Source organism: Chiloscyllium punctatum, unplaced genomic scaffold, assembly GCF_047496795.1.
Source record: "Chiloscyllium punctatum isolate Juve2018m unplaced genomic scaffold, sChiPun1.3 scaffold_187, whole genome shotgun sequence".
In the NCBI taxonomy this organism is placed as follows: Eukaryota; Metazoa; Chordata; class Chondrichthyes; order Orectolobiformes; family Hemiscylliidae; genus Chiloscyllium; species Chiloscyllium punctatum.
Window position 1 is genome coordinate 162371 of NW_027309921.1, and position 72089 is coordinate 234459.

The 72089-nt window shown below is 43.9% G+C and overlaps 1 long non-coding RNA gene across 3 annotated transcripts; it reads right to left on the minus strand.

Annotated features, from left to right (window-relative positions):
* Positions 1–13068: 13068 nt before the first annotated feature.
* LOC140471887 (uncharacterized) lies at positions 13069–43704 on the minus strand. Of its 3 annotated transcripts, none has more exons than XR_011957241.1 (4): positions 43620–43704; positions 38104–38186; positions 31612–31692; positions 13069–13811 (listed from the first exon to the last, which is right to left on the minus strand). It is a non-coding gene; the product is annotated as an uncharacterized lncRNA (long non-coding RNA). The 3 variants fall into 3 exon arrangements; XR_011957240.1 differs by lacking the exon at positions 13069–13811 and adding an exon at positions 28602–28743; XR_011957242.1 differs by lacking the exons at positions 13069–13811; positions 31612–31692 and adding an exon at positions 33348–35281.
* Positions 43705–72089: the final 28385 nt, after the last annotated feature.

Genomic DNA, 72089 nt, shown 5'->3' on the forward strand with positions numbered 1-72089 from the left:
ATCCCCACGCCAATGGCATCATGGGTCAACCCACAGCAGGTAGACTGCAGCGGTTCAAGAAGACAGCTCTGCACCAATTTCTCAAGGGTAACTCGGGACGGGCAATAAATGCTGGGCTCAGCCAGTGACACCCAAATCACATCAAATAAATATTAAAATAATGTCTGCAAGATAAAAACAGCTTCAACACTGTCCTAGCTGCAGTCTCTGCCTCTTCTTATTGACAAAGATAAAAGGTTACCTTGCTCAACTTTCTCCTCAGTACAGTATTCCCCCCAGCCCTCTCTTATACCAACCAGCAGCATTTCCATCACCAGCAGCAACTCCGCTTAAAATATTTTGTCAGTAACTTTTCATTAACTAGTTACTTCAATTACAATGCAATCTCTACAAACAGACCAAGTACTTTTTCGGCAACAACAAATTTTCTAACAACTTTTCTTGATCTCTCTCTGCCATTCTTTTTGGTTATATGAGGTAGGGAGGGATTGGATCACCACAGTGATGTAAGATATATGTAACACAGTGAGACAGGAAAGCTAGTATGGCTCACGTTGACTCTTAGACCCCACACAGTGGAACAACACATTCACTGCATAATAAACACAATACAACATTTCAACCCGGCGTAACAGTAATAAAATGTGGATCGGTTGGACAGGCTGGATTTGTTTCAACCGGAGTTTGGGAGAGTGAGGGGTGACATGACTGAAGTGTCTAAGATCCTGCTTGGTTTGTTAAGGAGGATGTGGAAAGGATGATTCCTCTTGTGGGTCATACGTGAACTCGAGAGAACTACTTTAAAATTAGATTCACCCTTTCAGGACAGAGATGAGGAGATTTATTTCCTCTCAGAGGGCTGTGCAACTTTGGAACTCTCTGCCCCAGAAGGTGAGCTCAATGAATAAATTTAAGACACAGGTTGATAGGTTCTTGTTAAGGGACGTTGGGGGAAGATGGAACACAAATCACTAACAGATCAGGCCTGGCCTTATTGAATGATGGAGTGGACTTGAGAGGCAAAATGGTCACCTTCTGCTTCTTTTTCACATGACACCGGACTAAGAGCTTTGTTGAAAATTCCTTCACTGGATGTAGGTGCCACTGGTTATGGGCAGCATTTATTAGCCAGAGGGCAGGAAGAGTCAACCACATTGCTGTGGGTCAGGGGTCACATGTAGACTAGATCAGGTAACGATGGCAGCTTCCTTCCCTAAAGGACATCAGTGACCGAGATGGGTTTTTCCTGACAATCGAGAAAAATTTCATTAATAGACTCATAATTCTAGATGATTATTGAATTCAAACTGCTGAAACTGACTGACCATGTGGCTGTCAGTGACTCCAACACAAGTGAATGGAAACATTGCTCAGAGTCTGGTTCTGGAACATTCAACACAACCAGGAAATGGAAAGTGAATAATTAGCTGAAAACAAGGCCACTGCTCTGTTAGAGTCAAAATCATTCAATGTTCAGTTACTGAACATTACTGACTCACAGAATATTCTAACCTGCAGAATCACAGTAAAAGGGGAAAGTAAACAACATTCTTGGCAAAGACGTAATGAACCAACTGCTTGTATAAAAACAGCTCAGAACAAAGGGGGTGAATCCTCCACAAACTGACAAATCAGATTTGTAGATAGAGATTGGAATTCTTTAGAAAAAAACCCTTCCCTGCTGATGGTGTGTGCTAGAAATCATTCTCAGAGTGATCTGCCACTTTTGTCCTTTGAAGAGAACCTGTTTCCCCTCACAAAAGGAGGTGTGTTGCTCACTTACAGACTGACTTGCAGACAAAGGAAATCTGATCAGGGACTCGCAGGTTAATTAAGCTATTAGTGACAGTCCACTGCACACAACAAGAGCTCAGACCACAACAGATTCTAGTGAAACCAACAATGCAATGAAAAAGGTGAATTGGTCTTTATAATCATGCAGCCTCTCTCAATCAAATAATCCCAGTCAACTTCTCAACATTTTAAAACTATTAATATCAATGAATATATATTTATTTCCATTCCTAATTTCCTCCCAAAAATGTATTTGATTATTCTCTTCAAAATATAATTTAAATGGTGTATTCCAAATCACAATTCATTTTCAATTATTCTTAGTGCAAAACAACTTGCAAACTAAAAGAGTTTTCATGTCAATAATGACACTGGAAATTTTGTTATGTAGTTTAACCATATTTCCAAATATTGTTTTGGTTCATTATTGCAGTGAAGCTAAAATTAAAGTCTATTTTCTCTGATATCCTTCCATTACTCTATTCCCTAATAACAATGCCCATGGTGTAATAGGTGACAAACATTAAATAAAATTGAATTTTCATTGTAAGAACTTGTACAAATAATCACATATTATTCAGTTCATTCATTGTCATTGACTATCAGTTCATTGTATGATCACGTTAAATTCACTTAAATAATCAAAGTAGAATTTTCACCTCTATAGATATGTAAAGTGAATGTCAAATTATTAATATTTCAAGTAAAACCAAATTCACATTTTGTTCTGTTTGAATCCAGACATGACGGAATATGTTACATTATTATGGGAAACAGGAACAAGTGAAGGTGGTGGCTGTCAGACGTGAGGCCTTAAAGCCAAAGGGCCAGGTGGTAGTTACAGTGGGGGAGGTACCTAGTGCCCCGCTCTCCTCAGAAGGCAGTGAGGATGGTGACACTGACTGGAACGGGTTCGATGACAAAGCACCCACGTATGGACAGAGGGACGGCAATGGGTGGGATGACCCACCGCCCTATAAGACCCAGAAGGCCGTGTCTATGGCACCACTGGGCATCAAAGCTCAATGTAGACAGTAGGGAGCAACAAAGGGAACTGACAGAAACCAAACCTGAACCGTTCACCCGCTGAATGACAGATGTTGGTGAATGAACACCCAGCCTGATAGAGAAATGGTAATAATGGGCCTTATTGGGACAATATGGATGAATTAGTAGAGGTACACAGTCTCACCGAAGGTGATGTATGGACCCTCCCTCGGCCCAAGATGCCCTGAAGTGTACAGCAGAAACTGTACCTGCAATGAGAGGATGGGGTGTGAGCCGGTTCCCCCAATGCACAGCCGATCAGTGGCTCCAGGCATTTACAGATATTACAGGGACACACTGGGGAGGGGACAGACTGAATGGGCTAAAATAACCTTGGTGACTCAGGGACCCAAGGGTAATATCGAGGATCATACAGAGAGGAAGTCTGATGTATGTAAGGACCACGGGGAATTACCAAACCCCAACCAGTGATGATGAAATCGGTTTGATGTATTTAAAAGATGACATGGGACCCTATTTAACTGTAATTATAAACATGGGACTCTCAGTGGGAGATAATTCTAACCACATTCTGAATTGGGCCGTGAGAGCTGAGGCAAACACAGAAACACAGGGGAATAGCTGCAGTACAGGGAGGGTAATCAGACCCACAATGTTACAAGGGAAGCAGGAAAGGGCACACAGACAAGGAATGTAGGCACAGAGAGGGAGATAGGTGTTCATATTGTGAGTGGCCTGTGTTCATGTAGGTATATGCATAGCCCATGAATATTCATTGATGCACTGTTAAGGGGCCAACATTTGCATGATTCTAACACCGGAGCATCTTTGTCAGTTACCGATAAGGATTTACCCCTCACCCCCTCAATTACTAAAATGAGAGCAGTCAGAGAGGGAACCTAGGAAGCTGGATGAAGCAAACCTATCCCGATGTAGACCGGGAGTATGACAAAACGTATTCAGATATGGAGGTGTGAAACTCAAGAAGGGACCATTCTGGGAGTTGCTCCTGTTTATTCTAAAATGGCAACTATTGACATCAACACCCGAATTTAAACATGGGGATGCTCCAGCCAGGACTGGGACAGAAAGAAAAGGAGAGGCAACCTCTCCGGAGTAGCTACATTGCAGGGAGACTGGGACAGTCAGAGAATCTGGTGGGTTATAGCTCGGACCCACTCAGCGGTGTGCGTAACTCAAACAGGAAAGTGGGTTGTTATCTATCGACCCTGTAGAGATTGAGGGCCCTCTCACTCCCCACACAAACGGGATCTCATCAAAGCTGGGGCTGAAGAGGCAGTAATTGTGAGTGATAGATTGACATAAACTGGAAATAATCTGGGTCCATACCTGCGGACATTGAATGGCATCTGAAAGTGGTGTTTACTGACCGAGAAGAACAGTCCACCAGGATACTATTACCTCAGGGATCCCGCAATATTCCAGTATATCCCACCGATGTGTGTTTGATGGATTTAGTCACACTGATCTTACCAACACTTCATCACCTCAAGCAGTGAGAAAGAACATACCCAGATATTAGACAGAGTATTGGATCAGGTTAGACAGGTCAGGCTGAAAATTAATGCACAGAGAGTGAAACTGGGAAGGTAGGGAGAGACAGAACTGGGACATCATATTGGGGAGATCAAATCAGGAAGGGAGAGGGGACAAAAACTATGTCCCAGGGGGAACAAAAACTATGATTATAAAATTATCCACCCACACACCGTAAAGGGATCAGGCAAACTTTAGGATTGTTTAATTATTGTGGGAATTTTGTGTGGAATTATCCAGAAATAGAGAACCATCATGAGCCCTGGCAGAAGCGTGGACATTAACCAGGGGTGAGGGGGGCAAAATGCACACAGTCAGCATGCCTTTGGTATAGTTCATGACTGGGCTTGGTGAAGGTATATCACCCTGTCTGGGGGCCACATTGCGCATGAAGAACAGGTGAGAGAGTTAGTGGAAGCAGCTAACTTTCCCAGTGAAGCAGCAATAATGAAGATTAGAGCTCACAGGAAAGTAGAAACTCCACACCAACGGGGTAGTTGGTGAGCATGGGTGAGCATACTTACTGAAACAGTGCAGACATTTGAGGAGGATGCAGTGGCAGTAGCTTCAGAAGCGAGAAAGGAAAGTTTAAAGACATTTCCAGAAACAGTCCCATAGCAGGAGAAACAGGAATGGGAAAAGGGTGGGGCAGTAATAGGACATAGGATGATCCAGCAGTGCCACTGTATAAGACAAACATTGTTAAAAACATATCATGGGCTGGCCCATATTGAGCAGGATAAAATGCAATATCGGATGATCAACTACAGGAGTGTTCTGGAACAAGAAGGTTTTGTTGAAGGGGTGTAGTCTGTATAAAGTGCGAGCAAGGAAAAACAATCAGGATAAAATGGAGACAGCAGCAGGGGCCCACGTGAAAAATTACAGATGGATTTTACATACACCCCCATCCCAATCCCAGGGAAGGAAATCCTGCTGGGTCTTAATAAACAGGTTTACTCAGTGGGTGGAAACATTCCCCTGCAGATTCTGACCAAGGGACACATGTTCCAGGAAACGAAGTTAAGCAGCTCTGTGGCTTGTTTGGTACTGAGCAGAAATCCCATCTCACATCCCACCCCCAGAGCTCAGGGACAGTAGAAGGAATGAAGCAGACACTGAAAGCTAGTCTGACTAAGGCCCTGACAGAGACAGGCCGGGATGGGTTAGTGTACTCCCCACAATCCTAATGAAACTGACATCAACCCCAGCAAAGGGAACTGAGCAATCCCCCTTTGAATTTGGACTATGCAGCTGCCAGAGGGTATGGTAGTGGGAGGGCAGGAGATGTACAATGGCAAGGATAGGGTGAAACAATTTGTGAAAGAACTGACAAAGCAACTGCATGAGCTGAGAGGGGAAGTTGCAGATGGACAGAGAATCAGAGACTGGGAAAGGGAGCTCATAAACATCCGAGCTGACATCCTGAAACCAGGAGATCGGGTCGGGGGGGGGGAAATATTAGTGGAACGTATGAAAGAAACACATCAAAATGCTGGACTTGGCTGGGGGAGCCACAGAATTCCAGAGAGGGAACTCTTCCATCATGCATTCGTAAGGAGCTCTGAATAAACATTGGTCGTGCTGCTCAGCACAGAACTCAAGGCTCCTCTTTGATATTTCTCCCAGTAACAGTTGTGCAGGGGTATGTTGGTGGCTGGAGGTCTGTGACCAGTGCCTCTGTTCCACAAGGGTCAGAGCTGGGACATCTGTTGTTTGTAACACATATAAATGATTAGCCTGAAAATGTAAATGATTTAATTAGCAAGTTTGTTGATGGCACAAAGTGAAGAAGTTGTGAGTCGTGAAGAATGTTGTCAAAGGAAACATCAAAGACGAGATCAGTTGGAAGGTTATGCGGAGAAATTTCAGATAGATTTTAATTCAGACAAGTGTGACGTGATGCGTTTTGGGCGGCTCATTGTAAGAAGAATGTATACACTAAAAGGAAGTGCCCTGAGCAGCATTGATATACAGAGGGATCTTCAGGTGCAAGGTTCACAGCTCCCTGAATGTGGTGAAGGAGGTGGATGGCAGGCTTGCCTTCTTCTGTCAGGGGACTGAATATAAAACTGTCATTAGGCCCACCTTTGGGGGATTGTGGGCTGTGTTGGGCACCGCATTATAAGGAGGATGTGGAGGCTTTGGAGAGGATGGGAATGGGTTTACCAGGATGTTGCCTGGATTGGGAGAGGTTGGAAAATCTTGGATTGTTGTCTTTGGAAAGTCAGTGGCTGTGGAGTGATCCGAGAGGCACAGACAGAGTGAATAATCTGAATCTTTTTTCAAGTGGAAATTACCAATTCCACAGGCCATAGATTTAAGGGGAGAGGGGGCAAGTTTAAAGGAAATGAAAACCGAAAGAACAGCAGATGTTGTAAACCAGAAAGAAAAACAGAAGTTTCTGAAAAAGCTCAGCAGTTCTAGCAGCATCTGTGAAGAAAAGTTAGTTAACATTTCTGAGGAAGGAGGACTGGACCCGAAACATTAACTGATTTTTCTTCACAGATGCTGCATGACCTGCTGAGCATTTTCAACAACATCTGTGCAAGTTAAAAGGGAGTTGTGTCAGACAAGTTTCTTATGCAGAAGGTGGTCAGTGACTAGAATGTACTTGCCTGAAAGATGGTAAAATCAGAAACAATCACAATGTTTAAGAGGCATTTGGACAGACAGATAAGCAGCCATGGGTTGGCAGGGATATGGATCATATACAGGCAGATGGAATCAGTTTGGAATGGCATCATGGTCCGCACAGACATGGTGGGTTGATTATTCCGGTGCTGCACTGTTCTGTTTTCCAGGGGGGAGAATGTGTGGAGTGAGAGATAATATTTTGAGTATAATATGTCTCTTCTTTAGAACACACAGTAAGTTGATGCATTTTGAGAGAAGCAATGTCGAAAGGGAATATATATTTGAATGGCACAGACATAGAGAGCAGGACAGCAGGAATGGGGGACAATGTGTACCAATCCTTAAAGGAGAGAGAACATAAAGTGTTTTGAGTAAACGTATAGGATGCTGGACTTCATTAATAGAGGGAATGATAACAACTCATGGAAAAGATGCTGACCGTTGACGAAGTTCTAGTTAGGTCACAGTCAATCATTGCATCCAATTGTGGTCACCAGATTCCTGGTCAGGATGAGGAAGTTAAAATACCACAGAGGGGCCTGTTCCATACTTTGCTTCTCTTTCAGGATGCATTGGCGACTCAAGGGTTAAACATTCTCCTGCCAAAGGTCTTCCTGACGTATTGTAAGAGTACAAGGCCTGTACTCTTCCAATACAGACTGAACACCTCAGTAGGGGTGAGGCAGACCGTATCTTCGAATTAGAACCTCTTGGAGCCACACATGTGGATTCCACCATAACCCCAGATAGAGCAATTTGCCCTTTCCAAACAAGACTGAGAGCCCTGGGCACAACCCTGTTAAACTGCCTCCTGCTCCCTTGTCTTACCTCCCCTCCATATGAGCATAGGTAAGTGAATCCCCCATTTACTGAAGGAAGAACCCTTCTGCCTTAATCTCTTCCCGTCAACACATAATCATGGGCAATACGATAATCAGTTTCTGTAATCCATCACACATTATCACAGGACATTGGCATTCATCAAGCTTTGTAAATTCATAATTACCAGCTTTAAACTATGTAATGGCAATCGCCCATGTGACTGATATGCCTTTGTCTAATTCTTATTAAATATACTGTCTCTGTGCGTAAGGCAGAGATTTGTGAAGATGAGTCTGTACAAATAGACATTCGGCTACTTTAGAGATGCTTTGAAATTCTTGCCAGCTGTCCGATAATAAAGCTACTGCTGTTGTACAGAAAACTTGTGTCGGCTGGATTTGTGGAACAAAACAGACATTAACAAGGAAGGATATGAGTGATCTTCAGGGTGTGGAGTACAGACTTACTGGAGTGGTTCACTGATGAAGAAAATGCAGTCACTGGATTGATTTGAAGAAATTGCTATTTTCTTTGAAATAAACAGGTTAAATATATTTTCGATAGAGCTGTATAAGATTATAACAGACCTAGATATAGCAGACAAAAATATCTGTATTTGATAGGTGATGGCACAAGAATTAAGACCAGTTGTAAGGTTTTGAGACAGTGGGAGATGAGTAAGTATCTCTGCTGACTGTATTGGCTGGAAATATGCAGAATATGTTGCCTACGATGGTGGTGCAAGTAGAGAAGATCAATGATTGATAAAAACAATTAGATCAGACCTGAGGGAAATAAACTTGCAGAGTTTGGGGTACGTATGGGGAATGAGAATATGGGATTCTGCTACAGATAGCCAGCCTGGATTTGATGGGCCTCTGTCTGTGCTATAATGCATTTTATTTGGACTTGCTTAACTTGCTCTGGCCACCGATTACGTTGTCATTTAGGTAAATCTGTTCAATGTTCCTACTCAGACCAATACAGTCTGTCCCTCCACAGCAGGAGATAATGTTTACTGCTTCATACTGGGTTCTTTTGGGGGCTGGCTAACGGTGTGTGTAACAGTCTGCCAGCATTTATCTGAAATGGCAAAACACCAGTGCAGCCAGACTAGGGACAGACCCTGGAAATGTGGGGAATGCCAGAAGGGAATTCTTTACCCATCCCACCTGGAAACTGGCCAAACCAGTCAGACTAGGGAGTTGTTCACCTGCTCTGTGTGTGTGTGGGGTGGGAAGGGATTCACTCAGGCATCCATCCTGCTGAGACCCCAGTCAATTTACTGATAGCCACAATTGAAGGATTTTTTTTTCTCTTTTTCACACCAAGTAATGAACAATGGTTTTGGCAGCTCATAAAGTTGTGCACATAGAGATCTTAGTTTTGGAAATGTTCACAACATCGTTGAACACGCAGATTCACACTGGGTAGAGACTTTTATTTTCCTTTGTTCATTCACAGGATGAGGGTGTCGCTGGTCCGGCAGCATTTACTGCCCATCCCTAATTGCCCAGAAGGCAGGTAAGAGTCAGCCTCATTGCTGTGAGTCTGAGGTCACAATGTAGGCCAGACCAGGTAAGGATGGCAACTTCCTTCCTGAAAGGGCATTAGTGATCCAGATGGGTTTTTCTGACAATCGATTAATGGTCATCATTAGACTCTAAATTCACAAGTTGCTTTTTTATTGAATTCAAATCCCCCTCATCTGCTGCAGCAGGCTTTGAACCCAGCTCTCCAGAACACTATCTGGGGTTTAGATTAACTGTCTCACGACAACACCATGAGGCCAATCCTTCCCCACATCGCTGTACATCTGCACAGAGTGAACAGTGATTTTCTGGTTCATCAGAACAGGGTAATCACACATATGTTTGCTCAATGATTACAGGAGTTGGATGTTGATGGGCTATTGACATCCATCTCCGAACCATGTATTCTGGGGTGTGTTTCTGGGGATGATTGGAAGCACCATCAGTCTTGTTATCTTTTGGGGATAAAAACAGTTTCAATTAGCTTTCTGTTAAATGCATGGCAATCAATTCTATCTCACAACTCTCAGGCAGATTAGTTTCTTTTGAAGGGCTCTCTATCTCCCCAACCTCCTCCACCCTCACCTCCAACAATACATTAATCTCACAGAGTCTCTTTGTGACTATGAATGAGACAATCTGATCAACTGCTTCTTTCCCAACTCCTATGTCAAGTTGGATCTTGAACTCCCCTTGCTGCAGTTGTGATTCTGCATCATTGTACAGTGTTGCTCGTATTTCATGTCTTGGCCTATCAGTGTTCATGATACTGCATGTAGTACATAGGGTCAAGAGTGCAAGAGTTTAGCTCTTTCCTTCCAACAACAGCAGTAGAATTGTACTCCAGCAAAACTTACAGAATCACAGCCCCCCATTTTCCCCAACTTACCTCATGCCATCAAACAGAGTATCAATCCTCATTCAACTGAGAGAATTCAGGAGGGCATGTCAGTGACAGCAGCATGAATGAGGTGTTAACCTGATGAAGTTCCCAAAGAGGGCTACTTGTGCCTAACAGCATAAGCAGCAAGTGATAGACAGAGTGAAGCAATCCGGGAAACAACAGAACAGATCTAAGATCTGCAGTCCAGCCACATCCAGTTGTGAATGAAGTCAGAGCACAGCTGGAGTTCTGAGGACAGTTCTCTTCAAGATATTAACCAACAAGAATGTCAGACTGGGTTAATTATCATAAAACTCAAATCTGTTTGATATTCATATATTTACAATCAGTTTTCAATTCACCAAATGTAGCTGAAGGTAAAGATAATCTTCAAGTGATTGTAACAGTGGAGACATCTGAATAGTTGGATCAGTAACTTAAAGCCTGTTGTGTTTAGATAGTAATAATTTTAAAGTGATTTTAAAAAGGTGACTTGAGCAGCTGATAATGTTGTTTTAATCTGAAGTTAATTTAGGATTAGTTAACAAATAAACACATGGTAGGGAATCCCAGCCCCATGGAATGCACATCCAGTTCCATGTGGGAAAACCAGGACACTTCTTGTCTGAGCGACAACCACAAGAACACGGACGTGACACGGGAAATGTCAGGAACACTCGTTTGACCACAGTTAAAGTACTGCACACACTTCTGATCCCCTTATTCCAGGGTTGATGTGATCACACCAGAGAGGGTACAGAGGAGATTGATCAGAATGTTTCTACAATTGGAAAATTTCTGCTCTGAGGAAAGGTTGGATAGGCTGGGGATGATTTCCGAGGAGGATGAGGTGAGATTTAATTGAAGTGATAAAATGCTGAGGAATCCAGATCGAGTGGATAGGAAGGAGCTATTCATTAACTGAGAGGTCAGAAACTGGAGGATTTAGATTGAAACTAATTCCCAGAAAGAAGGGGAGGGGAGAATTCATTTCACTCAGAGATGGTGGGGAGCAGGAACTCATTGATGGGGTGGCAGAGGCAGTAACCAGCATCACATTAGAATAAAAGGACATGTATGTAACTGAGATGCTGGAACATGCAGGGCTGTGGACTAAAGTCTGCAGAATGGGGTCATTGTGATTTATTTAACATTTCTCCAGAATATTAAACTCAAGTCCAATTTGAGAATTTATGATCATCTGACCTGAATTCCAAATGTCCGAATAAATTTATCAGAATGTTACAGCACAGATCGAGGCCACTTGGCCTATCCTGCATGTGTTGTCTGTAATAGAATGACCCAGGCTTTACAGCGTTCTGTACTCACCAATGAGAGCAACAATTTCAGACTGTGTACTCTGCCCTCTATGTGGTTATAATCTGTTTTTTCAATGTATTTCTTTCACAGCTGCTCACCTTGTTTCCTGGTTTCTTTCCCAGCCCTAACTCCATTCCCCATGGCCTTGAGGGACTACCATTTCTGCAACTTAATCTCTCCTGCCTTCCCCCGTGTGACAGACTGTCTTTTTGTCCTTGTCTCACTCCCACCTTGCTCACAACCTGTTACATTTCTGATGGTTCCCAGACCTCTGTGACTTCACTGCGCCCCCTGGGTCAGTGGCACGAGTTTTGAATTCTCTTCCTCATGAGATAATCGGAAATCTTTCTGGCTGCAATATCCTCCAGATTTTCTTTTGAAAATAAAAGAGGATTTGCGTCAGAGTCAAGTATTTGCGATCCTTCATTCACAATCCTGAGCACTTAGACATAATATGTGACCCTCCCACAGATGTGCAGGTTTGATGGATTGGCCGTGCTAACATGGCCTGTAGTGTGTAGGTTAGATGGGTTGGGTTAGCCATGCTAAATGTGGGGTTATGGAGGTAGGGTGGGACAGCAGGTCATTGCAGACTTGATGGACCGAATAGTCTCTTTGTGCGCCTAAGGGATTCTGTAATTCTAACTAGTTGTGATTGTTGTCACATTTTCCTAAGTCCAGGTTCATTCAACTCAGGTACACATGCTATCTTTTGTGTTTCTGTGTGTGCCCGAAGTGTTAGGTAAGGGGTAAATGTAGGGGTATGGGTGGGTTGCACTTCGGCGGGTCGGTGTGGACTTGTCCACAGTCTCCATGATTGTGCAGACTCAGTGGAGCAGCCATGCGAAATGCAGTGTTACAAGGATGGAGTGCTCCAGGTGGGATGCTATTTGGATGGTTGGTGGGGTTTGATGGGCCAATGCTGTCCTGCCACACTGTTGGGATTCTATTCTATGATTGAGGATAAAGGCTATTCTATGATTGAGGATAAAGCAGGGTGTCCTTGGAGAGCAGCAATTGGTATGTATCAATGCTCTCGATGCCTTTAGATAGAGGTGGGCATCGCAGGGGATACAGTGCTTTATCTCCACTGCTGCCCCCTCACCCCGAACTCTGATTTGGTCCCTTCCCACTCTGTCATTTGTAATGGTTTGCTTTGCCTGTAATGGGCTTTGTTTGTAAATATTTAATTGGTTACATGGGTGGTTTACTGCTGGTGATCATATATTAACAAAAACCCAAAATGGCGAAATGATGAACGTGGGAAGGTTGCTCAGCTGTGTGAGATAACCTCTGGGGGGGGGCGGAGAAAGAACGCTTCACAGCTCAAAGGAGAACTGAAAAGAAGTTAAATCAAACCAAAGGTTCAGACAGGGAGGGAATATTTCCCTGCAGCTGGAATAACTGGAAAGTGATGGCGTCCGGGAATAGACAGGATTTTGTTTCACACGGCGTTTGAAAATTTTAAAAACTGCTATGTTCAGATAGTTTCATTTCTTTTCTTTTAGTTTTATTTATTGTGGATTAAATAGCTACAATATTTTAATATCATATTCACAAACCTTCTGTTAAAGACAAATGTGAAATAAAATCCATCAAACCAACCCTCACAGAAAACTGATGTCGAGGTGCAATCTCCTGGAGAATCCCTGCCTACTTATTCCTACGCGGGCTCCATGGCTATATACAGACCTGGAGATAGCAGGAGGCCATTCGGCCTTTCAATTATGCTCCACCATTCAAGGGGAAACAGGTGACCATCCAGCTCAGTCTCCTTTTCTTGCTGCGTTCCAATCCCCTTTTATGACTTTATCTCTAAGAACTATATCTATGTTCTCCTTTGGCTTCACTGCTTTTGTTCCAGTGACGTTGCTGTGTTACTGTGTGGGTGTAGGCAAGGGTAATGTGATGGTGCTGCCTCCTGGAAGACGCACTCAGCCTCCCTCATCATCCTGCAGTAACAACAACTGGATTTCAGCAACTAGAGATAGAACCCATTTCCAGGATGTGGGCATCACTGTCTCAGCCAGCATTTATTCCCCATCTCTCGTTACCCTTGAGAAGATGGTAGTGAGCTGCTGTCTTGAACCATTCACAGTCCATTTGGCGCAGATAGACCGACAATCCTGTGAGGGAGAGTGTTGCAGGATTTTGGTCAAGTGATTCTCTATCTTTGGTTCTTCAAATGCTGGTTAACTTTATCATGATCGGCACATGAGTTTGAGATTTCAGTCAGCAAATCTTCACCATCTAGCACCCTGTATAAAGGAATATGTACAGGTTAGAAATTCAGAACAGACAATTCTAGCTTCTCTGGAATATCCTTTCCCCCTTTCTCCCCCCAAAGCTGTAATGCTCCAGCCCACTTATTACTCTCTCCCACCATTCTGCCTCTGCTGTCCCTAATGTACACCCTCCCCATTCTCATGGAGTGACTGGTAAACAGACCCATGCCACCACTTCCCGTCCCTGGATAGACTCTGCACCCTTTCTGGGTTCACTCCATTTCCCTTCAGTTACTGCAAGTCAATAATGTAACAGGAGAATAAATCAAAAGGAAACAGAAAGGGTGGTAGCAGATCCTGTACAGAAGAGGAACCTTCAGTCTCGGAGAATGGGTAAGACCCTTCTTTGTTTCCCATTGGTCGATTCCCAGCATTATGACAAGTTGGGGATGGAACTTGGGCCCATGTGGGTGTGGTGACACTTTGACCCCCCCCAACCCATCAATACTACAAGCTGATACGTTCCTTCTCCAGGAAATCACAACGTCAAATGCTTTCCGCTAATTACCCCAAAGCACATGCTCCAAAATCCGCCCATATTCTGTACATGTGCAGTGCTAGGCTTCCCCACACACGCGTGGTCCCTGCCTCAGGGATTGTGGGAGTTGTAGCCCCCATGAAGCCACTGGAGACATGTTTATTGATAGTGAATGAAAAGTGAGGGATGGAGGGTCTTGTGTATAGGATCCCCATTCAGACACGGGCTGGTACTGGATTTTACTGAGACATCTGCTTCCACAACCTGATTTCTGACATAAGGAACATTGATTTAGCCAATTGCGGAGTGGGGAGGTTAATAAGGGGTAGCAGATTTTAAGCAGATGTAGCTCAGTGGTTAGCACTGCTGCCTCACAGCGTCAGGGACCCGGCTTTTATTTCAGCCAGAGTCGACTGTGTGGAGTTTACACGTTCTCAGCATGTCTGGGTGGGTTTCCTCGGGTGCTCGAGCTTCCTCCTACAGTCCAAAGATGTGTAGGTTAGGTGGATTGCCTATGCTAAACTGTCCACAGTGTCCATGTATGTGTCGGTAGGCCATTAGCCATGGGAAATGCAGGGTTACAGGGATAGAGTGGGTCTGAATGGGATGCTCATCATAGGGTTGGTGTGGACTCCATGGATGAATACCCTGTTTCTGCACTACAGGGACTCTATTATATTCTCATGAAGAAGAATGTACTTGTCTCAATGTGTTGCAAATCTGTGGAATTCCCTATTCAAAATGCGGTGGATGCCAGGACAATGAGTAGATTTAATGAAGCGAAGCAGATGTTTATTTTGCAATGAGATGAAGGGTGAGAGAGAGCAGGTGGGAAAATCCAGCTGAGACCGAGGTGAGCTCAATCATCATGGTATTAAATGGTGGAGCTGGTTCAAAGGGCTGCATTGCCTCTCCTGTGCCCAGGGCTTATCTTCTTACGGTAATAACTGGAATGCTGAATTAAAACTCACCATCTTCACCAAAGGAGATTTGGGAAAATGCAGGATAGTCAGGTGGATTAGCGTTCCAAATTTAGGTAGTGAGGAAGCATATAGGAGATAATGATTTTGCAATTTTAAACTGAGGGGGACAGTGATTTATAGTTTTCGACTGTGCAGTACATTCACACCGTCCAGAATACTCTGTTGTGAATATCTATCCTATACTTTACTACAAAGCCAAGGTCTTTGAGAATGAAATGCAAAACTCCCAGATAACATTGTCGCACCTCGTAATCTGATAAAAGACTTCTGATAAATCTGGTTGAATTTAGAATACAGCTGGAATGCCGGAAGATTAGATCCAATCCCAAGATCCAGTGCTTAAACAAAGGAGACTACAATAGGATGAGGCAGGAGTTGGCTAATGTAGACTGGAAGCAAAGGCTTTATGTATGGGAAAGTTGTCGGACAGTGGGGGAATATCAAAGCAATTTTTCAAAGTGCTCAGCAAAAGTATATATCAGTGAAAAGGAAGGACTGTAGGAAAAGGCGTAATCTGCCGTGGGTTTCTGAGGAAATAAGGGAGTCTATCAAATTGAAATAGAAGGCATACAAATTGGCAAAGACCAAGGAGAAACTAGGAGATTAGAAAAACTTTAAAGATCAACAGAAAGCGAAATGGGATTGGGGGAGAAAAAAGTGATGAGTAGCTATCCCCAGGGCCAGAATAGCAGTTTACCCTGCTAGAGGGGAACCTATTGTGTGTGGAACATATGGCCTCTGTAATTGCTGAAGCACTTAACTGTTACCATAGAGATAATCCTGATCAAATTAAAAATCACACCACACTCCAAAGGCTTGTACTTCCAAATAAACCTGTTGGACTATAACCTGGTGATGTGTGGTTTTTAACTTTGTCCACCCCACCACCGGCTCCTCCACATCAGAATCCTGATAGATACCCCACTGAAGCTGAAGCGTCTGTCAGATACTTGAGGGAGCCACAGGGGTGTGGGGGGAGGGGTGTGTGTTTTAACCACAAAGTGCTGAACTGAACTGGACTTTCTAATTGCCGTTGCCATGGAGATAATACTGAGAGACAGTCTCTATTCAAAGTCCCAAACCACCAAGGTATAAGAATGGGAGCCGTACATCGGACAGGCGGGGAGTTACCTGATGCTGCCTGGAGGCGTTTTGCATGTACACTATCCATGTAACTGCCGTGTCTCATCAATAAAGACTCAAAGAAGACCTCTCAGAGTTCTGTGCCTAGTTATTCCTATCCAGTAGGGTTCAGGAAGATGAGGACACAGCAGTCAGTCTTCACAGTGGAGGATATGAAGAACATGCCAGTAATTGATAAGGAGACTGAGGAAGGTGAGGACCTAGATAATAACCATGATCGTGAAAGAGTTAGAGCTGGACAAGCTAATGGAGTTAAAGGTAGACAAGTCTCATTGCCCTGATGGAATACATCCCAGGATACCAACAGAGTTAGTGGGAGAAATAGCAGATGCACTTAGAGTCATAGCATCCTGCAGCAGAGAAAGGCCCTTTGGCCCAAACTGGCCCATGCTGACCAGAATGTCCATCCACACTAACCCCATTTCCCTGCACTTGACCCATCTGCTTATGAACCTTTCCTATCCATGTATTTGTCCAAATGTCTTTTACCTGTTGTGAGTGTACCCACCTCAACCACTTCCACTGGCAGCTCATTCTATATTCATACAACCCTCTGTGTAAAACAGTTGCCCCTCAGCTTCCCTTTTATTCTTTCTACTCTAACCTTAAACTGATCCAATCAAGCCGTCCAATCCTTGAGTTCCTGGGAAAAAGACTGAGTGCATTCGCCTTATCCATGCCTCTCATGGTCTTATACACTTCTAGAAAAGAACCCCCTCAGTTTCCTCTGCTCTAAACATAAAATCCTCACTTCTCCAACCTCTCCCTATAACTCAGACCGCTGAGCTCTGGCAACATCCTTGTAAATTGTTCTGCACTTTTTACAGTTTAATAACTGAAACCTACATTACATTCATCATATTTCCAGTGTTTCCCCACAGCGCTGGAACCAACGTGACAATGCCAATGGATTACAATCCATGCTCGAGAATGAACTCCTTGACAACAATCCTGCTTTCATAGTGCTTCCCATGGTGTAGGTATCCTTGTGTCTTTAATGAACCATGCAGCCAGAAAGACTTGTCCTTCTACAAAGCAAAGTTGTGGCTTAATTGTTCCTGGGAAATGTGGCATGATTTTCCAGACTTTCAAAAGCAAATGAAATCTCTCTCCACACTCACCATGCTGACATGGACTTGGCAGTGTCTCAGTACTTTTCCAGTCACACTGAGATTTGAAATATTTGCCCACGGACAGAATGCACACCTTTCCTTCCAGATGAAAAGGCCAATGATATTCAGATCGGCACAGATCAAGTAACCATCAGATCTGAACATGAAGTTCAATTTGTATTTCTCATCCGCAAATCAACCCTTTCAGTACCATACAACAGAGCACACAAGTTACCACTGTTAATACAGGATGGAAATTCATAAGACAATCGTAGTATTAAACTGTAGTTTCCTTGTTCCCCCAAAGCTTTAAACCTCAGTCTCACAATTTCTCTCTTCTGTGAACTGAAATCCAAACCAATCCCCCCACTCCTTTCCTCCACACCCAGTTCTCACACACACTTTCTTCGAACTCAGTTTCCTAGCTCCTGATGAGAACCATCCTGCATACACTGCTTCCTGCTCACTCTGGCCAAGACCCATCTTACTAAAATGAGTCAAATTAGAATTTTAATTGCAGGCCCATCCTTGTCTCTTTCCATAACAACCCTGAATCTTCACAAAACAGTTCTGATAACTTTCTGCAAAACGCTGCCCCACTGATAGTCTGATCACATGTCAGGGTAGCAAGAGAAGGGCCATTCCCCTGGGTCCTGCTCCCAGAGGGATGAAGCTGCTAATGATAGATTAATCCCTCACACCCACAGCCTCCTTCCCAGGCACTGACCCATATTGCGCATACTCCCACAATTGGTCAGCACTGCGCCCGTGCACTGGTCTCCCCTCCTACAGCACGTGCTCCCGATCATACAGGAGTCTGGGTGATTGACAGCAGCTGCTGCCCAATATATCAGAATCCCTACAGTATGGAAACAGGCCCTTCGGCCAAACAAGTCCATACCGACCCTCCAAACAGTAACTTACACAGACCCATTCCCCCTAATAATGTAACTAATACTATGGGCAATTTCAAATGGCCAATTCACCTGCCCTGCACATCTTTGGATTGTGGGAGGAAATCCGCTCAGACACGGGGAGATTGCGCAAACTCCACACAGACAGTCGCCCGTGGCCGGAATCGAACCCGGGTACCTGGTGCTGTGAGGCAGCAGTGCTAACCACTGAGCAGTCTCTATAGAGTGGAGGGGGCGGGGCGGGAGGACTGGGTGAATGGGATTGTGAACAGTGAATGAAAGTGGAGGACACTGGGCGATGGACAGGTCAGTGAGGGACAGGATCAGTGCAGCAGCAGGAGGGGATCCTGGACAAACTGAGCAATGGGAGAGTCTGACAGGAGAGAAACTACAGGAAGGTTCTGTTTGGAGACTCAGGCAGGGACAGCTGGGAGACTGTATGGCCTGAGGGCTTGGGCAGGTTTACTAATCAGCCTCTTCAAAGATGCTGTTTCTCAACTCTGAGACTGATCCTCCTAGTCCAGAGGTAAGGACACCACCATTTCCTGGTGGGCAAGGGATAAAGAGACTGCCTTTCAAAAGGAACTCCCCTGTGTTGGTGACATGAACAAGACTCAATACAGACTCACTGAGAAAATGCTGGCGTCCTTGAACTTCATCCAGAATATTAACACCTATAACTGGGCAACGCAGACCCCAATGTACAGAGTTAAATCCTGGATACCAATAACAGCTTTGTGCATGGGAAATCATATCTCATGAATTTGACTCAGTTTTTTTGAAGAAGTACCAAAGAGGATTGCTGAGGTCAGAGCATGGACATGATCTACATGGACTTCAGTAACGTGTTTGACAAGGTTCCTCATGGGAGACTGGTCAGCAAGGTTAGATCGCATGGAGTACAGAACTGGCCCGAAGGTAGAAGGCAGAGGGAGCTTTTCAGGCTGGAGGCCTGTGACCAGTGGAGTCTCACAAGGATTGGTGCTGGATCCACTACTTTTCATCATTTATATCCATGATTTGGATGTGAACATAAGAGGTATTGTAAGTAGGTTTGCAGATGACACCAAAATGGGAGGTGTCGTAGACAGTGAAAAAGATTACCTCAGAGTACAAGAGGATCTGGATCAGATGGGTGAATGGGCTGAGGAGATCAGTTTAGAAAAATGTAAGCTGCTGCATTTTGGAAAAGCAAACTTTAGCAGGACTTATACAGTTAATAGTAAGTTCCAGGGGAGTCCTGCTAAACAAAGAGTCCTTGGAGTGCAGGTTCATAGTTCCTTGACAGTAGAGTAGCAAGTAGATAGGATAGTGAAGGCGGCAGTTGGTCTGCTTGTCTTTATTGGTCAGAGCATTGAGTATAGGGGTTGGGAGGTCATATTGCGGCTGTACCGGACATTGCAAAAGGTGCCGAATCAATATACCATAGAATTCTGTTCTCCTTCCTATCAGATGGATGTTCTTAAACTTTAAAGAGATCAGAAATGAAGTATAGCATGTTGCCAGGGTTGGATAGGCTGTTTTCCCAGGAGCGGCAGAGGCTGAATGGTGACCTGAAAGAGATTTTTAAAATCAGGCTGGGCGTGGATAGGGTAAATAGACAAGATATTTGCCCTGCAGTGGGGGAGTACAGAACTAGGGGACTGGGAGGGAGGATAGGCAGGTAGACAGGGGGTGGGTGGGTGGAGAGGGGTGGGACTGAAATGGGTGGGGAAAGAGAGGGGGGACAGAGAGGGGTGGCATAGAGACAGATGAGGACAGAAAGTGGGATTAGAAGGGAGGGGAACAGACAGGGGGAACAAAGGGACAAAGGGGGGGGGCGAATGACAGAAAGGTGAAACAGACCCGGGGGTGGGGGGAGATGGCAGGAGGAACAGGCCGACAGAGGGGGAAAAACAGGCCGACGGGTTGAGGGGAATGTGGACAGGCCGACCGGGGGGGGGGTGGAGAGACAACCAACAAAGGAGGGAAGTGGGGGGGCAGAGGGAACAGGCCGACGAGTTGAGGGGGGAGAGACAGGCCGATGGGGGGGGTGGGACAGCAGACAGAGCAGGGGAAGATGCGGAGAAGATGGAGAGTTATTTTATAGATCTAAAACTCAACCATGTTCCTGTTTTCTCCTCCTCACCTTAATTCCCTCTGAAAGTCTCAGAACAACTGCGTAGTTCTTGGAAAGTAGAGTTTCAGGGAGATCAGGTGCTCAACGTGGCATTTGGGACACTACCATTGAATGGAATGTGCTGATCAATAAATGTACTCTGGTTCGATTCCACTGTCTGTGTGGTGTTTGCACATTCTCCCTGTGTGTCTGCGTGGGCTTTCTCTGGGTGCTCTTAATTTCCTCCCACAAATCCAAAGACATGCAGGTTAGCCGGATTAGCTATGGGTAATGGCAGGTTACAGAGTTAGGGTGGAATGCTGTTCCGATGGTTGGTATGGTTTCATGGGCCGAAAGGCCTGTTTCCACACTGTAGGGATTCTGTCACTGAGTATAGGGATTAGGAGGTCACGTTGTGACTGAGTAGGGCATTGCTGAGGCCAGTTTTAGAATACTGTATTCAATTGTGGTCTCCCTGATTTCAGAAAGATGTTACCAGAATAGGACTCAACGTCTTAATGACAAGTTCCTGGGAAGTGTTGACAGACAAACAGACCATGCAGTGTGGGTTGATAGTTCCTTGAAAGTGTGGTTGAAGGTAGACAGGTCGGTCAAAGTGGTGTTTGGTATGCTAGCTGTTATTGGGCAGTGCATTAAGTATAGGAGTTGGGAGATCATGTTTCGGTTGTACAGTTTATTGGCTCAGCCAAATTTGGAATCCCCAGACTGCTTTCAATTCCAGTCTCCCTGCTATAGGAAAGACGTTGGGAAACTTGCAAGAGTTCTGAAAAGTTTTTCCAGGGTGTTGCCAGTATTGGAACATTTGAACCATAGGGAGAGGCTGAATAGGCTGAGGCTATTTCCCTGCAGCACTGGACACTTTAGGTGGCTTTATTGAACTTTATAAAATTATGAGGAGCAATGATAGCAATGGTTTCTTTTTTTTCCCCCAGAGTAGGGGAGACCAAACAAATGCGAATCTTTTTTCCAAGGTGGAAATGACAAATTCTAGAGGAGAGATGGCAAGTTTAAAGGATGTGAAAACCGAAACCAACTGAAGATGGTGGAAACCAGGCAGAGAAACAGAAGTTTCTGGAAAAGCTCAGCAGGTCTAGCAGCATCTGTGAAAAGAAATTAGACTTAAGGTATCTGAGGAAGGGTGACCAGACCCAAAACTTTAACTGATTTTTCTTCACAGATGCTGCATGACCAGCTGAGCATTTCCAACAACATCTGTGCAAGTTTAAAGGGAGTTGTTTGGAGTATATACCTGAGAGGAACTTTATAAAGTGCGAGTCAGACCACATCTGGAGTAATGACAGAAGGTTTGGTCCCTTTATTTAAGGAAATACATCATTCCATCAGAGGCATTTCACAGAAGATTGACTGGGATGATCCCTGGTTTACAGGGATTATCTTTTAAGAAAAGGCTGAAGAAGTTGGGACTCTACTCACTGGATTTGGGAAGAATGAGAGGGGATCTCATTGTAACATGTAGGATTCTTAAGGAGTTTGACAGGGTAAATACGGAGAGGATGTTGCCCATCATGAGGGAGTCTGGAACCAGATTCTGGGTCAGTCACGGAATCACGGATTCTGTTTTGGATTCGTCAAGTTTGAGGCAACACCGACACAGGTCAGGGGTTTCAGTTGCAATGGAGCTGGGGTGAGGTGGAGACAAGAAAGATTTTAAGAGATTGTAATTCCTGGTGTTTGTGATTGTGTAAATGTCTGATCAGAAGGTCACCTTGGGGTCAGATATGAGAGCAATATTGTGAAGAGTGTGGTTCTGCCTCAGACAGTTCCCAGGGAGAGAGAGGGGCTCAGCAGTAAGGGAAAGTAATTTGTAATAGCAACTGAAGGCAATGGGTTTAACCATTGCAATGTTCTGTTGCAGGAAATTGCAGCCAATCCCGTAGTGGGAGTGTGATGAGCAGTTTGATAACTGAGTAATGGAGAGGGATGATGGGGAGGGAGAGCTGGGCATTGTCAGTGTACATGTGAAACCTAACACGGTGCTCTTGGACAATGTCACCTCCTGGCAGTATGTAGGTGGGAAACAGGAGGGACCGAGGATAGATCCTTAAGGGACACCAAATACAAGGAATTCAGAAAGGAAAGGGAGAGTCGGGATGGAGTAGGTTTTTGCATAAACGGTGGGGTCAAATATTAGTTTGTAGCAGAATGGGAGAGAAGGACATAACCAGAAAATACAGACAGGTAGAACAAGGAACAATATCTGTGAATTGGGGAGGGGGGGTGATGAGGAGGAGGAGCAGCCCAACTCCAAAAGCACTATTCCTCCATCAGTGACATCACCCAACTCCACCCTAGTCTCAGCCCATTTACTGAAATACTCGTCCATCCCTGTGTTATCTCCAGACTTCATTATCCAAACACACTCCTGGCCAGCCTCCCACATTCAACTTACATGTAATCTCAAGAGTATCTAAAACCCTACTGCCCAAGTGCTCACTTGTACCAAAACTTGTTGATTCATCAAAAGGCTCCTATTAACAAGCAACAATTTAAAATTCTCACCCTTGATGTAATTCCTGGTTGTCAACATCCCTGTCTCCCTGCACCACACAACCTGTGAGATCCCGACAACTCATTTTCTTTCAGACTCTCAACGATGATTATTCATTGCTTCACCTGTCTAGCTGTCTCAACTGTTGCCAAGGCAACACGGTCTGGAACTCCCACCCTAACGCCCTCAGACTTGCTTTCCTCCTTTAAGGTATTCCTGAAAACCTGCTTATTAGGCATTTCTTTTGATCACCTGAACTAATATGGCCTTATGTCAGAAGTTCTCAATAGTATTTCTGTGGAATTATAACCATGATAAAAAAAAACTGTTGTTGATTTGCACATACATTGTCAACTCTTCACTGTCGCTGAGTGAATAATCTATAACAGCTCTTACTCAACGACATTGTGGGTGCACCTTCACCACACGAACTGCAGCTCTACAAGGAAGTCAAACATCACCTTCTCCACAGGCAATGGGGCTTTGGCATTAATCACTGGTATCTGTGGAGGGAGAACTACACAGTTGATATTTCAGGGAGTGCAAAATGCATTATAGGGAGGGAAAATGGTGCAGAATTTGGATTTTGAAATTTGTGTTTTACAATGTGCACTAAGTTCTGTAAAGCCTCTCATCCCATACCATGAAAATTTCCTTCTCTTCCTGGTCAATATGTCTTTCCTTTCCCCTGCCCTTCACCTTCACACATTTCCAATGCCTTGGGCACAACAGTGTGCTGTCAGTGAAGTTTATCACGTGGTTGAGTATTGCCCCGCCCCTCATTCACTCCGATTGGTTGAAGGACCAACTAGCACCTCTAGCCCCCTTTCCCCAACTCTTATTGGTGCTGCGCTGACATCAATAATCCGAGGCTCATTGTGGGCTGGAGCATGCTCAGTGCTTCCTGCTTTTGCTGCTGTTCCTCAGGTATGAGAGAGAGAGGGCTCATCCCTGTTTCTCCTGATGTCAGACAACAACAACAACTACCTGCATTATATGGAGCCTTTCACAATGACAAATTTCCTAAAATGCTTCATAAATGATAGAAATGTTGATTAAAGAGAACGATTTTTAGATACATCTTTAAGGTGGAGAGAGGGAGTTAGGGAGGATATTCGAAAGGTTTGTGTCCTCGGCAACTCCAATCGTGGAGTGATATAGGGGGGGAACAGCTTATACTGGAGACAGTTAGTGGCTAACCATAGGTTAACCACCTCACGTCATAGCCCCCCCTACCCCACACACCAGGACTTGTTCTCACAGCCTGCCATTACACCCTACCTATGGTTAGCCACTAACAGTCTCCATTAACAGCTAATCACCTTCCCCCAGCCAGACGGTTATCCCCTCCTTTATCCAACCGTTCTTCTCACTCTATCCCCACCTATCCTTTACTCCTTTTATCTTCCCCCCCACACGAACTTCTGCACATAAACTGACTTTTTTTCTCAGTAACATCTGTCCTGAGGAAGGGACACTGGGTCTGAAACGTTAACTCTGATTTCTCTTCACAGATGCTACCAGACCTGCTGAGCTTTTCCAGAACCTCCTGGTTGTTGTTTCTGATTTACATCTTCCTCAGTTCTTTTGGTTTTAATTTACCGGGAGTTTGTAATTCAGGTCCCACAGCCTCTGTCCCAGTCTCTGCTGTCTCTCCCAACCCCAAACAGTGACACTGCACCTGCACAGCTCATGGACAGGTGTTGTCTTGCTGGCCACACCCCTCATTCACTCCCATTGGCTGCAGGACCACACAGCCTCTCCTCCCATTGGTCTGGAGCTGCCATCAATCAGCCGGGCCCCATTGTGATGAGAGTGGAGGGCTAATCCCTCTTTCTGCCCTGGGATGAGCTTCATCATTCACAGTGAATGGGGCAGTATCACAGAGCACAGGGCCTGGGGGCTATTCAGCCCATTGGGGCTGTACTCTCTCCCTCTGGAGATGCTGCAAATCCGTCCCAAGTCCCCTCCCATGTGCCCATAGCCCCCCAAATCTTTCCTTAAAAAGTAAAATTCCAAGTCTGTTTCAGAATACCTGCTGAATCTGTGTCGTTCAGACTGTTCCAGATGCTCAGAACTTACTGAGTAAAATAGTGTTCACATTTTCACCTTGTATTATTTGCCAATTACTTGAAAGTAGTTACTAAAAATTGTGACAGTGTGAACAATTCCTCTCTCTCTCTGCAAATTCAAGATCTTGGAACCAAATCTGCACCAGATCGAAATCACTGCTTCACCTTCTCAGCTCCAAGGATAATTATCTGTGCTTCAGCTAGCTCTCCGCAAAATAGAGGAATGCATCTTAATTTATTAAGATCAAAGAAACAGACCTTCCGTCCAATTCGTCCGTGCCAACGAGGAATCCTAAACTAATGGATTCCCATTTACCAGCTATTGGCCTGTATCCATCAAAACCCTTCCTATTCATGTACCCAGTTGGAAGCCTTTTAAATGTTGTGATTTTATCAGCCTCCACTACTTCATCTGGTAGCCCCTCCCATACACACACCACACTCAGCTTGAAAACGTTGCCATTTAGATCCCTTTTAAATCTTTCCCCTCTCAACTTAAACCCAGGTGCTCTAGTTTTGGACCCACCTAACCTGAGGAAAAAGGATGCCAGCTGCTCACCTTATTCACACCCCTCGTGATTTTATAAATCTCCATGAAGTCACCTCTCAGTCTTTGACTCTCCAGAGAAAATAGCCCCAGCCTATTCAGCCTCTCCCAGTAGCCCAAATCCTCCAATCCTGGCAACGTTTTTGTAAATCTTGTCCAAACCTTTTCAAGTTTCACAACATCCTTCCCAGAACAGGGAAATTCAAACTGAAAACAGAATTCCAGAAGTGGCTTAATCAATGTCCTGTCTAGTCACAATATGACATCCCAGCTCCTGTATTCAATGCATTGACCAATAACGGAGAGCGTTAATGGAGTCCCATTTGCCAGCAGTTCACCCTTATCCGTCTAAACCCTTCCTCTTCATGTACCCAATCAAATGCCTTTTAAATGCTGCAATTGTACTAGCCTTCCTCTGGCAGTTCATTCCATACTTGCAATGCCCTCAACATGAATAAGATGCCCCTTAGATCCCTTTTAAATCTTTTCCCTCTCACCTTATGCCTGTACCCTCTCGTTCTGGACCCACCAAACTTGGGAAAAAGTCCCTGACTGCTCACATTATCTATGCCCTTCATGATTTTATAAGATCACCTCTCAGCCTCCAACTCTCCAGGGAAAATAGTCCCACCCTATTCAGCCTTTCCCAATAGCTCAAACCGTCCAACCCTGGCAAAATCCTTGCAAATGTTTTCTGAACCCTTTCAAGTTTCTCAACATTATTCCAAGAACAGGGAGATTGGAACTGAAAACAGAATTCCAGAAGGGCCTTAATCAGTTCCCTGTCCAGCCACAATATGACATCACAACAGCTGCATTCAATGCATTGACCAATAACGGGGAGCGTACCAAATGCTGCATTCACTCCCTTGCTTACCTGTGACTCTACTTTCAAGGAACTATGAACTTGCACTCCAAGGTCCCTTTGTTCAGCAATGTTCCCCAGGACTTTACCATTAAGTGTATAAGTCCTGCCCTGATTTGCCTTTCCAAAATACAACAGCTCACATTGATATAAATTGGACTCCTACTGCCATTCCTTGCTCCAATGGCTCATCTGATCAAGATCCTGTTGTATTCTGAACTAACCATATTCACTATCCACGACATCTCCAATTTTGGTGTCTTCTGTAAACCTACTGACCATACCTCATATATTCACATCCAAGTCATTTATTTAAGGGCCCTATATCCACCCTTGCAAGCCTCCAGTCCGCAAAGCAACCCTCCAAATCCTCTGTCTCCTCCCTTCAAGGTAGTTTTGTAATGGCTTGCTCTCCCTGCATTCCATGTTATCTAACCCTGCTAACCAGTCTGCTTTGTGGAACCTTGTTGAATGTCCATATTAACAACATTCACCGCCTGGCGTAATCAATTTTCTTTGTCACTTCAAAACACTCACTCAAGTTAGTGAGACCCAATTGTGCATGTACAAAGCCACATTGACTCTCCCTGATCATTCCTTACCTTTCCAAACAGATGGATATCCTGTCCCTCAGAATCCCTTCCAACAACTTGCCTGCCACTGACTTCAGGCTCACTGTTTTCTTGTTCCATGGCCTCTCCTTACCACCTTTTAAAAATAATGGCACCTCACCTGTCGCTATCAACGATACAAATACCCCAGGAGAGGCCCAACAATCACTTCCCTAGATTTCCAGAAAGTTCCAGGATACACCTGATCAGGTTCCAGGGCTTTATCCACCTTGATGCGATTTAAGACATCCAGTACCACCTCCTCTGTAACATGGACACTTTTCAAGTTATCACTGTTTATTTCTAAAAAAAAAACTCTAGAGTTTCCATATACTTCTCCAGTAAAAATGACGTGAAATATTTGCATATCGTTCGCACCCGCTGTGGTTCCATAGACAGCCTTGTTGACCTTTAAGGGGTCCTATTCTCTGGTCCAGTTAATCTTTTGTCTGTGATATATTTGTTTAATCTCTTTGGATTCTATTCCAGGACATCCCAGAAAGGCCTACTTCACGGACCGTAATTTTCCTCTGACTTGATCAACAATGCCCTCCAACACATACCCTCCACTTCCCTCACCTTCACCTTTACCCCACCCCTCCAGCCACAATAAAGAATATAACCCTGCAGTCTTCACCTTCCACCCCACTAATCTCCAGATACAGCGCATTAACCTCTTATTTCTGCTACATAAAGTCAGACCCCACCACCAGACACAAATTTCCCTCTCCAACCCCTATCTGTGTTCTGCAGAGACCATTCCCTCTGCACCTCGCATGTTCGGTCCATACCCTCCCACCAACCCATGCTCCACACCCTTGACCCTCCCTTGCCGCCACGGGAATGTAAAACGTGCGGCCACACCTCCTTCTGACCTATGTCCAAGACCCCAAAAGGATCTTTTCACATCAGGCAGAGATTTGCCTGCACATCCCAAAACCTCATATACTGCATCTAGACACTATGGGAAATTTAACGTGGTTCATCCAACTAACCTACACATCTTTGGACTGTGGGAGCAAACTGGAACACCTGAAGGAAACCCTTACAGATACTGGGGAGAATGTGCCAACTTGAACACAGGCAGTCACCTGAGGCTGGAATCAAACCCAGGTCCCTGGTGCTGAGGCAGCAGAGCTCACCACTGAGCCACAATACTGTGGGATCTTTGGTGCTGATGTGCTGCCCCACTGATACCTCAGTCACTCACCCTGCCTCATGTCCTGATGACGGAGTGAAATTATCCTTAGACAGTTAATCCAGAGACCCAGATAATGATCTGGGGATCTGGGTTTGAATCCCATCACGGCAGATGGTGGAACGTGAATTCAATAAATATCTGGAAAAAAAATCATCTAGTGACGACAAGGAATCCACTGTCAATTGTTGGAAAAACCAATGTGGTTCACTCATGACCTTTAGGGAAGGAAAGTGCCATTCTAACCTGGTTTGGTCTGCATGGGACTCCAGACCTATAGAAACGTGGTTGACTCTTAACTGCCCTCTGGGTAAACGCAGCAATAAATGCTGGCCGAGCCAGTGACAGCCTCATCTTGTGAATGAATAAAGAAAACAGGTCAGGCTTTGTCCCTTCTCTAGTAGGTACATCCTACAAACTGAATCAGAAATGTTCTCGTACATACTGAACAAATACCTTTCCATCCAAGCCCTTAACACTACAGCACTCCGAGGCCATGTTGGTAAAGTTAAAACCCCTTATCATTGCAACTACATTATTCTTACAGATAACTGAGATCTCTCGGTAAAATTTTGTCTCAATTCCCTGCTGACTATTGGGAGAGGGTCTATAATACAATCCCAATAAGATGATCATCCCTTTCTCATTTCTCAGTACCACCCAAATAACTGCCTGGATGTACTCCAAGGAATATCCAAAGATGCCACTCCCCCTGCTCTGTTGCCCCCTTCCAACCTTGCTATAGCATCTATACCCTGGAAAATTAAGCTGTTAGTCCTATCCATCTCTGAATATTGCCTCTGTAATTGCTATAATATTCCAGTGCCATGTTGTTCAAAACCATAGCCTGAGCCCATCTGCCTGATTTGTCAGGTCTCTTGCACTGAAATAAATGCAGTGTAACTGGTCCGTCCCATCTCATTCTGTGACTTGCTCTTGCCTGCCTTGACAGTCTGACCTGTGAACAGTACCAGTCTCAGACTCGCCTCTTTTCTCACTATCTCTTTAGGATTACCCTGAATCCCTCACTCGTTTAATGCCTCCCGAGTGGCACGAGCAAATCTCCCTGCTCGTCAGGACCCCAGGCTTTCCCCTTCCCATGCCATTGGTACCAATGTACAATGACCTCCCACTGGTTATCCTCCCCTTTGAGAAGATTCTGAAAAATCTCTGAGTCATCCTTGACCCAGGCACCACCCCATTCTGATGTCTCACGGTCAGCTGTAGAAACAGCAGACTGTGCCCCTGACTAGAGAGTCCCCTATCACCATTGATCATGTGGAGCTGGATATACCTCACATTACAGTAGAGCCAGTCTCAGTCACAGTAACTTGACTGTCAGTGTTACATTCCCCTGAAAGTCTATTACCAACTACATTTTCCAAAACAGTATACTTGTTTGAGAGGGGTGATAGCCATAGAAGACTGCTGTACTACCTGCCTACCCCTCCTAGCTTTCCTGGAGGTAACCCACCTACCTGACTGTATCTGCAGTATCCTGCAATCCTGAGACTGCCCCTTATCACACCCCCCCCCCCCCCAGCTCCTGTCAATTCCTCACTGCCTTTAATCACTCCTCCACCAATACATGCGATCCAATTGGATTTACAATCACACTTCCTGCAGACATAACCACAGGATCATGGAGATTCTCCCTAATCGCCCACATCCGACAGGAACAGCACGCCACTCTACAACAGGCCACCTCTCGGCCTTAAGAATCTACAGACCAAGAAAAAGGCACAGTCTTACTGCTCTAAAAATACTGCCCGAGAATAACAATGCTTATGTTTTATATTTTAAACATTTAATCAAGAGACTGTAAGACCTTAAAAAGAAACCCTCACCTTACTCACTATTGTAGATTAAATAAAGTATAGCAGACTAAGATTGATGTTTGAAGATACTGAAACCCACTGAGCTGATACCCGGCTCTGAGTACTTCCAAGGGTGAGGACTCTCTGAGGGCAGCTGTGAAATGTCACTGTTTCTCTTCTCTGTCCACTCCATTTCCAGAGATGTTTATAACTTCACAGCCAGTCAGCTCAGAGAGGTCACTGCTTGGTTTTATTCACTGGGGGTTGCCTTTGCTGCCCAGACCAGTATTGATTGACCACCTTCGTGTTGGAGAAAGTGGTGGTAGACTGTCTTCCTGAAATGCTGCAGTCCATGTACACCACAGTGATATTTGGACAACAATCACCCTCTAGCCCCACAATCCTCCCTGTCTCTGTAATCCCCCTCCAGCCTCACCACCCTCCCTGTCTCGGTAATCCCCCTCCAGCCTCACCACCCTCCCTGTCTCGGTAATCCCCCTCCAGCCTCACCACCCTCCCTGTCTCTGTAATCCCCCTCCAGCCTCACTGCCCTCCCTGTCTCTGTAATCCCCCTCCAGCCTCACCACCCTCCCTGTCTCGGTAATCCCCCTCCAGCCTCACCACCCTCCCTGTCTCTGTAATCCCCCATCCACCCTCACCACCCTCCCTGTCTCTGTAATCCCCCTCCAGCCTCACCACCCTCCCTGTCTCTGTAATCCCCCTCCAGCCTCACCACCCTCCCTGTCTCTGTAATCCCCCTCCAGCCTCACCGCCCTCCCTGTCTCGGTAATCCCCCTCCAGCCTCACCGCCCTCCCTGTCTCGGTAATCCCCCTCCAGCCTCACCGCCCTCCCTGTCTCTGTAATCCCCCTCCAGCCTCACCACCCTCCCTGTCTCTGTAATCCCCCTCCAGCCTCACCACCCTCCCTGTCTCTGTAATCCCCCTCCAGCTTCAGAAATTACATGTCCTTGATGTAAGATTTTTATTTGGATTCATTGCTGTTTCTTTTACCTCAAAAATGAAAAATAAACCCCCCCCCCGACAAAAAAAAAAGAGTGAAATATTTTCCACCCAAACAGATTTCTGTTGAGTGACCTTTTGGAGAGGCCGACACATGGACATTTGAGTATTTTATCACAAATTATACATGTAGAATGAGGGAACTTTTTTTTAAAAACTCTGCTAAAAAGGGAGGTAATGGCCAGATGGTATTCTTGCTAGACGAGTAATATATGTAATGTTCTGAGGATTAGGGTTAGAATCCCAACATGGCTGATGGTGGCATCTGAATTCAATACAATCGCGAATGAAAAGGCTAATGATGACCATGAAACTATTGTCGATTGTTAGAAAACACCCATCTGATTCATTAATGTCCTTTAGGGAAAGAAACTGTCTTCCTCACCTGGTCTGGCCGACAAGTGACTCCAGACCCACAGCAATGGAGTTAACTCTCAACTGCCCTCAAGGTAAGCACCCACATCAACTGAGTGAATAAACAAAAAGAGATTTATTTTTAAATCGCGGAGGAGAGCTTTTTAAAAATAAAATTGTGTTTTCAAAATTTAAAAAATGATCACCTTGGTCGGATGGCACTACAGATGCCGCAATAATCAGAGTGAACTAAAGGAACATACAGAGAGATCTCAGATATAAAGTCAGAATAATAAGGTGGTAATAGTAGACGAATCAATTTTGCAAACATTGACTGGGACGACCATAGTGTGAAAGGTTTGGTTGGGAAAGAATTTGTTAAACGAGTCCAAGAAAATGTTCTTTATCAATATGTAAATGTTCCTATCAGAAAGCAAGCAACACCTGAGCTTTTCTTGGCTGATCAGACAGGGCAAGTGACTGAAGTGATAGGATGGGAACAGTTTGGGTGGGAGGAAATTGTGGGCACCATGGAGAAATATTTGGATAATCGATAACTACGGGTGAGCTACCTGATGACTGGAGAGTGGATAATGTTGTACCTTTGTTTGTGAAGGGATAGAAGGAGAAGCCCAGGAACTGTAGACCTCGGAGTCTGACTTCAGTGGTGGGTGACCTGTAGGAGCTCATTCAGAAGGATAGGGTTTACATCTATTTGGAGATTTAAGGAATGATTAGGGACAGTCAACATGGTTACACAAGAGGGTGTCTCACAGACTTGATTGAGCTTTTTAAGGTAGTAACCAAGAAGATCGACGAGGGCAGAGCGTTAGACATTGTTTATTTGGACTTTAGTAAAGCCTTTCACAAGGTTCTGCATGGGAGACTGATTTGTAAAGTTTGATCACATGGGATTCAGGAAGAGCTTGCCAACTGGATACAAAACTAGCTTAACAGTAGGAAACAGAGTGTAATAGTGGAGGGTTGCTTTTCAGACTGGAGGCCTGTAACCAGTAGTGTTCTACAGGAATTGGTGCTGGGTCCATTTTTGTTTGCCATACGTGTAGATGTTTTGGGTAAGAATATACAAAGTATGGTTTGTTTGTGGGTGCCATCAAAACTGTTAAAGTGGACAGTAACAAAGGTTATTTATGATTACAAAGGGATCTTGATCAATTGGGTGAATGGGCTGAAGAGGGGCAGACAGAGTTTAATTTGAATAAATGTAAGCTATTACATTTTGATAAAACAGACATCACCTTTAGCCTCATTAATTAATTTCACTAATTAAAAGTAAGGCCTTGAGTAGTGACAAAGAACAAACAGACCGAGTGTTTCAGGTCTTGTCATATGTAGACAGGGTGGTTCAGAAGGTATTTAGCACACATACCTTCATTGCTCAGACCTTTAGGTAGAGGAGTTGGGACATAATATTGAGGCTGTACAGGATGCTGGTGAGGCCTTTTCTGCAATACTGCGTCCAGTTCTGGTTCCCCGTTACAGGAAGGATGTTATTAGAGAAGGTTCAGAAGATATTTCCCAGGATGTTGCCATGAATGGAGGGGTCGTGTTGAAGGAGTGGCTGGATAGGCTGAGATTTCTGTCACTGGAGTATAGGAGGTTGAGGGGTGAACTTATTAGAGGTTTATAAAATCACAGAGAGTGTAGATAAGATGAATGCCCGGGGGGTCGCAGGGGGATTGAAGACTCAGGTGCATACATTTTGAAGAGAGGTAAGAAAGGTTTTAAATAGATTTTAGGATGTTTTATAGATATCCTAACAGATATTAGGATATTTTTACATTTGTGGAATGAACTGCAAGGGGAAATGGTAGCTGTGAATACAATTACAATCTTTAAAAGACCATGGGCAAAAGTTCATAAATAGGAAATATTTGGAGGCAGGTGCAGTTACTTTCATTTGGAATTAGAGTCGACATGGATTGGTTAGACCACAGGGTGTGTCTCCATGCTGAATAACTTTAAGACTCTAACTCTCGGTGTCTCTGTAAATTGCTCCATGCTCATAACTCTCTCTATCACTGTCACTTCATCAGCTTCACATCTCTTCCTTATCTCTGTAATTCCTCTCCAGCCTCAGAACCCTCACTATCTCTGGTATCACAAAACATCTGTCTCTGTAACATCATCCATTCTCACAATCCTCCTTGTATTTGTAATCTCCTCGAGTCTCACAAATCTCTGTGCTAAGTGCCTTTCTCTAATTCCAGCCTTGAGGATAGCCCATTTTTAATTCAGATTCATGCACCCTGAGCTCCAGAAATTACTAAACCTCTCTGCTCATTTTCCTCATCAAAACATTAACTAATCATGTATCATCTATTCTAATATCAAAAGGTATTAGATGATCATACAGGGTATGTGTGCTTGATGACCAATATGGATAAGATGGGGGCACTGTGTTAAACAGTTTTATATCAGAGACTCTGACCCCATTTTATTCCGTGTTTCTCTGCGATTCTCTTTTCGAAGCAGATAGGAGTGGGAAGCAGTGGAGAATGTAAATGATCCATGGTCTTCATAGTGAGAAGATTCCACCACCATGGGCTGTTTACCCACCAGCTCCACAATGTCCGATAGCCTATCCAAGCTATTGCGGATCCTAGAACCAGGGAGGTAACATACCATCCTGGATTCATGTCTGTGGCCATAGAAGTGCCTGTCTGTGCATCGACTATTGAATCCCCTGTCACTCTAGCCCTGCCACTCTCTTTCCTCCCACTCTGTGCAGCAGACCTTTCTGTGGTGTCACGAACCTGACTGTTGCTGATTTCCTGAGAGGCTACTCCACCCGTAACCTCCCAACAGAATCCCAAGTGGTATATGTGTACCTGTTTGAGAAGGGGATAACCACTGGGGACTCCTGCACTCCTGCACACCCTTCCTATCTATTTTATTGATCTGATGGTCACCCATTCCCTTTCTGCCTGTGTAACCCTCACCTGCAGTGTGACTAGCTCACTAAACGTGCTGACCATAACATTCTCAGTATTGCAGATGCTCCACAGTGACTCCACTCACAGCTCCAGCTCTGAAAAGCACTTTCCCAGTAGCTGCATTTGGGTCCACTTCCTGCATACATAGCCGTCAGGGATACTGGAAGCGGCCCTTATTTCCCACATTGTGCAAGAGTAGCACACCACGGATCTGAGGGCTCCTATCTCAATGTCTCTCTTTATTCATTTAGTTACTCCCATTAAGAGAATTTAAATGAACTAGCAACCTTCCTTCACACAAACATTTCTATTAAAATCAAAAGCACCAATCTTTACTTAGCCTGTTATGCTTTACTTTAAAAACTGTTAAGAAATACTCCGCAGGTATCACTTAAAAATTGGCTGTTCCCATTGGGATCATGTGAGTTTCTGAATGGCCTGAACCAAAACTGAGTTTCAGCATCACCTTCTCCCTGTCTCATCTCCCTCTGTTTTCACCCAACTCTAAAACACACTCATTGAGCCAAGCAGCCCTCACAGTGCAGCCCTGTCATTTTCATTGTCTGTTCACACCTACACTGCCCTCAGCCTCCTGTCCTGTTCCAATGCATCTCAATGGGAGCTCAGGGACAGCACCTCATCTTTCAATTCAGCCCTTTGTAACCCCAGAGTCAACATGGACCTCAGCAGTTTCTGGATGAATGGACAGTTGGTAGAATCTGGAACATTCCACCTGGAAAGGTGCTGGAATTTGAGTCCAAAAGGAGTTTTAATGAGAAGTTTGCAGGTGATTGAAAATAAAGAGTTTATAGGTTAACATCATGAAGTGGGTGATTGGATCGAAATCTGACAGTTCTTAAAAAGAGACGAGGTGTAGCTTGGATAAATACGTGCTCCCTCTCAGGCCAATATCTCCTTCCTCAGCTGCAGGGCCCAGGAGGCAGCGCATACCCAAAGGGTGATCCAACCACGAATTTGTGCATCTTTCTGCTTAACAAAAATATTTTCCCGCAAACAGAACAAACCCTTCTCCTTCCACAGTTAAATGCCAATGATGTTCAGATCCTGATGACTCCATTGACTGCAAAAATTTGCTTTGACATCCCAGCCTCAATTATTCTGATTTAATATCCTATGAAATGAATTCACAAAACAAAACTCACAGTCAGTGCAGGAACAATAGTAAAGACATACTTTTCTCTTGGTATGTGCTTGATGTGTAAATGCCTCTCTTCAAATCGCACCCCACTACTAGGAAGGGGACATGCACATGCGCCTCACCTGTACCTTGCCCCGAATAAAGATGGCGACCATAACCCAGGTCCTATCACCGCCTGAGGGCCGCAGCCGTTTTCCCATCTGCTGCAAACACGGGACCCAGAGTTTCTAATTCAGACTAACGAACCGCACAGAGTAATTAAAACTTCCCAGTCTAAAGTGACTCATTATCTCCGTCTCCGAGGCCACTCTCCCCTTCCCTGTTTGCGACTCCCACATTCACCAACGGCCGTGTCACGTGGCACTGCATCAGCAGAATTACTAGTGACGTGTCATCCCATTGGCCACGCCCCTCAATCACTCCCATTGTTTGGATGACCAGCTGGTTCCACTTGGTCCACCAGTCCCTCGACCTTTTCCTATTGGTCTGAAGCTGCCATCAATCAGCTGGACCCCATTGTGAGGTCAGTGGTGGGATCCTCCCCCTGTCTGAATTAAACCCAGAAGGTGTATGGATGGGGTCAATCAGGAACAACAAGCAGATGGTGCTGGGAAAGCTCAGCAGGTCTGGCAGCATCTGGGAACAGAAATCTGTCCAGTGGCCCTTCCTCAGAACCGATGGGAGCTGGGAAAACTGGAATCCTGACAGTGTGGAAACAGGCCATTTGGCCCAAAAGGTCCACAGCGTTCCTCCGAAGAGTATCCCACCCAGACCCATTCCCCTACCCTATTACTCTACATTTCTCCTGACTAATGCACCTAACCTACACATCCCTGAATATTATGGGAAATGTAGCTTGGCCAATTCAACTAACCTGCAGATCTTTGTATTGCAGGAGATAGGGGTTAAAGAGTAAATAACAGCCAGGGACAGAACCCAAAGAGAGACTTGAACATTTGGAAAGACAAAGGAGTGGATTACGTTCTGGCTGGGGGGGTGCATAGCTGTTAATGGAGGGGACAGGAACCTGTGTCTGGCAGCATCTCAGTGGAGGTGGCGGAAATGGCGACTGATGATCTACGTTCTGCTGCAAAAACAAACCCCGAACTTCCAGCTGCCTGCCACTTTAACACACGAGCCTGTTCCCTGGCCAACATCTCTGTCTAACGCTTACTGCTGTGTTCCAGTAAAGCCTGAACATACCAAATTGCCCCGTTTTTCAAGGACTGCAATTTCCCCTCCCACGTAGTCAATACAATCGAATGTGTTTCCTCCACTTCCCGCACCTCTGTCTTTGAAATCCACACTTCCAACTGCAAGGATAGAACCCTCCCCAAATCCTTACCATCCACCCAGATAAAACACATCATCCTCTGCCATTTCCACCACCTACAATCAAACTCCACCACCAGATTCTTCAGGGGTTTGACAGGATAAATAGTGAGAGGATATTTCCCATCACGGAATCAAGGGTTCCGTTTCAGATTCATCAAGTTTAAGGCGACACCGACGCGGGTAAGGGGTTTCAGTAGCAATGGAGCTGGGGTGAGGCGACAAACAACGTTCAAGAGATTGGAATTCCTGATGTTTTTGATTGTGTAGATGTCTGATCAGAAGGTCAGCTTGGGGTCAGATATGAGAGGAATATTGTGAAGAGTGTAGTTCTACCTCAGACAGTTCCCAGTGAGAGGGAGGAGCTCAGCAATAAGGGAAAGGAATTTGTAAGGCAATGGGTTTAACCAGTACAATGTTTCATTGGAGGAAACTGCAGCTAATCAAGTAGTGGGAATGTGGTAAGCAGTTTGATAACTGAGTAACATTGGAGTAATGGAGAGGGATGATGGGGAGGGAGAGCTGGGCATCGTCAGTGTACATGTGAAACCTAACACGGTGCTTTTGCACAATGACACTTCCTGGTATTGTATGTGAGATACAGGAGGGACCAAGGACACCAAATGCAAGAAATTCAGAAAGGAGTTGGAGAGTGGAGATGGAGCAGGATTTTGGAAGAGAAGGGCAAAACCAGAAAAGACAGAACAAGGAACAATATCTGTGAATCGGTGAGGGGGACTGATAAGGAGGAGGAGGAAAGAGAGTTGGAAAGTCTGTAGTTTAGTTAGATTAGAGTAAAGGGTCAAGATGAGCTCTGATAAGGCTTGACATGAGATTGGACAAAGATGTAAGTTTAGGACAAAAACCAGGAACACTACGTGATGCACTTTGACTCAGTGGGTTAGTGGGAGGGAGGGAAGCAGCAGATCGGATTATCTCAGTCTTAGTGACAGAGAAACTACATGTGCTCCAAACTCTTGTTATTGGAGAGAATGTTGGAGGAGACAGGACGATGGACAGTGTTTCACAAAGAAACAAAACCTGGGTAAGTGATATTTGAAGTGAGTGAACAAACCTGATGTATTTAACTTTTATCCAGAATATTAAAACAAACGACTGAAGTCCTGGTTCGAATCCCATCTTGGCAGATGGTGGAGTCTGAATTCAAGAAAAAAATAACTGGAATTAGGAATTTCCTGATCTCCATGGAACCATTGTCAATGGCGAAAAAAGCCCTGCCAACCCGACAGTCGCCCAACAAGCTACTCACTGTATTAATCACTGCAAAGTCTCAACAAAGGAATGAAACTGGATAGACCGCTTGGTATCTATCAAGGCACCATTTAATACAACCACAGAATCAGCCCTCTCGATGGTGCAACGTCCTCCTCACTAACATCTGGATTTTGGGGCCAAAATGTGCAGAGCTGTCTCACAGACCAATCAAGGGATAGCCTGACATAGTCATACTCACAGAGTAACCCCTTACAGACAATGACCAGACACCACCATCACCATCCCTAGATAGAGTGTGGGGTGATGGAAAAGCACAACAGGTCAGGCAGCATCCGAGGAGAAGGAGAATCGACGTTTCGAGCCTAAGCCCTTCATCACCCTGATCTGCTGTGCTTTTCCAGCACCACACTCTCGACTCTGATCTCCAGCATCTGCAGTCTTCACTTTCTCCTAAAATCTCTGGATATGTCCTGTCCCACCGGCAGGACAGACCAGGCAGAGGTGGTGGCACAGTGGTGTACAGACAGGGAGGATTTGCCCTGGGAGTACTCAGCATTGACTCCGGTGACCAGGAAGTATCATGGCTCCTGCTGATTACCACGTACCGTCCTCCCTTGGAGGATGAATCACTTCTCCTTCATGTTCAACAACATTTGGAGGAAGCACTGAGGCAATAAAATGGCGTCAAATGTACTCTGGGTACAGGATTTCAATGTCCACAATCGAGACTAACTCTGCAACAGAATTACTGACTGAGCTGGTCAGGTCCTAAAGAATATAGCTGCTCAACTGAGTCTGCAGCGGGTGCTGAGGGAACCAACAATAGGGGAAAACATACTTGATCTCATTGTTATGAATTGACCAGCTGCAGATATATCTGTCCATGACAGTATTGGTAAGAGCGACCATCACACATTCCTTTTGGAGACAGAAGTCTTGCCTTAAAGTTGAGAAAAACCTCCATTGTGTTGAGTGACACTATCACCGTTCTAAACGGGATAGACTTTGAAGAGATGTAGGATCTCAAACTGGGTATCTCTGAGGCACTGTGGGACATCAACAGCAGCAGAACTGTACTCCAGCACAATCTATAATCTCATGGGTTTGTAAATCCCGCTCTCACCCATCACAATGTACAGTAAAGGAGGGCATGCCAAGAGCAGCACCAGGCATACCTAAAAATGAAGTGCCAACCTGGTGAATCTACCAAACAGGACTATCTGCATTTCAAACAGCATCAGCAGCAAGCAACAGAGCTAAGTGATCCTACATCCAATGGAACAAATCGGAGCTCTGCAGTTCTGCCATACCCAGTTGTGAACGGTGATGGACAATTAAACAACTCACTGGAGGAAGCATCACAGATATCTCCACCCTTACTGATGGAGGGGCCTCATACATCCATTCACCAGATAAGACGACAGCATTTGCAGCAATCTGCAGCCAGACGTGTCAAGTGGATGATCCATCTTAGCCTTCTCCAGTGGTTTCCAACATCACAGATGTGAGTTTTAAGCCAGTTCGATTCAGTTTGAATAACATCAAGAAATGGTTAAGTAGTGCAAAGGCTATGGGCCCTGCCAATATTCTGGCAATAATACTGATGGCTTGTGCTCCAGAACTTGCCACCCACCAAGCCAAGTACCCCTCCAGCACTGACATCGACCAACAATGTAGAACAGGGATGTTCAACACAAAAAACAAAGGGCAATCCAACCCAGACAATTTCTTTCTATCAGTCCATACTCGATCAGCAGTAAAGTGATGGAAGACGTCATCAACAGGGCTATCAACCAGCAGCTGAGCGGCACTCATTTTAGGCTCCACCAGGGCCACTCAGCTCCCAATTGTGATACTGCCCTGATTCACAACCTGACAACCAGCTGAATCCCAGAGGTGAGGAGAGTGTGATAGCTCAGTCCCAAGTCCAAGACCACTATTACTAGCTGACTCCACCCTCATCTCAGCTCATAAACTCTCATCTGCCTTGTATTATCTCCAGACTTCATTATCCAACCACACTCCTGGCCAGCTTCCCACATTCAACCTCCCTGTAATCGCAAGAAAACCTAAATCTCTGCTGCCCAAGTACTCCCTTGTACCAAAAATTGTTGATCAATAAAAAGGCTCCTATTCATAATCAACAACATAGAGCTACCGCGATGTACAGCATGGAAACAGACCCTTCAATCCAACCCATCCATGCCAACCAGATATCCCAATCTAGTCTCACCTGTCAGCACCCGGCCCACATCCTCCAATTTAAAATTCTCACCCTTGATTTAATTCCTAGCTCGCTGCATCACACACCCTTTGAGACCTCGACAACCCATTCTGTTCGAGACTCCCAACGATTTGTTAAATCATTATTTCACCTGTGTGGCTGTTTCTACAGTTGCTAAAGCAACAAGGTCTGAAATTCGCAGTCCAAACCTCACAGATCTGTTTTCCTCCTTTCAGACTTTCCTCAAAACCTGCTTATTTGGCAATGGTTTTGGTCACCTGACCTAATATCATCCTTCTCTGGCCTCATGTCTAAAGTTCCCAATAATATTTTTGTGAAATTATAAGCATGTTCTTGATTTGGACATTATCTTCAAATCATCACTGTTGCTGTAATGAATACTCTGTAATGTCTCTGACCCAACCACATTGTGGGAGCACCTTCACCACACAAACTGCAGCTGTACAAGAAAGCCAAACATCACCCTCTCCACAGGCAACAGGGCTTTGGCATTAATCACTGGTATCTGTGGAAGGAGGAACACAGTTGATGTTTCAGGGAGTGCAAAACAGATTACAGGGAATGAAAATGGTGCAGAATTTGATAGTCAGAAACGGAAGGAAAATACACGTGCTTATTGAAAAAAAGAATTCTTGACTGTCAAAGTTTTTCTAGAAAAAAATAATCTGATAATAGAGCAGCACATGGTCAGGGGCTGGGCAGCAGTGAAAAATTAACTTACAAGAATCTCTGATAAAGTAATAGTAAAATACTAAACAGACCAAAAATACACTTATTGTTCAAGACTGAGGAAGCTAGTTTTGACAAAGTGGCCATGAGGGAGCCCAGGGGTGAATCAGAGCAATATTAGCTGTTATGATCCCACAGTCATAGAGCTGTCTCGCACCGACACATACCCTTCGGTTTAACTCATCCATACCAACCAGATAGCCTAACCTAATCTATTCCCATTTGCCAACACTTGGCCCATATCCCTGTAAACGCTTCCTAATCATATCATGTATCTATTTAGAGGCCTTTAACATGTTTTAATTGTACCAGCCTTCACTACTTCCTCTGGCAGCTCATTCCACCCACTGCATTAAAGAGTTGGCCTTTAGGCCCCTTTGAAATTTTTCCCCGTTCACCCTAAAGCAATGCCCTCTACATCTGGACACCACTACCCGAGGAAAAACACCTTGTTCATTTACCCTATCCATGCCCCTCATGATTGTATAAACCTCCATAACATTACCGCTCAGCCTATGGTAGTCCGGAAAAACAGCCTCAGCCTTTCATGCCTCACCCTGTAGCACATCCTCCAAACCTCGCAACATCCTTGTAAATCTTTTTTTGAAACCTTTCAACTTTAACAGCACCCTTCTGATAGGAGGCAGGCCAGAGTTGCACACAATATTCCAAAGTGGCCTAACCAATGTCCTGTACAGCAACATGACCTCCCACATCCTATATTCGATGCTGTAACCAATAAAGGAAAATATACTGAACACCTCAGTGGGTGGCACGGTGGCAGAGTGGTTAGCACTGCTGCCTCACAGCGCCAGAGATCCGGGTTCAATTCCCGCCTCAGGCGACTGACTGTGTGGAGTTTGCACGTTCTCCCCGTGTCTGCGTGGGTTTCCTCCGGGTGCTCCGGCTTCCTCCCATAGTCCAAAGATGTGCAGGTTAGGTGAATTGGCTATGCTAAATTGCCCGTAGTGTTAGGTAAGGGGTAGATGTAGGGGTATGGGTGGGTTGCGCTTCGGCGGGGCGGTGTGGACTTGTTGGGCCGAAGGGCCTGTTTCCACACTGTAAGTAATCTAATCTAATCTAAAAACCTCCTTCACTATCCTATCCATGTGCAACTTGACTGGCAATGAACTATTGTTAGAAATGGGGAAAAGTGTTGTTTTTGCAGATATAGAAAAAGGGGTACAGCAAGAGAACTATTAACTCTATAAGTATTTAGGGAAGAGAATCTATAATTATGGTTAATTAAATACTAATTTTTGTGTGTAATTATTATAAGTTTCAAATAAGTTCAATGTTTAAAATAAAGTTCAAATCAGTTTTGTTTAAAACTTGTGTTTTCAGCAAAACGCTGACATAACCAAAATGCTTGAGCTATACAAGACAATGAAATATGCAGGGATGGAATGTGCCAGGAGAGTTGATACAAAATGTTGAACCAGATCATGATGTACCTATGGATAATGGTCAATGGACAAGTGAGAAGGAACATCAAGATAGCGGTTTAGCCTTGTGTCAGCACTTACAGAGGGGAAAGTTGCCAACTTGGAGAGAAGGGGGCAATAAGGGTGGAGCATAGCTAGGCATTAATAGAAATCAATAAAAAAAGATTGGGTAGTATAGGAGCCAGTCATAGTCGGTAGAGATGACCTCACGCAACTCAAAGATACAACTGGTGTAGTAATTTGAATTTTTCCTCACTTCAATTGTTCTGTACAACTGGAGTCAGATTCTTGCAAGATCGTAGAATAAATGGGTCTCGTTTCCAGTTTTGGTGGTCTCGTCTAAATTTTATTGATTTTGTTTTTAACACTATGAACCTGCAGTCCAAGGTCTCTTTGTTCTGCAAGATTCTCCAGGGCCTTGCCATTTAGTGTATAAGTCCTGCCCTGATTTGCTTTTCCAAAATGCAGCACCTCACATTTATCTAAATTAAACCCCATCTGATCAATATCCCATTGCACTCTGAGGTAACCTTCTTCCCTGTCCACAATACCTCCAATTTTGTATGACCTGCAAACTTATTTACTATACCTCCTATGTTGACATCCAAATCATTTAATTGAATGACGAAACAAATCCAGAAATAAACACCCATCTCTCTAGGTTTGATTATGCTCTGTGTAAATCCTGCCCTATGACTTTTACCAGAGAAACGCTGCCCCTTTGCCCCCTACAAAGATGGCGGCTCCGCACGTGTCCAGTGAATCGTTGCCCCGAATAAAGATGGCGGCGCTCACTCAGCCCTGAAGCTGCGCTGAGGCAATTCCCCGTTGACTGCAAACACGGGACTGGGACGTTCAAATTTGTGTTTTCCGACGTGCACAATTTGTTTATAAAACTTCGCCTCTCATAGGAACACAGTTTATTTCTTTCCTTACCGTATCCTTTCGCTCCATAACTTCCCGAGTATTCATTACATCGACTCTGCGCCGCGCGTAAGGGTGATCACGTGGTTTAGTCCAGTTCCGCCCATCATTCACTTTGATTGGTTGGAGGACCAACCGCCCAGCCAGGACCTCCAGCTCCGCCCACCGTCCTTCCATTGGTCCCGTGCTGACATCAATCACCCGGGGTCCCTTTGTTGGCAAGAGCATGCGCAGTGCATCCTGCTTGAGCTGATATGTTGGGTAATGTGATGGGAGAGTTTACTGAGGGGAACAATTGGAGAAAGTGAGGACTGCAGATGCTGGAGATCAGAGCTGAAAAATGTGTTGCTGGAAAAGCGCAGCAGGTCAGGCAGCATCCAAGGAGCGGGAGAATCAACGTTTCGTGCATTTCCCCTCCCCCCACCTTATATCAGCCCCAACCATTTCCCCGCACGCACCTTATCTCAGTCCCAACCCTCAGACTCAGCACCGCCTTCTTGACCTACAATCTTCTTGCTGACCTCTCCACGCCCACCCCCTCTCCAGCCTATCACACTCACCTTGACCTCCTTCCACCTATCGCACTCCCAATGCCCCTCCCCCAAGTACCTCCTCCCTACCCTTTATCTTAGCCTACTTGGCCCACCAGCCTCATTCCTGAAGAAGGGCTTATGCCCAAAACGTCGATTCTCCTGCTCCTTGGATGCTGCTTGACCTGCTGTGCTTTTGCAGCAACACACTTTTCTGCTCTGAAGGGAAGAATTCCCTTTGTGTGAGCTCTGCAGTAGATTTCCTTTATTCATGGAGGGAATTCCCTTCCTACTCATGTCTGTATCGCTGTGATTGATGAATCAATGCCATCTGAATCAGTACATAAACACCCCATTTTCACAACATCTGAGATCTTTAGCACATTGTATCATGCTCTTCTTTGGAGACAAAAAGCATGAAATGGAGGCTCAAGGAATCAGAGCATGAGTACGGCATTCATCCCCTTCAGCTTGTTTCCCCCATTCTGTCAGATCATGGCTGGGCCAACCCAGGCCTCAACACCTCTTTTATGCTTGATTCGCATGGCCCTCAACTGCTCAATGTTTCAAAAATGTATCTGCCCTCTTTTAAAATAATTTGAGATAGAATCTGACCTTAGTGGTGGGAAAGATGCTGCAGTCTATGATAAAGGATGAAATTACGGCAGATCTGGATAGTAGTAAAAGGATAGGACAGAGTCAGCATGGATTTATGAAGGGGAAATCATGCTTGACTAATCTTCTTGAATTTTTTGAGGATGTAACTCTGAAGATGGACGAGGGAGATCCAGTAGATGTAGTATACCTGGACTTTCAGAAAGCTTTTGATAAAGTCCCACATCGGAGGTTAGTGAGCAAAGTTAGGGTGCATGGTATTGGGGGCAAAGTACTAGACTGGATTGAAAATTGGTTGGCTGATAGGAAACAAGGGTACATAGAACATAGAACATAGAACAATACAGCACAGAACCGGCCCTTTGGCCCACCATGTTGTGCTGAACTTCTAACCTAGATTAAGCACCCATCCATGTACCTATCCAAATGACGCTTAAAGGTCACCAATGATTCTGACTCTACCACTCCCACGGGCAGCGCATTCCATGCCACCACCACTCTCTGGGTAAAGAACCCACCCCTGACATCTCCCCTATACCTTCCACCCTTCACCTTAAATTTATGTCCCCTTGTAACACTCTGTTGTACCCGGGGAAAAAGTATCTGACTGTCTACTCTATCTATTCCTCTGATCATCTTATAAACCTCGATCAAGTCACCCCTCATCCTCATCCTTCGCCGTTCCAACGAGAAAAGGCCGAGAACTCTCAACCTATCCTCGTACGACCTACTCTCCATTCCAGGCAACATCCTGGTAAATCTTCTCTGCACCCTCTCCAAAGCTTCCACATCTTTCCTAAAGTGAGGCGACCAGAACTGCACACAGTACTCCAACTGTGGCCTAACCAAAGTCCTGTACAGCTGCAACATCACTTCACGACTCTTGAATTCAATCCCTCTGCTAATGAACGATAATACTCCATAGGCCTTCTTACAAACTCTATCCACTTGAGTGGCAACTTTCAAAGATCTATGTACATAGACCCCAAGATCCCTCTGTTCCTCCACCTGACTAAGAACCCTACCATTAACCCTGTATTCCGCATTCTTATTTGTTCTTCCAAAATGGACAACCTCACACTTGGCAGGGTTGAACTCCATCTGCCAATCCTCAGCCCAGCTCTGCATCATATCTAAGTCCCTTTGCAAATGACAAATGCCCTCCTCACTGTCCACAACTCCACCTATCTTCGTATCATCTGCAAATTTACTGACCCACCCTTCGACTCCCTCATCTAAGTCATTAATAAAAATTACAAACAGCAGAGGACCCAGAACTGATCCCTGTGGAACTCCACTTGTAACTGGGCTCCAGGCTGAATATTTACCATCTACCACCACTCTCTGCCTTCTACCGGTTAGCCAGTTTTCTATCCAATTGGCCAAATTTCCCTCTATCCCATGCCTCCTGACTTTCCGCATAAGCCTACCATGGGGAACCTTATCAAATGCCTTACTAAAATCCATGTACACTACATCGACTGCTCTACCCTCATCCACATGCTTGGTCATCTCCTCGAAGAATTCAATAAGACTTGTAAGGCAAGACCTACCCTTCACAAATCCGTGCTGGCTGTCCCTAATCAAGCAGTGTCTTTCCAGATACTCATAAATCCTATCCCTCAGTACCCTTTCCATTACTTTGCCTACCACAGAAGTAAGACTAACTGGCCTGTAATTGGGGTTATCCCTATTCCCTTTTTTGAACAGGGGCACAACATTCGCTACTCTCCAGTCCCCTGGTACCACCCCCGTTGCCAGTGAAGACGAGAAGATCATTGCCAACGGTACTGCAATTTCCTCTCTTGCTTCCCACATAATTCTAGGATATATCCCGTCAGGCCAGGGGGACTTGTCTATCCTCAAGTTGTTCAAAATGTCCAACACATCTTCCTTCCTAACAGGTATCTCTTTTAGCTTAACAGTCCATTTCACACTCTCCTCTTCAACAATACGGTCCCTCTCGTTCGTAAATACTGATGAGAAGTACTTGTTCAAGACCTCTCCTGTCTCTTCCGACTCAATACACAGTCTCCCACTACTGTCCTTGATCGGATCTACCCTCGTTTTCGTCATTCTCAGGTTTCTCACATACGCATAAAATGCCTTGGGGTTATCCTTGATCCTATCCGCCAAGGATTTTTCATGCCCTCTCTTAGCTCTCCTAATCCCTTTCTTCAGGTCCCTTCTGGCTATCCTGTATCCCTCCACTGCTCTGTCTGAACCCTGTTTCCTCAACCTTATGTAAGCCTCCTTCTTCTTCTTTACTAGACATTCAACCTCCCTCGTCAACCAAGGCTCCCTCACACGACCATTTCTTTCCTGCCTGATCGGTACATACATATCAAGGACACGTCGTATCTGCTCTTTGAAAAAGTTCCACATTTCCACCACATCCTTCCCTGACAGCCTATGCTCCCAACGTATGCTCCTCAAATCCTGTTTTACAGCATCATAATTTCCCTTCCCCAATTGTAAAATCTACCTTGTTGTGCGCACCTATCTCTCTCCATAACCAAGGTGATAAACGGCTCCATTTCGGAATGGCAGGCAGTGACCAGTGGGGTACCGTAGGGATCCATGCTGGGACCGCAGCTTTTTACAATATTTGTTAATGATATAGAAGATGGCATCAGCAATAATATTAGCAAATTTGCTGATGATACAAAACTGGGTGGCAGGGTTAAATGTGATGAGGATGTTAGGAGATTACAGGGTGACCTGGACAAGTTAGGTGAGTGGACAGATGCATGGCAGATGCAGTTTAATGTGGATAAATGTATGGTTATCCACTTTGGTGGCAAGAACAGGAAGGCAGACTACTACCTAAATGGAATCAATTTAGGTAAAGGGGCAGTACAGAGAGATCTGGGTGTTCTTGTACACCAGTCAATGAAAGCAAGCATGCAGGTACAGCAGGTAGTGAAGAACCTAATAGCATGCTGGCCTTCATAACAAGAGGAATTGAGTGTAGAAGCAAAGAGGTGCTTCTGCAGCTGTACAGGGCCCTGGTGATACCACACCTGCAGTACTGTGTGCAGTTCTGGTCTCCAAATTTGAGGAAAGACCTTCTGGCTATTGAGGGAGTGCAGCGTAGATTCACAAGGTCAATTCCTGGAATGGCGGGATTACCTTACACTGAAAGACTGAAGCGACTGGACTTGTATACCCTTGAGTTTAGAAGACTGAGAAGGGATCTGATTAAGACATATAAGATTATGAAAGGATTGGACACTCTGGCAGCAGGAAACATGTTTCTGCTGATGGGTGAGTGCCGAACCAGAGGACACAGCTTAAAAATACGGGGTAGACCATTTAGGACAGAGATTGGATGAAGACGTTTCTCCTCGAAAGTGGTGGCTGTGTGGAATGCTCTGCCCCAGAGGGTAGTGGAGGCCCAGTCTCTGGATTCATTTAAGAAAGTGTTGGATAGAGCTCTCAAGGATAGTGGAATCAAGGGTTATGGAGATAAGGCAAGAAGAGGATACTGATTAGGAATGATCAGCCATGATCATATTGAATGGCGGTGCAGGCTTAAAGGGCAGAATGGCCTGCTCCTGCACCTATTGTCTATTGTCTAGAATCACAGATTCCCTACTCTGTGGAAACAGGCCCTTCAGCCCAACAAGCCACACTGACCCTCCAAAGAGTAAACCAAGACCCATTCGCCTACCACATTTAGCTTTCACAATTCCTTGGGCTGGAAAATTCTTGCAATTCACTGAGAGAAAAAAAAATCTTTACATTTTGTTTTAAAATGAATGTTCCCTTCTGTAATGTCCCCTGATTTGAGACTTCACTGGTGCTAGAAGATCTAGTCAATATCTACCCCGTCAAGCTCCTCAGAATCTTGTTTCCACAAGGTCACCCCTTATTTGTTGAGATTCTATTGAATAATGACCTAACCTGTTTAGCTATTCTTGATAGGTCCACCTTTTCATCCTTGAAGCAGCTAAGTGAATCTTTATTGAATGGTCTCGAATGCTGGTTTATCCTTTATTAAATATGGGAGCTAACATTGTATACAGTACTCCAAGTGAGGTCTCAGCAACAGCCATTGTGGTTAACCAATCCTCAGTCCATACTAATACATTACCCCAATACGGTGAGCTCCTATATTGTGCAATTAACTTTTAAAGAGCACCTTATCATCTGCATTTTTGAATCCAAATGCAGAACATCATTTGCTTGCCCTTTATCAGCTCTGTCTGTTATCTCCTCAATGAACTTCGCAAATTTGTCAAATACCATTTCTCTTTCACAAAACCCAGTCTACCATGTTTCAGGATAAGCTTTTCAAAATGTCCTGCTATTTCTGACTATTATATTCAACTCTGTCATATTACCAAAACATATTAAACTAACTAACTGGGTGGCACGGTGGCACAGTGGTTAGCACTGCTGCCTCACAGCGCCAGAGACCCAGCTTCAATTCCCGCCTCAGGCGTGTGTAGAATTTGCACATTCTCCCCGTGACTGCGTGGGTTTGCTCCGGTTTCCTCCCACAATCCAAAAACATGCAGGTTAGGTGAATTGGCCATGCTAAATTGCCCGTAGTGTTAGGTGAAGGGGTGAATATAGGGGAATGGGTCTGGGAGGGTTGTGCTTCGGCGGGTCGGTAGGGACGTATTGGGCCACACTGTAAATAATCTAATCTAGTCTATAGTTTCCTGAGTTCTGTCTTCCTTTCCTTCTTGAACAGGCTCATCAATCCACTGGATGTTCCCTGTATTCCTTGATTCTGGAATATTCCAATCGATGCCTTAAATGTCTCTGCAGCCAGTTGCCTTAAAAATGTTTGATCCAGGCCATTAGGTCCTGTCTGCCTTTAGTCCTATTAGTTGGTCAATACTTTGTCCCTTGTGACAAAGACTGTTAGAACATTTTACTTCCCATGAGTAACTTGCTTATTTGCTACCTTTAGGATGATAACGGTATCCTCCTTCATGAAGACCTATGTAAAATATCGGTTTAAATTATCTGCTGTTTCCCTGCACCCATTATCAATTCCAGAGTCAGAACCTCCAAGGGTTCGATGCTGACTTTAGATACTCCATTTTTAATACACCTGGACAACTCTTGCCATTCGTTTTTGTTTCTTGTCAATTTAATTACATGGTCAGTTTTCTCCCTTTTTAGTCATCCGCTGCTATGTCATTTTTTCCTTGTGGGTACTGCCCTTGACTGCCTTTCTTACCCACGGGTGGTTCACCTTTCTCTTCGAGTTCTCCATTTTGCCCTAAATTAACTTTTGCTCAGCGTTATGTTTAAAAAACACATCATATTACAGTGACCGAGCATGTGATGCTTCAATGTTCTGATTGGGTTTTGCTGTTTCAAAGAAGAGCTGAGATCATCTGGAAAGGAGGTGGCAGCTGATTCACTGTTAATTTCCAAAATTAATTTGAATACTTGCAAATAGAAATTATTTGCAACACTGTGAAAGTGGGGGGCTAGCCAAGTAGCTATTTTAAAAAGGTGGCACAGTTGTGATGGGTTGAATAGGGGCCTCTGATTTCAAAAGCAAAATGTGATCCAAGTGGTTTCCTCCTACAATCCAAAGAAGTGCAGGTTCGGTGAATTGATCATGCTAATTTGCTCATAGTGTCCAGCGATGCACAGCTTCCGTGCATTAATCAGGGGTAAATGTTGAGGAATAGGTTTGATTGGAATACGCTTCGGAGGGTTGGTGCGGATTTGTTGGGCTGAAGGGCCTGTTTCCACAACATAGGGATTCAATGCTCTGAGTAATTTTGGGGATCTAACAGAATCCTGGTATGCAGAGGGTTCTCTGTTAGTTAAAATAGTATTGTACACTCAGCTTATGTTACCTTCTGAAGCAATTTGAGGTTGACTGCTCTCTATAATTTCTCAGAACAGATGCTCTGGAACCAATCAGGGATATTCTGATAATGTGATTGATTAATGAGCTCAAAATAAGCGACCCTTTTGGTAAGATTCAATGCAGCGTGATAGAATTTAGTTTTAGGGTGAGGAATTTGCTTCTTCAACTAGTATCCAAATTTAAAGGCAGTCACAAGGGTATAAAGTAGCAGTTAGCTAAACTGGAATGGGACTACAGTTAGAATGTTAAAGCAGAAGAATATATTCAGTTATTTTATAATTCTCAACAATATCTATAGACTTGTAAAAGAAATGCAGGATGAACAGTGGTGCATAGGTGAGGGAATTATGAGGTACATCAAATTGAAAGAAAAGATGCACAAAACTGCAAAGATGATGGTAGACCAGAAGGTTTAAAAATTTCAAACTATCGAAGGATGAACAAAACAATTTGTCCCTTGTCAGAGAGACTGTTATAACATCTTTGCTCCCATTAATACCTTGCTTATTTCCCATCTTTAGGATGGTAGCAGTATCTTCTGGATGAGTAAGATAATTGGGCAAATTAACCCACGAGTTACTCAGCCTAAAACAAGGAAGGGTTTAAAGGGATATGGGCCAAATGAGACTAGATTAATTTAGAATATCTGGTCAGCAAGGATAAATTGGACCAAAGGGCCTGTCTCCAATTTGTACATCTGAGTCTAACTGGCTATCTGTTTTTTGAGAATCATCATTTTCTTTTATTGTTGGTTGATGCTCCATACCCTTGCTTGGTGAAACCCTTTTTCTCTCCCATGTTGTTGCACATGCTATAATAAAGGTTGTTTAGCTCGGTTGGCTGGATTGCTGGTTTGCAATGCTGTGATGCCAACAGCGCAGGCTCAATTCCTGCATCGGCTGAGGCTCCATCTTTTCAAACTTGTCCCTCACCTGAGGTGCGGTGACCCTCAGGTTAAACCACCACTTTTTCTGTCATGACAGAGCAGCCCTACTGCCTTCCAGGGCTATGGTGACTTTACTTTTACTCAGTTACAAGTGATTAGAAATTTTATACTCTTTATTGTTTGGTGTATTTCCTTTTGGTGACTTTTGTTATGAAACCCAGCGACAGGAAAGGAAAATGTCTGATCATGAAAAGTGTGGATAAAGTAGACTTGCAGGGAGGAGAAAATAAGGACCGCACATGCTGGAGATCAGAGTCAAGAATGGAGTGCTGGAAAACACAGCAGGTCAGGCAGCATCTGAAGAGCAGGAGAATTGACGTTTCGGGTATAAGCCCTTCATCAGGAATGATGTTTGTGGGTCGGGGCTGAGAGATAAATGGGAAGGGGTGAAGTCTGGGGGAAGGTAGCTGGGAAAGCAATAGGTTGATGAAAGTAAGGGAGAAGGTGATCAGTCAGAGTGGGGAGTGAGGGACGGGTCCTGAGGGCGGTGTCGAGTTCCTACAGCAGGAAGTGCAAAACCCGTGTCCACACCACTCCCCGCACCTCCGTCCAAGGCCCCAATAGATCCTTCCACATCCATCAGAAATTTACCTGCACCTCTATCAATGTCATCTATTGCATCCGTTGCATCCGATGTGGTCTCCTCAACATCAGATAGACGGGACGCCTTCTTGCGAATCATTTCAGAGAAGGTCTCTGGGACACCCGCACCCAACCCCACTGCCCCGTGGCTGAACACTTCAACACTCCCATCTAATCCATCAAAGACATGCACGTCCTGCACCTCATCCACCTCCAAACTGTTGCCAACCGACGCCTGGAAGAGGAACGCCTCATATTCTGCCTTGGGACCCTGAAACCACACGGGATAAATGTGGATTTCCACAGCTTCCTCATTTCACCTTACCCCACATTATCCCAGTCCCAAGCCTCCAACTTGGCACTGCCCTCCAGACCGGTCCATAACTCCCCCTCTGACTTATAACCTTCTCCCCAACTTTCCTCCACCTATCGCTTTCCCAGCTACTGTACTCCAACCCCAGCCCCTCCCATTTATCGCTCAGCCCCTCGACCCACAAGCCTCATTGCTGATGAAGGGCTTAGGCACAAAACATCGAATCTCCTGCTCCTCAGATGCTGCCTGACCTGCTGTGCTTTTCCAGTATTATACTCATGGCACTTGCCTTCACAGCTAAATGCTACGAGTTAACTGTCAGTTTCATAGATAATTGTGGAATTGATTTTGTTAATTGAGAAATTTGGGCTACTCCACCAATGATAACAGCCCTTAAGGTGAACAGTTCTTACAGGAAAAATAGCACTTAAAGGTCACGATGCAAAATGGGACAAATGTTTGAGCCAATTTAAGAACTTGAGACCGGGCATCAATGAGGCACCGTGGGCCATCATCAGCAGCAGAATTGTACTCCTCAATTGGTAATCTCATGGTTTGTCATATCACACATTCAACCATTAGCATCAAACCAGGAGACCAGCCCGGGTTCAATGGAGAGTGCAGGAGGGCATCCCTGAAGCAGCATCAGGTGGACCTAAAAGTGAAGTGCCAACCTGGTGAAGCTATCAAACGGGACTACTTGTGGACCAAACAACATAAACAGCAAGTGATAGGCAGAGCTAAGCGATCCCACAACCAGTGAATGAGATCTACATTCTGTAGTCCTGTCACATCCAGTCGTAAATGATGGTGGAAAATCTTTTATTTAAAAAAACGCTTGCTGCAGGAGAACACTCTCATGTATCCCTATCATCAGTAATGGAAGAGCCCAACACATTAGTGCAAAAATTCAGGCTGAACCAATTGCAGAAATCTTCAGTCAGGCGTGGATGATCCATTTTGGCATTCTCCAGCGGTCCCCAACATTGTAAATACAAGTCTTTAATTAATTTGATTCATTCCACACGATACCAAGGAACGGTTAGAAGCACTGGATACTGCAAAGATTATGGGCCTGACAATATTCTTGCACCAACCCGACAATACAGAAAATTGCTCAGATATGTCGTGTACACAAAGCAGAACCGATCCAACCTGGCTATTTCCTGCCCTATTAAAGTGATGGAAATGGTCATCAACAATTCTAACAAGCAGCATCTGCTCAGCAATAACCTGCTCAGTGATGCAGAGTTTGGGCTCTGCCAGGGCCACTCAGCTCTTGAGGTCATTACAGCCTTGGTTCAAACGCAGACAAAAGAGCTGAATTCCAGAGGGGAGGTGAGGTAACATGTCTTGTCTTCAGAGCCGCATTTGTGGCACCAAGGAGGCTGAGCAAAATTGGAATCATTGGTTATTGGGGGCAAATTCTCCTCTGGCGTCATACCTGGGAAGCAGGAAGCTGGGTGTGGTTGTAGTAGGTCAGTCATTTCAGCTCCAGGACATCTCTGCAGAAGTTCCTAAAGGGTACTGTCCTGGTTCCACTAATCTTCAGCCATTTCATCAATGACCTTCCCTCCATTATAAAGTCAGAAAGTGTACTCACTGCTGAACATCCCCAATGTTCAGCACTATTTGGAACTCTTCAGATACTGAAGCAAACTATGTTTAAATGCAGCAAGGGCTGACTAATACACAGGTTTGTGGCAAGAAATATTTGTACAACCCCAGTTAAAGACCATCTGCAATAAGAGACAATCTAACAACCATCCCTTGACATAAATGTCCATCACTGAATTTCCCTCTATTAAAACCCTGAGGGTTACCATTGACCAGAAACTCAACAGGACATACCACACCAACACAGAGTGGCTACAAGAGCAGGTCAGAGACTAGGAATACTGTGGCGAGCAACTCACCTCCAAACTCTGTTCACCATCTCCAAGACACACGCGAAAATGGCGATGGTACGCTCACCCCTTGGCTGGAATGGTGGGGTTCCAACAACACAAGAAGCTTGACACCATCCAGAGCATGCTAGCTGTTTGATTGGCATGACATCCACATGCACTCACTCCCTCCACCGCTAAAGCTCAGTAACAGCAGTATGTACGATCTAAAGATGCATTGCAGAGATTCACCAAAAATTCTTAGGCAGCAACTTATAAACCTACAACCACTTAGATCTCAAAGGACAAGGCCAGCAGATCCATAGCAGTTTTGCTCATCTGGTAATCCCATAACAGGAATTAGTTGCATTTAAGACAGTATATAATTAACTAATAATTGGCAAAATTCAGTGTTACTAATTCAAATAAAGTACCTTTAGATAACGAGTGGACCATTGTGATATTTCTGCAGCGTTGCCCCCTTGCTGAAATAACATGCATATGTCTGGAACCTGCCTTATCTAACCCTAAAACATCTGTTTTCAACTTGTATCTGGCACAATAAATGTTAACAGATGGTGTATGTGCAATGATACTATAAAATCTAGACTAGAAATCCTAAATATCAATTTCCAAAATATTCAGTGATGGATTTTGAATTGATTGTTTCACACCCCACTGCGAAAGAGTGTAATGGAGGGTTGAGACCACACCTATAATTCCTCACCTGAGAACTGGGAATTTATGATAGTCAAGTGATATTTGAAGATCTGTACTTAACATGGAAAGATAAAAATCCGAAGCCCTAAATCAAATTGGTTAACTTAAACTGAAAACACTCGAGGTGTATTACTATAAAACTTTCTCTTAAATTAGAGATTAATTTATGACATGAAGGGGCGGGGAAATCCATTGTGTCAAGTGGATCAGAAGGTTTCAGTTATGATTTTCCCCAGGACTTTACAGAATGTGGGGTGAGTCCCTACTTGAGGTCACAACATGATGTTTTGGTGTCATGAGCTCCAAGGTAGCAATGGTCAAACCCTTCACCACTCAGACAGTCTGAGTTTTAACAATTTACAAGCCTTAAAATGGTGTCACAGTGGGAACAGGTTTGAAAAACTCTGACCTACTACATCTTTTAAATAATTGACATTGAGTTGTGTTGGAGTTTATATCAAATTCTTCATTGTTTTTAATCCTTTTAGACTTGAAAGTACTGTGGTATCCTTTAATTGCATGACCTCCCACTCGTTTCAGGCCCTGTTTTAGTTTTGTAAAATGAGAGTCATGTTTATGCAAACCTTACTATGTGAACTGAATGTCACAGTTCAAACATTGAAAGAGTGAAAGATGGCAATTCTCTGGTTGCTCAGTGAGCTGCAGTCTTACATCTGCCTTGTCAAGTCTCTGCAGCCAGATCAGCAAAGATCAGAATCTCTGGGACATTTCAGGAAAGTTCAGTAATACAGATGAAAGACTAAATGTTTCCCTCTTTGTCAAACATGCTGGTTGGTTGGAGATGAAGTACTCTGTCCTTATTCACCTGACTGATTAGTGTGTTTGTGAGGTTGGGTGTGAAATTGGATTGTAAATCACAGTGGTGTGAATTTGGAATATTGATGTAATTCACCCTCTTCCATTTTCTTTGCCTCATTCCAAAAGATTTGTCAACAGACAAACAGAATTTAACTTTGCTTGTGAGTGTATCATCGAGGAACGTTTCTTTATTCTGTATCCCAATGGTGCTGACATGCTCACCCTTTTTCAGAGGGTGGTTGGACCATTCGGAAGGTTGTGCTTGAGATTCTCCTCCTATCCAAGTCAGAATGAGAAATGGAGCTGGTGTTGGCGTTACTGAGCTCTGTTGCTATTTGAAGTTAACGAATCTTAGCAGAAGGAGTTGTGTTGAGCCAGAAGGTGTCGGGAGGTTGGATATAAATTGTTGTGTGGAATACTTGGAATTTTTGTTTAACATGTGTCAGTTTAATAGTCCTTTCAGGTTTTAGATTTTTATTTAGAATTGAAATTACAGATATCAAATATAATTCAGGGCTTAGTGCTGCATTTAGTGGCATGTTGGACAAGCTCAAAAGCATTTTGGATGATTTTAGCAATGGCAGGAAATCTGTGTTGATTTCTAATTTGAATTTCATCTTGATTCAGAGCTATTTAATTTCCCCTTTTTTTATCTTTTCTTTTAAAACTGCATTCAAAATGAAGTTTATTACGTTAATGCTTTTCTGAAGCTCTTTGTAGATTCCCACAGAAAAGACAATTCCATCTCCCTCTTTTTTGCTTTGGGAGTAGTATTTTTGCAAGTTGACTGTTGGCATTTCTATATGTAACTGGGTTGTTAATCTACCATTTTCTTCCTCTTCAGAGAAAAAGACATGGCATTGATGGAAGGATAACTTAACTGGGATTGTAACTGGATGAGTGACACAAATACTCTGGCTGCACTCTGGACATTCTGCAATGAATAACTGTCCAAAGCCTGAGAGGCACTTTTTGGGAGTGTGATGGAACAGTCTCTATGTGCTTGGATGAATACTGCTCCAACAGCAAGGAAAAAGCTTAACATTGTCCTGAGCAAAGCAGCCCACTTGGTTGACACCCCACCCATTGACTTCTTTCTCAATGGCACACATTTGCAGCAGTGTGTACAATACATACGATGCACTACAACAACTAACCAAGGCTGTTTTGACAGCACCTTTTAAAGCCATGATCTGTGCCATCTGAAGACAATAGTAGCTACTGCTTCCTTACTAATGCTACCACCACCCAGTTCCCCTCCAAGCTCCGTAACGTTTTGAATTGGAATAACATCATCAAACATGTACCACATCCTGACTGCACTGTGGGTGTACCTTCAAGAGGGCAGCATACCACCACTTAAGGGCAATTGGGAATGAGCATCAAATGCTGGTTTCATTGGCAACCCTCTTATTCCATGAAACCATCTTCAATAAAAACAAGTCATGTAAATATATCCTGTGGTTACAGTGCAGCTGTGCATACAATCTGCAGACACTGTGCTATGAACCTCACCTGTTTTAATAGTATTCTTGTTAGAACGCTACATTTAACTGAAAATTTATTCATTAAATCAATCATGAGAGGGGAAACAGCTTTGTCATTTTGAAGCAATGTCATGGTATTTCATGATAATCCAGTTTAATTGAAGACCTCTTTGTCTTATACAGTGTGATGTGAAAGTTTCGATATAATGGCCTTGATTATATGGTAGGCTGTACTACATTTCTGAATAAAATTCACCCAGAATTACTGGAATTATTGAAAAATAATGCAGAATTTTAAGTATGAATTATGTTTGTTGTGTGAATGCTGTAATATTGGAAAACTAATAGAAACTAGCACCCTCTCCCAGGGTGAATTAAATACCAGTGGAACTTTGTAATGATTGTGTTTATATCAATCTTTAAAGAGGCTGTTTAAAAAAAAATGAGGATTTTCTTTTGTGATCCAGATAAGAAATTGACATGCTTTAGAAATATTTGACTTTTTTTCCTGTTTGAAACATAAATAGCAAGTGTTGTAGTAAGCCTGCTCTGTCAATCAATATGATCATGGCTGATCATCCAAATGCAGAATTTGTTCCCATTTTCACCTCATACCATTTGATCTCTTTAGCCCTAAGAACTATATCTAACCATTAAAAATCTTCAATGTTTTGTCCTGAAATACATTCTGTGGCAGACTATTTTGTTAGTTCCCCACTATCTGGATGAAGAAATGTCTCCTTCTCTCCCTTCTGAATACCCTAATCTTATATCCTTTAGACGATACCCACTGGTTCAGGCCTACCCCACCATGAAGGCCAACAGACCATTTGCCTTCACTGCCTGCTGCACCTACATGCTCACTCTCAGGGACTGGTGGACAAAGACACCTTTAGTTACACCTCCCCTTTTCCCATTATATTCAGATAATTTCCCTTTCTGTTTTTGCAACAAAAAAAATCACTCAACTTATCTAAATCACACTGAAACATCTCTGTATCATCCTCACAGTCCATCCTCCTCTCAGTTCACCCTTCCACCCAGCTTTGTGTCGTCCACGAATAGAAATAGTAATCGATCCCCCATCTAAATCATCCGTATATATTGTAAGTAACTGGGTTTGACCATTGATCTCTGTAGTGCCTCACTGGTTACTGGCTGACACTCAGAAAATTACCTGTTTGTTCCAGCTCTTTGTTTCCTGTCTGTCAACTAGCTCCCTGTCCATTGAAATACACTAACCCCAATCTCAAACTTGTTCTTTGGTCGGATCACCTGGTAGTTGCCTGTAGTGTTCCTGGTTGTGCAGTTGTCGGTACACTTCCTTGCAGTAATCTGTTCTATTCTGAATGACAATGGCTCCTCCTTTATCTGCTGGTTTGATGAACAATGCTGTGATTGGTTTTGAGAGCCTGGATGGCATTGCTTTGTGAACGGGTGATGTTTTGCTCGACATGGCAGGTACTCATGTGACTCAGCCAACGTTGTCTATCTTATACGTTGCAGGAAAGGATGCCCGGAGTCATGGTACATTGGGGAAACTGAGCAAAGGCTATGACAACGGATGAATGGGCACCACACAACAATCAACAGACAAGAGTGTTCCCTCCCAGTTGGGGAACACTTCAGTGGTCCAGGACATTCGACCTCGGACCTTCGGGTGACCATCCTCCAAGGCAGACTTCGGGACAGGCAGCAGCGAAAAATGGCTGAGCAGAGGCTGAAAGCTAAGTTCGGTACCCATAGGGAGGGCCTCAATTGGGACCTTGGGTTCATGTCACATTGTAGGTGACCACCATTGCACTATACACACACACAGATACACCTACACACACACACACTCTCACAAAGCACTCCTATTGACACATGCACACGGACACACATATACACAGACACGCACACACACTCCCACACTCACACATGCCCCCCCTCACAGACTTAAGACACTCTACACACACACACAAAACCCCCAACCCAGACAGACACACACAGAGAGACAGACAAAGGCCCACATGAACACGTATTTTGTGGGATGAATTTGTCCTTGCAGGGTTACATTGTACTTTACTCAAAAACTGCAAGAATTCATGTAAACTCTGTTATCTCACTTTTTAGATTAGAATCAATCTAAACATCATGGCATAGACAGGGAACACAGGGGTGTAACACCTTCAACATATTGTCTACCTCTCACCATTGTTAACAGCTAACCTGAGAATGGAACTTTTTAAAAATGGTTTTGTGATTTACACAAGCAAGAAGTGAAACTATCGTGATATTCTAACAGATGAAAGGCTTAACAGACAATCAAATTTTCAATGTATAATTTCAGTTACATCACATTGTAAATTTTTACGATAAATTCTGTGTGTTTGGATTGAGCCCTCCACTACCACCTGATGAAGGAGTGACGCTCCGAAAGCTCGTGTGCTTCCAATTAAACTTGTTAGACTATAACCTGGTGTTGTGGGATTTGTAACTTTGTACACCCCAATCCAACACTGACATCTCCAAATCATTCCAAATTCTACTTTCCTTCTGCTTTGCCTGTATGTTATATTTAGCGAGAACAAGGTCATTGTCCAGAAAGATTAATACTGCCTGAGCTTTACCGTGCTTCCAGATATCGCGGAGCTGCAGTATTTTGTTTTGCACTCAGCCATTTATTGTTCTCACTTGTTTCTTTGTGAAAGTTCACAAAATTAACTTGGATGGATGAATTTAGGATTCCCTTTACCAATGTTGGGAGAAAGAAATGTCAGTGTTTCAAGTGCTGATAAAGTAAAATAAACTGATAATCAGTAGAAAGGGTTTAGAGGGATTTGGAACAAATGCTGGCAAATGGGACTAGATTAATTTAGGATATCTAGTCAGCATGGGCAAGTTGGACTGAAGGGTTTGATTGAGTGTTGTACAACTGTGACTTCATTCTCTCAATTATTCAAGCAGTTGAATACTTCGAGGAGGAAAAGGAGAATTTATGGAGAGAATACACCTGAAATGATGATTGAGGTATATCAAACTCACATTACTTCATTACCTTTTACTCTGGGTTCTTCAATGACCAAACCTGTTTTGTTATCTGAATAACTATGTATCATGTGATTTGTTTTGCACAAAATATTTCGTTAGGATCTAGTGAACTGTTAAGAAGTGTTCATTTTTAAAATTTAGGCAGCTTGATTGTTAAGCAAGAAAAGGTTGGCGTTTTAATCCCACTGATTCATTGTTCTATAAAAGATAACAAGCTTTTTATCTGTTCTGGGCACTGAATAAATGGAAGTCAATTCTGAAGGAAAAAATCCTCATCGGTAACGTTCCCACATATGTGGAGTAATTGCTTCTGGTCACTCTTCAGGCTCTAGAGGTGAGGAAATAATTGAGTTGGCCAAAGTTAGCAACATCATTTGGATGGACTGTACTCGTTGGGGAAACTTGCAGGATCTGTAGAAGAAACATGTGTTTCGGAGCATATGCAATAAACCTGAACATTGTTAGTTTTTCACAGAGCTTGGGACCTGATCGGAGCAGCAATGAAGCTAGTTTTTTTTTTAAATTTCCGAGCTTGCCAAATTATTGTTGGTAAATGTAGGTGACATTATCAAAGCACCTTTCATAGTCCCCAGCTAGACATTTGGTCCCAGTTTTGTCGGTCCATTCATTCCAATGGATAAGAGGTATTTTAAATGTGATCACTCCATTTAACTATTTGAATTAATCACTGAAGTATTCAAGTCCTCTTGGATTCTTAATTTCAAATTACTCAATGTGATTTTTTGTCCCCCCCTGAATTTGCCAAGCACTGGGCAGTTCTGGAATGTTCCAAATATTTACAATAGATGCATTCACACTGTTGAAGGCAATCTGGTCAATTTGAATACCATTCAGGTAGTTAACAACAATACATAAATAACTTTATGAATTGCTTACTGTACACCAACGCAAGCCAAGTATTAGTGAAACCACAGATTGTTTCCCAAGGACTCCCAAATCTAAACAGTGCATTCCAGGTATGCTCACTATCACTATCTGGGAGCAGTCTCCCAAAGTGCTCCCAGAATTTAGAAAGCACATACAGTGCCCTCTAAAGCTAAATCTGCTGTCACAGGCTTCACTCCTATTGCATACAATGACATTTATTGTCCAGTTCTTTAATGTGACAATTGATTTTACAAACAATTTATAAAATATTTTAAATCCTGAAGAAATGTGATGTCAAGTCTTCCTAAAAGTGAATGGAAAGTGTTTTGTTTGTTTGACCTTTGGCTCTATGTATCAGACCGAACTGAACCTTTAACAAGATGTGGGATGTTTCCCACACACTTTGTTTAAAAAAACAAAGATTATGCTCTGAGATTTAAGTGTTCAATCAGGTTTGATCAAAAAGCCTTCCCAAAATTGAGAGTTTGATTTCAGCCCCTTTAAAGAGACATGCTCTTGGCCTTCAATTTTGTGACATGTGATCATACTTTGATGAAGGTGGCTGTGTGAAACACTGCAGGATGTTGTGCTGAAGTGCCTCATTGGGTGGATGAGCTTTATTACTGGTGTAACTTGGCTAATTTTGAGATGGAATGTCACAGAGTTAAATCTTGTTTTTAAACTGAGGCGTGCTTGTGTAATGCAAGTGTGGAAACTATGCTCATGTTTGCAATGAACCTTTCACTTTTGGAGATTAGTATTTTTCCGATCTATTTTGTAAATAAAGTTCACTATAGAAAGCACAGAGCTGGAGAACCGCAGGTCCAGCAGCACCTCTGAGGGGAAAAACGTTGTAAGTTCCAAGTCCAGTGATCTTTTGTCCATTCAGACAAAGAGTCAGTGAACTTCAAATGTAACATTTTTTCTCTTCACAGATACCCTCAGAGCTGCTGAGTTTCTCCAGCACTTTGTTTCTGAGGTTCAGATCTCCAGCACCTGCAGTTTATTGTTTTGTAATCGATCCTATGATTTGACTTGGGGAGCAAGAGGCAGCAACTGTAATCAATTCGGATAAAACTCCCCAACCATGGAAAAAAAACACATATCTTTATACTTTGCAAAACATTACTGCAAATAAGAAATGCAATTAATCTAAATGCAAAAAGGCATACCACCTGCCGTGTCTCAAACTTGCTACTCATCTTTGAGGACTAATCGGTCAGAATTGTGTTTGCTCGCTTCCTTAGAGATCACAGTCCACACATGTCCCAGTTCCAATTCCTGGGCCGGGCCCGGGTACCACATTGCAGTGGGGTGGGGAGATTTGTGTCAGCCTGAAGTTTTTGTTAAGAGCAACATTGCAGGTTGAAGTTGACGATTTTGACTATTATGGTATCATCAAACTTGGAGAAAATCCTTCCGAATGTATTGATCAACTGTACTGAGCTTGTTTACATGCAGTCCTGTTAGTAGTGCTGTAATATTCTAAGTTAAGAATCACACAACACCAGGTTATAGTCCAATAGGTTTAATTGGAAGCACACTAGCTTTCCGAGGGCCGCTCCTTCATCAGGTGATTGTGCAGTGCACAATTCAAAGGCACGGAATTTATAGCAAAAATTTACAGTGTGATGTAACTGAAATTCTCCATTGAAAAATACCTTGATTGTCTGTTGAGTCTTTCATCTGTTCGAATACCATGATAGTTTCACTTCTTTCATGTGTCAATCACCAAACCTGTTTTTAAAAGTTGCATTCCTGACACTGGCCCATCAAATCACTCATTGTATTAATCACTGCACAGTCTCAACAAAGGAATGAAACTGGATGGAGCACATTACATCTACTAATGCACTGGAAAATACAACAACACAGCCCTCTTGAACCTGCAACTTCCGCCTCACTGTGGGTCAACAACAGCAACAGAACTGTACTCCAGCCCAATCTGAAATCTCATAGCCTGGAATATCCCCCACTCAACCATTAACATCAAGCTGGGGATCAACCCTGGCTCAATGGAGAATGCAGGAGGGCATGCCAGGAGCAATTCCAGGCATACCTAAAAATGAGGTGCCAACCTGGTGAAGCTAACCAATGTGCCTGCCACACAGCGCAAGCAACACCAAATAGAACTATGTGATCCAACAATCAATAGATCAGATCTGAGCTCTGCCACACCTCGTCATGAACGGTGATGGACAATTAAACAACTCACTGGAGGCAGCATCACAATATCCCCACCCTTACTGATGGAGGAGCCTCACACATTCATGCAACAGATAAGACAACAGCATTTACAGCAATCTTCAGCCAGCAGTGCCAAGTGGATGAGCCTTCTCCATTGGTCCCTGACATCACAGATGTGAATCGAATTGGTTGAAAACTCATTTCAAATCAGATCAAGTCGTGTAAAGGCTATGGGCCCTGCCAACATTGTGGCAATAAGACTGATGGCTGTGCTCCAGAACTTGCTACACACCAAGATAATTACTGCTCCAGCACTGGCACCTTCCGACATTGTGGAACATTTCCCAGTGTTGTTCAACACAAAAACACAGGAAACATCCAACCCAGCCAATTCCCCTCCATCAGTCCACACTCGCTCCGCAGTGAAGTGTTGGTAGGTGTCATCAATAGTACTGTCAAGCACATACTCAGCTATAACCTGCTCAGTGACACCCAGACTGGGTTCTGCCAGGGCCAATCAGCTCCTGAGCTTGTTACAGACTTGATTCACAAACTGACAAACAGCTGAATCCTAGAGGTGAGGGTGACAGCCCAGTCCCACTCCAAGACCACTATTTCGCCTTCAGTGATATCACCGGACCTCACCACAGTCTCAGCTCATTTGCTGAAACTCTCATTCATTCCTTTTGTTAACTCTAGATTTCATTATCTAAACCCACTCCTGGCCAGGATCCAACAATCATCCTCCCTATAATCTCCAGAATATTGAAAACTCTACCGCCCAAGTGCTCACTTGTACCAGAACTTGCTGATCCATCAAAAGGCTCCCATTTATAAGCAACAGCAATTTACTTTCACACCCTTGGTTTAATTCCTGGCTGTAATCATTCCTATCTTCCTGCACCAGACACCCTTTCATATCTCAATAACTCATTTTAGTTTAGATTCCCAATGATGGGTTTATTTTTGAGTTCAGCTGTGTGACTGTTTCTATAGATTCCAAGGCAACATGGTCTGCAATTCCCACCCTCTAAGATCTGCTTTCTTCCTTTAAGCATTCCTGAAAAAATGCTTATTTGGCAATGGTTTTGGTCACTGGACATAATATTCTCCATCTGTGGCCTTATGTCAAAAGTTCACAATATTTTTGTGAAATTAAAAACATGTACAGATATCTTCTACTCTTCACTATCGCTGAGTGAATAATCTGTAATGTCTCTTACCCAACCACATTGTGGGAGCACCTTCATCAGACCAACTGCAGCAATACAAGGAAGTCAAACATCACCCTCTCCACAGGCAACAGGGCTTTGCCAATGATCACTGGTATCTGTGGAAGGAGATGATGTTTCAGGAAGTGCAATATGAATTATAGGGATTGAAAATGGTTCGGAATTTGACTGTCAGAAATGGAAGGAAAATCCATTCACTTATTGGAAAAAAGAATTCTTGATTGTCAAAAATATTGAGGAAAAAATAACCTGATAATGGAGCAGCATATGGTCAGGAGTTGGGCAGCAGTGGACAATGCATTTATGAAAAGGTCTGTGAACGTAATAGTAAAATACTAAACATGGCAAAGATAAACTCACGTGAGACTGAAGAAGCTAGATAACGAACAAGTGGATATCAAGGAGCCCAGAGGTGAATCAGAGCAGTGTTCACTTTTATGATCCCACAGTCAGAGATGTCTAACACAGAAACAGACTCTTCGGTCCATCCCATCTATGCCAACCAGATATTCTAATCTAATCTATTCCCATTTGCCAACACTTGGCAAACGTCCCTCTGAACCCTTCCTATTCAAATGCTTTTTAAGTGTAACAATTTTAGTTATCCTTTAGGCTCCTTTTGAATTTTCCCCTCTCACCCTAAGCCTATATCCTCTAGTTCTTGGCTCCACCACCCCAGGGTAAACACCTAGTCTATTTAGAAGAAAGTGAGGACTGCAGATGCTGGAGATCAGAGCTGAAAAATGTCTTGCTGGAAAAGCGCAGCAGGTCAGGCAGCATCCAAGGAGCAGGAGAATCGATATTTTGGGCATAAGCCCTTCTTCAGGAAACATCGATTCTCCTGCTCCTTGAAGGCTGCCTGATCTGCTACACTTCTCCAACAACACATTTTTCAGCCCTCATCCTAATCCAACACCAGCACCTGCAAGTCAAGAGTGAGGGAGGAGTGCAAAATATAAGAACCAAAGAACTAGGAACAGGAGAAGGCCATCCTGCCCTTTGAGCTTGCAATTCCATTCAATAAGATCATGGCTGATCATTTTGTGGATGCAGAACCATTTACCCATGTTCTCACCGTATCCCTTAATTAATTATTTCTTTTTAATAAAATCTACCTTAGCTTTAAAAACGTTTACTGAACTAGCATCAACTACTTCTCTGGGCAATGAATTCAATCGGGGTCAAGACGTTCCTTCTCAATTCAGTCCTAAATTTGCTGTCTCTAATCTTGACTGGATGTCCTCTTATCCTGGCTTCACCTGCCAGTGGATGCGGTCTCCTCTACATTGGGGAGACTGGACGTCTCCGAGCAGAGTGCTTTAGGGAACAACTCCGGGACACCCGCACCAATCAACCACACCACCCTGTGGCCCAACATTTCAACTTTTTCTCCCACTCTGCCGAGGACATGGAGGCCCTGGGCCTCCTTCACCGCCGCTCCCTCACCACCTGAAGCCTGGAGGAAGAACGCCTCTTCTTCCGCCTCGGAACACTTCAACCCCAGGGCATCAATGTGGACTTCAACAGTTTCCTCATTTCCCCTTCCTCCACCTCACCCCAGTTCCAAACTTCCAGCTCAGCACTGTCCCCATGACTTGTCCTACCTGCCTATCTTCTTTTCCACCTATCCACTCCACCCTTCCCCCCGACCTATCACCTTCATCCCCTCCCCACACACCTATTGTACTCTATGCTACTTTCTCCCCACCCCCATCGTCCTCTCACTTAGCTATCCATGCTTCAGGCAGTCTGCCTGTATTGCTGATGAAGGGCTTTTGCCTGAAACGTCGATTTTACTGCTCCTCGGATGCTGCCTGAACTGCTGTGCTCTTCCAGCACCACTAATCCAGAATCTGGTTTCCAGCATCTGCAGTCATTGTTTTTACCTCGTGGAAACATCCTCTTTACTTCTATTTTATCCATTCCACTCATTATTTTATAGGTTTCCGTTCTTCTGAATTCCAATGGATATAATCCCAATCGACTCAGTCTCTGTTAAGCCAACCCCCTCAACTCTGGAATCAACCTAGTTAACCTCCTCTGCACCCCCTCTCGTGCCAGTACATCCTTGAGCAAGTAAGATGGCAGAAACTGCATGCAGTAATCCAGGTGTGGCCTCACCAGCACCCAAATACTACTCAAACAAACCCTTTGCTTTTAAACACAATCCCTTCAGCAATGAAGGACAAAATTCCATTTGCTTTCTGAGTTGATTGTTGTACCTGGTGACCAACCCTCATGTAGAATGCTCCTCAGGTACCTCTGCATAGCAAATGATGCAACTTTTTAAAATTCAAGTCATAATCTCTTCTTTAATGTTACTTCAACCAAACAGTATGACTTTACATTTATGCACATTATATTCCAAATGCCAGCCCATTGCCCACTCACTCAATGTATCTATGTTCCTCTGCAAAGTTTCCCAGTCCTCTGCACACTTTGTTCTGCTTCTCATCTTAGTGTCATATGCAAACTTTGACACCCTACATGTGGTCCCCAACTCCAAATCATCTGTATCAATTGGATATAATTGCAGTCCCAACACTGATCCCTGAGACACACTACTAGTCACTGATTGTCAACCAGAATAGTACTCATTTATCCCCACAGTTTGCTTCCTGTTAGTCAACCAATTTTCTATCCATGCTAATACCTTACATCTAACGCCATGCGCCCTTCTCTTATGTAACAGCCTCTTGCATAGCACCTTGTTGAAGGACTTTTGGAAATCCGGGTACACCGCATCCACTGGGTCCCCGTTGTCCACCTTGCTCGAAATGGCTTCATAGAATTCCAACCGATTTGTGAAGCATGACCTGCCCTTCATGAACCCATGCTGTGTCTGTACAATGGGACAATTTCTGTCGAGATTCCCTGCTATTTCTTCCTTGATAATAGACCCAAGCATCTTTCCCACTACAGAGAATAAGGTAACTGTTGGGTAATTCCCCATCTTTTTTCCACCTCCTTTTTAAAACAGTGGCGTCACTTTTGCTGCTTTACAATCTGCTGGGACTGCCACAGTTTCCAGTGAATTTTGGAAAATTACTGCCAGTGCATTTGCTATTTCTCCTGGCATCTCTTTTCGTACCCTGGGATGCATTCCATCAGGGTCAGAAGACTTTTCTGTCATTAACTCAATTACCTCCAACAGTCCAACACTAGCTGTTCCGTAATAATGATAGTTTCCAAATCCTCATCTACCTTTGTCTCTTTACTAACTATTGGCAAGAGATTAGTATTCTCCACTGTGATATCTCATAACTTAATGCTCCTTCTCATTTTCCAAAGGACCAACACTTACTTTAGCCACTCTTTTCTTGTTCAATATAAAATTTTGCTCTCTGTCTTTATAGTCTGTGCTCATTTATTTTTCTCATGTTCTATCTTACATTTCTTTGTAGCTCTTCTGTTGCTTTCTGTTGACCTTTAATAGTTTTCCCAGTTCTTGTTTCATACTGTTTTTGGCCACTTTGCATGCCTTCTCTTTCAATTTGATCGTTTTTCTTAGATACCCATCGCAGAGTATGCCTTTTCTTACAGTCCTTCCTTTTCACTGGAATATACCTTTGCTGAAAACTTCGTAAAGTGCCTTTGAAAATCTTCCACTGCTCATCAACTGTTCCATAAAATCTTTGTTTCCGATCTACTTTATCCAGGTTCTCCCTCATTCTATTGTAGTTCCCTGTGTTGAAGCAAAGGACCCATATATTAGATTTTATTTTCACACTCTCCATATGTATTCTAAATTCAACCATACAGTGATCACTTCTTCCAAGAGGATCCCTAACCCTGAAGTCATTAATTATTCCTGTCTCATTGCACAGGGGCCTGATCTTGGATAGATTGCTCCATTGTCAGTTCCATGTCGTACTGTTCAAGAAAACTATCATGGATACATTTAATAAACTCAAGGCTACCCTGACTGAGCTGGTTTGACCAATCTACATGTAGATTAAAATCACCCATGATAATCGCCGTACAATTTTTACTGGCATCAGTTATTTATTTGTTTATTGCCCATCCCAATGTGATGTTATTATTTGCTGGCCTGCACACTAACCTGTCAGTGACTTTCTTGTTAGAATTTTGAATGCATCATTCCTGTTTCTCCTAATGTACAGCAATATAAACAACTACTTGCATTGTATGGAACTTTCACAATGGCAAATCTTCTAAGGTGCTTCATGAATGATCAAAACATTGATTAAGGAGAATGATTTTAAAATACATCTTAAAAGGAGGATAGAGAAGGTTAGGGAGGCTACTCCACAGACTTCGGCCCGTGACAGCTCCAATTGTGGAGTGATGCAGGTGGGTTGGAAAGGGAACGTGCAAAGGGGAAATGGAGGAGCGCAGGCAGTGGATAAGGTCTTAAGGACAGAGAAGGTTCCAGACTGAGTCTGACTGTCATCGAGAGTATGGATGCCTCATGGAGTTTGAAGCACTGCAATGGGTCCATGCATATCATGTAAGTCGAGGAGAGTATAATGGTGGCTGAGAGAACTTTTGATGAGGACTCGTCTCCTGAGGTAGTGTGAGGTTAGAAACAGTGGAGGAGAGGTCACACTGCTTGGAGTTTTATTTTAAAGGCCTCCGCAGAATGCCAAGGAGGTGCAAGAGAGGATTAGCAAAATTATTCTGGATAAGAGTGAAAGTAACAGAGTGGTCATTATGGGGGACTTTAGCTTCCCCAAAATTGACTGGAAATGCTATAACTCTAATACATTGGATGAATCGGTTTTTATCCAATGTGTACAGGAGGGTTTCCTGACACAGTATGTTGAAGGGCCGACAAGAGGGGATGCCACATTGGATCTGGTTCTTGGTAATAAACCAGACTAGGTGTTTGATTTAGTTGGCGGTGACCACTTTGGAGAGAGTGATCAACATTCAGTTATGTTTAGTTTAGCGATGAAAAGGGATAGATACATGCCACAGGTCAAGAGTTATTGATGGGTTGGGGGCAATTAGAATGCGATTCAGCAAGAATTAGGATGCATAGAATGGGGTAGCAAAAAGCAGGGGGTGCAGAATATTGAAATGTGGAGCTGGTTTAAGGAACAGACATTGCGTGTCCTTGACAGATATGTTCCTGTCAGGCAGGAAGGAAGTGATATGGAAAGGGAATCGTGGTTTACTACAGAAATTGGATCTCTTGTTGAGAAGAAGAAGGCTTCTGTGTTGATGAGGCAAGATGGTACATATGAGGCGATGGAGTGTTACAGATCAGCTAGAAAGGATTTAATGAGAGAGTTAAGAAGAGCAAAGAGAGCACACAAGCAGTCTTTAGTGAATAGAATAAAGGAGAACCCTAAAGCTTTCTATAGATATGTGAGGATCAAAAGCATAGGGTAGGAATAGAGCCAGTCAAAGTCAGAAGTGGGAAGTTGAATGTGGACCCTGTGGAGATCGGAAAGGTGCTAAACAAACATTTCTCATCGGTTTTCACTCAGGAAAAGGAGAATATTATGGAGGAGAAGAATGTGGTACGAGATATTAGACTAGAAATGATTGAGGTTAGTTACGAACAGGTGCTATCAATTCAAGGAGTGAAAGTAGACAAGTCCCCTGGGCTGGATGGGATTTATCCGAGGATTCTCTGGGAAGCTAGGGAGGAGATAGCAAAGTCTTTGGCTTTGATATTTGAGTCATCATTGTCTACAGGTTTGGTACCAGAGGACTGGAGGATTGCAAATGTTGTGCCCTTGATCAAGAAGGGCAGGGGAGATGACCCAGGTAATTATAAACCAGTGTACCTTACTTCTGTTGTTGGAAAGGTTTTGGAAAGGATTATAAGAGATAAGATTTATAATCATCTAGCGAACACCAATTTGATTTAGATAGTCAACATTGTTTCGTCAAGGGCAGGACATGTCTTACAAACCTCTGAGTTTTTTGAGAAGGCAGACAAGCATATAGATAAGGGTAGGGCAGTTGACGTGGTATACATGGACTTCAATAAAGCCTTTAATAAGTTTCCACATGGTAGGCTATTGGAGAAAATGCAGAGACATGGAATTGAGGGTGATTTAGCAGTTTGGATTAGAAACTGGCTTTTTGAAAGAAGACAGCGAATGGTGGTTGATGGAAAATATTCAACCTGGAGTCTGGTTACTAGTGGTGTGCCACAAGGACCTGTTTTGGGACCACGGCTGTTTGTCATTTTTATAAATTACTTAGACATAGGCATAGGTGGATTGATCAGTAAATTTGCAGACGACACTAAAGTCGGTGGAGTAGTGGACAGTGTGGAAGAATTTTACAGGTACTCATGCAGACTTGGATAAACTGCAGAATTGGGCTGAGAGGTGGCAAATGGACATCAATGCAGCTAAATGTGAGGTGATGCACTTTAGGAAGAATAACAGGATGGCAGAGTGCTGGGTCAATGGAAAGATTCTTGGTGGTGTGGGTGTGAAGAGGGATGTTGGAGTCCATGTCCATAGGTTCCTGAAAGTTGTCACTCAGGTGGATATTACTGTTAAGGCAGCATGCAGTGTATTAGGTTTCATTCGTTGAGAGATTGAGTTCCGGAGCCGCAATTTCATGCTGCAACTATACAAAATGTTGGTGCGACCATACTTGGAATATTGTGTGCAGTTCTGGTGCCCATAATTCGGGAAGGATGGGGAAGCATTGGAAAAGGTGCAGAAGAGATTTACCAGGATGTTGCCTGGTCTGGAGGGAAGGTCTTTTGAGGAAATGTTCAGAGACTTGAACCTGTTCTCAGGGGCAAGGCGGCGGCTAAGAGGGGAGTTGCCAGAGACTTACAAGATGATCAGAGGATTAGATAGGTTCGACAGTGAAAGTCTTTTTCCGAGGATGATGACATCAGCGTGTTCGAGGGGGTATAACTACAAATTGAGGTGTGATGGATTTAAGACAGATGTCAGAGGCAGATTCTTCACTCAGTGGTTAGGGCGTGGAATGTGCTACCTGGTAATGTAGTTAACTCAGCCACATTAGAGAGGTTTAAACAATCCTTTAGATAAGCACATGGGTGATTTTGGGATAGTGTAGGGTGATGAGCTGAGAATAGTTCACAGGTCGGCGCAACATCAAGGGCCAAAGGGCCTGTTCTGCACTGTATTGTTCTGTGACGAAAGTGCTACAAGAGATTTCTACTATCTTAAACAGTGATGAATGTTGTATTGTGGGCTTACAAAACGTCACTGATCTCTACCAAACATGTACGAGGCAAAGCCAGGACAATAATAAGATGCTGCGACAGGAGGGGAACTGGTACCTCCATAAAAATCCCTACTCCTTCTCATCTATTTCACCTCCAAAACCGAGCGCGTTCCAGAAAAGCACCTCTGTCTCCCACCACGACACTTTTCCCCACAACCGTGGTATCTGGCTGTGCACTAGGAGTGCAACAGTCTGTACTAGGACC